Source organism: Kogia breviceps, chromosome 8 (assembly GCF_026419965.1).
Source record: "Kogia breviceps isolate mKogBre1 chromosome 8, mKogBre1 haplotype 1, whole genome shotgun sequence".
Taxonomy (NCBI): domain Eukaryota; kingdom Metazoa; phylum Chordata; class Mammalia; order Artiodactyla; family Physeteridae; genus Kogia; species Kogia breviceps.
Window position 1 is genome coordinate 54,670,845 of NC_081317.1, and position 71,758 is coordinate 54,742,602.

At 38.2% G+C, this 71,758-nt stretch overlaps 2 protein-coding genes, 1 non-coding gene and 1 pseudogene across 7 annotated transcripts; 3 read left to right on the forward strand and 1 right to left on the reverse strand.

Moving 5' to 3' along the window:
- The first annotated feature begins 1,492 nt into the window (after positions 1-1,492).
- On the forward strand, positions 1,493-48,430 carry HAUS6 (HAUS augmin like complex subunit 6). Of its 5 annotated transcripts, none has more exons than XM_067041434.1 (17): positions 1,493-1,582; positions 6,414-6,509; positions 8,045-8,123; positions 8,633-8,765; positions 11,284-11,431; positions 12,817-12,882; positions 13,186-13,234; positions 20,944-21,114; positions 22,793-22,986; positions 23,726-23,852; positions 25,976-26,078; positions 32,890-32,971; positions 37,793-37,859; positions 38,170-38,346; positions 40,140-40,275; positions 42,166-43,200; positions 45,018-48,430. In XM_067041434.1, exons 2-17 carry the CDS (start codon positions 6,418-6,420, stop codon positions 45,107-45,109), a joined length of 2,751 nt encoding a protein of 916 aa, XP_066897535.1. In that variant the 5' UTR covers positions 1,493-1,582; positions 6,414-6,417; the 3' UTR covers positions 45,110-48,430. The 5 variants fall into 5 exon arrangements, with proteins under 5 accessions (XP_066897535.1, XP_058928916.1, XP_066897536.1 ...); XM_059072933.2 differs by lacking the exon at positions 1,493-1,582 and adding an exon at positions 1,640-2,124; XM_067041435.1 differs by lacking the exons at positions 1,493-1,582; positions 8,633-8,765 and adding an exon at positions 1,720-2,124.
- Positions 23,942-25,164, forward strand: LOC136794652 (DNA (cytosine-5)-methyltransferase 1 pseudogene; annotated as a pseudogene).
- LOC131762053 (small Cajal body-specific RNA 8) lies at positions 37,578-37,711 on the forward strand. Its single transcript, XR_009337136.1, has one exon. It is a non-coding gene; the product is annotated as a small Cajal body-specific RNA 8 (non-coding RNA).
- A 1,642-nt stretch (positions 48,431-50,072) lies between the features above and the next one.
- On the reverse strand, positions 50,073-51,864 carry RRAGA (Ras related GTP binding A). Its single transcript, XM_059072939.2, has one exon. The coding sequence runs from the start codon at positions 51,444-51,446 to the stop codon at positions 50,505-50,507; it is 942 nt and encodes a 313-aa protein (XP_058928922.1). The 5' UTR covers positions 51,447-51,864; the 3' UTR covers positions 50,073-50,504.
- Between the last annotated feature and the right edge of the window lie 19,894 nt (positions 51,865-71,758).

Genomic DNA, 71,758 nt, shown 5'->3' on the forward strand with positions numbered 1-71,758 from the left:
GGTTTCTGGAATGGATGGAGAACTTTTATTTCTTGTTCTGGGTGATAGCTATGATGATGTTCACTTTTAAAGATACATTAAGCTATTTTTAAAAAGTAAATTGGAGTGCCTGGGGTACATATCTTGAGTGGAGTGGTACATGGACCTGCTGTTTCCTGAACCTTATTTTCTGGCCTTTCCGTTCTTTATTTATGTTATTCAGGACCATCCGATAAAACTCCTTCAGAGTCAGTTTTGCTGCTTGCAGCCAAAGAACACTAATTGATTCAAGTGCCTTTGGAAAGTTACCACTAGCAGTGAGGTAGATATAGATAACTTTTTGGAGTTTTGCTATGAAGAGAAATGGACTGATAGCTAGAAAGGCATTGGGGTCAAAGGATTTTTTTTTAATGATGGAAGATATTACATCATGTTTATATACTGATGGGAAGAACTGATGATGCTGCAGGAGAGAGTAGAGGACAATGCTGGAGCAAACTCCTTGTGTGTGAGAAAGAGAATACAGTCTATTGAATGTGTGAGAGGACTGGTCTTAGGTAGGCACACCCTAATTCACCTGGATTAACGAAAGACAAGGAAGACTATATGGGCAAAGATATAGGCAGGTTGGTAAACTATTGATGGAGGTTCGTTTTTGGAAGCATCTATCAATTAAGAACAAAGGACATCATTAAGAGTGAGGAGGAAGGGGGGGTATTGGAAGTTTAAAGGAGGGAAGAATATACATGTAATTGTATGGAGAGTGAGATTTGGGGGAAATAGTAGGGTGGAGAGGGCAGGCCTAAGAGTCTACTTCAGTTGTCATGAATTTTGGGTAATGCCAGGCATCATAATTGCATTTAGCTGCTAAGCTGCAGGTACGGAGTAGGCAGAGAATTGATATAATAGCCATTTGGATTCTGCCGGATAAATCTGGCAAAGACACAAAGGGGCCAGGGTGCTGAGAAAAGTTCGAGGAACTGAGAGGCCAGGGCACTGTAAAGATTACCTACATGGATACTGAAATCATCAAAAATTATTCCAGGAGTAATGTTCGGAGAGAGACAGAGAATTAGGGCTAAATCTCAGAATGAGGTCCAGCAACCTGGAGATCTTACACTTGACCTCCACAAGGAAGACTTGTGGGTGATAGCATACTTATCAAATCAGCTGGTGGCTTTAGCAAGGCAATAATTGCCTAAAGTGTTAATGAGAAATAAGTAGGCTATCTACCCCATTTCCAGGTTCTGCTGTATATGGCATGCGGAGGAGAAAGCAGTCATCAATTGACAGGGCTGCAGGGGAAAGGTGTATGCGTAGGGGAGAGCCAGATTTTGTAGAGCAAGGAGATGAAAGGAACATTCATCACTTGAGGGCAAACAAGATTTTACTAATAATAGATCCCAGGCTTAGAAGTTACGCGACTTGCTCAGGGTTACACATGTAGTGAGAACAGCTGAGGAAATCCAAGCTTTTTCTACTAGTGAACAGATTATGGTTTTTATCGTAATAGGCATGTACGAGCAAAGGAACCACAAAGATAGGAAAAAAAGGATCAGAAAACGCGAAGCCCCAGGACGCCAGCAAAACCCCGCAATCACGAGTAAGTTCGCCAGCCCCGCAGTGCCTTGTGGGTCTTGTATGTTCTCGGCTGGTCTTGACCGGAAAAGACCGAGGCAAGGGGCATTGCATGGCGGGAGACACGGTCCTCTAAAGAAGCTCCTCCTCCTCCGGAAGCCGGGCGCCGCCGGCGCAAATCGCTCTTCCGGAAGCGCGGGACGCTTGGTTTGTCGTGGCTTCGCTTTGGATGCTGTGCCGTATTACCGTTAGAGGCTCTGTTTCCCTGAGACTTTAGAGTCTCAGGCCATTTGAGGCGAAATGGTTCCGGGCGAGAGAGGATCAGGCGGTGGCAATGGAGGGGCCGCCGCCATCTCAGGCTGTCCGTAAGGAAAAAGCCTGAGGGGCCCTCGCAGTCTTTGAAGCCTGCGCTTTCTTCCTTTGCCGGGCCCTGCCTACCGCGAAGATGAGTTCGGTCCCTTCTTTCGAGAAGGAGCATCTCTGGATGTATCTGCGGGCGCTCGGCTTCGAGCCGGGCTCGGCGACCATAGCCGGTGGAAAGATCGTGTCGCACACGCACCTCGGAGTGTAAGGAGGCCGGGGCCGGCGGGGCAGGGGAGTCTGAGCCTGGCAGTGCTGGCGTGACCCGCCTTGTTGCGGACCTCGAAGGTTGATGAATTAAGTCGGTTACTGTGGCCCGGCACTGGCTGCAAAGTTCGTGCTCCCAGTGGCAGCCAGCCTGGTGGCAGGAGACTGTCTGTTACGGGTCGTTCCCGGGAGCGCTTTGTAGGGGAGTAGAGTCTGCAGTTGGGGCGAAACTGAAGGGGCGGCTTTTTCCTGCCCTGGTAGTGAAGCTGGGTGGTCTGTGAAGTCGAGGAAGAGGTGTGGCGGTTTGGTAACGAAGGGACTCGGGAACGCCTTCCGTTAGGTGCAGACGCCTTTAGGACTCGAGGGAGACTTTCAAGGTAGTTGATCTTTAGTTTATGATTTTCACTAACTGAAATAGCAGGCTGAATCCTGCCACAGTTAGCAAAAAACTAGTAGAGAGTGGTATTAAGATGAAAAATAAAAAAAGTCCTTTCCTGCTTTGCTACAGATGTTACAGATCTCATCATAAAACTTAATGCTTTGTTTATATTTCTATGTCTTATCAACTTTAGACAGTCTCTATTATCTTGCCCACTATAGGCCAGGGAAAATTTGGGATACATGGGCTATCTCCTGTTCTCAATCTTCTTGACTTTTGCAATTACGTTATTTCCGTTTTTCTTGTGGCAGTATTTAAATAATGTGCTTAGACCTCTGTTTCTTGATGTATCAATCTCAAATGTATCTCTGGATTCCGCACGATGTAATTTCACAGTGAAGGACGCTCGCTATTCTTTATACGATAATTAGCACACCTACACTTACCTGCCCTCCTCTGCCTTCTACCTCTTGACTTTTTTCAGCTGTATTAGAGCTGTTTTACTGTCAAGGTTTAGAGCTGTAATTAAGTTTTGTTTGGTAACTATTTGTTTGGAAGTTACTACTATTTACATGTAGAAAGGTTTTGTCTAGAAGTCTAGTCTAAAAATTGACAACCAGTGGGTAGCATTTATCAGGTTATGATTATGTATTAATAAATGCGCCACCTATCTCACATGATTTGATGCCCCACCGTATGGCAGAGAAGCTTAAAGCTTCTCCCAGGCCTCCACTGAGGATGGTTCCCATTGCCACTGCATCCTCTCTATTGTTTTGGCAATCTTAGTTTTCTCTGCTCTGGCTTATTCAGTTGCAGTCTTCTTTCTGCCTTTGAAAATTAAATAAAATCTGTCACGTTCTGGTTCAGTGATGATAGTTTTTTATTTTTAAACATTGTTATAGATTCACACCCCCCTCACGTCTTTAGAGTTGTCTCAGTTGGTTAGTGGGAGGGATATACTAAAACAGATGTCCCCTTTAAAATGCTTTAAGCATGAATGTGGCATCAAATTTACTTTAAAATTAAAAAAAAATTTTGATTCACTTATGTTTACATATGTTAGAATTCATTCTTTTTGGTGTGCAGTTCTATGTATTTCTAGTTTCTGTGAGCATGTAATTGTGTAGCCACTTTTCTTATAAAGTTAAATGTACATTTAACATATGATCCAGCAATTCCATTCCTAGGCATTTGCGCAAAAGATTTGCATTTTGGAAAAATCATTCTGGCTGCATTACAGAGAATGGATTAGAGGGGGTATCAGGGCTTTGCAGTTAGGTAGACCTAAACTAAGTAGTCAGTGGGAATGGAAAGGAAAGGTGATTCATTCATTTGTGGCTTTTTTTTGTTGTTTTTTTGTTTTGTTTTTTTGCTTGGAAGGTGATTTGCTTTTATTTATTTTGCCAGTGTATGTATAAGAGCAACAGTATACATTCTTTTGTCATTTATTTAGGAAAAATTTTAAAAGCTGAAGGATAATGTCAAGCCATATTCACTATGAGATATAAACCTAAACAAAATTTTTATTCCAAGGAAGAAAAAAATCAGTCTTCCCAAAGGAAAACTGTCTGCTTTCCTTACATTGAAATGCAAGTATTGCTGAAAACCAGTTTTTAATCCTCCACTTGATACACAGCCTGAAGTATAATTAGCTAAGTTTGCAAGAGGGGGTTATTTTGTTAGGGTCCAAGATGTGTCTTTATCACACAGCAATGTGTTTGTTTGTTTATTTATTTATTGCTGCGTTGGGTCTTTGTTGCTGCTCGTGGGCTTTCTCTAGTTGAGGCGAGCGGGGGCTACTCTTCGTTGCGGTGCGCGGGCGTCTCGTTGTAGTGGCCTCTTGTTGCAGAGCACGGGCTCCAGGCACACGGGCTTCAGTGGTTGTGGCACACGGGCTCAGTAGTTGTGGCTCGTGGGCTCTAGAGCGCAGCCTCAGTAGTTGTGATGCACGGGCTTAGTTGCTCTGCGGCATGTGGGTTCTTTGTGGACCAGGGCTCGAACCCGTGTCCCCTGCATTGGCAGGCGGATTCTTAACCACTGTGCCACCAGGGAAGTCCCACAATGTGCTTTTTACAAGCAGACTTGTGGACCATGACTAACGGACATGTACAGATTCCAGTTCAATACATGGCAAGGCATTTAAGGGGCTGCCAATAGAGCTGACTTTTTGATTATTTTAGAAAATAGAGACTCATCAACGAACACAGTAATTCCACTCTGCAAAGCTGGAGGCTGGCTAAAAGGAGCATTCCCACCAGACTTTCTTTGCCATAGCAAAGGAGATGCACAGTCTGTGGCTGGGTACACTAAGACATTGTTTGACCTACTGCACAACTGTGCACTTCCTAACAGGGTAAAATTGCAGTAGTAAATTGTCTAACATTTTTCTGAGGTTATATTCCATAAGCTTAAAATTCAGATGTACTTATTTAAAGCATTCAAAACATTGGGCTCTAAGAATGTTTATGCATAAGGTTAATATCTACCCTATAGAGATTTATATATTTCTGCACAAATACCTCCAGTTTATCTGAACGCAACGGTTTTGGACCAGCAGCTCCTGGCAGTGGGAGAGGTGGGTTTCCAGAAATCAGCATAGGTGCATTTGGTAAAAGTTCGGCAGGGACCAGGCCGATCCCAGGATGAGGTAAGTAGGGATTGAAAGCCATGGCAGGATTAGCTGCCAGGGATGGAGTCACAGGAAAAGAAGTAAGTGATGACATTTGAGCATTTTGGAGCATAAACTGCATCTGCTGGGTGAACATGGCTGCAGCAGTCTTTTGTTGAATCAAATTGTTCCATCCATTAATTTCCAGCTGCATTTTTAAATGTGGAGGAGGGTGAAGGTACTTGCAGTTCTCTCTAGCACACTGACCCTTAAGGTCATAAGCAGCCCCCTCCATGGAATCAGCCCAGGCTCTACTAGGCCTTCAGTTGCCGGGAGCAAAGCAGAAGGCACTCTCAGCCCCCCATTCATTTGTTTATTCAACAGATATTAATTGAACACAGTATTGGACCTGGGTATACAGGGGTGAACAGAGCAAATGTAAACTTTTCCCTTATAAAATTTCAGTCCAGTGTGTGAGCAAACCTTTAAGAAATACCTTTTTAAAACTTAGAAGTGTTGAAGAAAACAGGATACTATATGAAAAAAATAGCAGGTTTGAGAGATGATAAGGAGGTGGGAACTTCATTTGTATTTGTTGAGGAATAGAAACATTCCAAGGATAAAAGAGTTGTTTGACAAAAGGATAAGCATGGGAATTTTAATGTTAACTCTTTTTTTTCCAACTCAAAAAAGCCTATTTCAGGAAAATAGTTTTATGTGTTCACAGGAGTACTCAGATATATTTGTTATGTCATCTGTATTATGAGGATAATCAAACTGCTTTCTAATGTTGTTGGGATTAGATAAAATACTTCATGTTAAAGCTGCAAGCACAGGTATTAACTTCATATGATTGCGGTGAAGATTAGATGAGTTACTGCTTAATTAAAATAGTATCTGATAAATAATAAACTCAATAAATATTTATCTGTTTTTATTGTCAGAAAATGTTGGTGGGTATCATCATTTTCACCATATCTTAGGCCATGGTTTTCTCTCTACCTAATTAGGCTTTCCTTTTCTTTTTGTAGAATGTTTTCATTGCAGTAAAGCCAAGTTCTACTAGTTTTCTTCTAATTGATCTATATTTTCAGAATGAAAACAAAAACTTGTATTGTTTAATTGTTTATAAATATATACATGAATTAGAAAAATTAATTTGCCTTGACCTCTTGAACAGAATGAAAAATATTAATGGGTCAGACTCTTACACAGCTTTTGATGATGCTTAGATTTCTTAACCTTTTCCTTTTCTTCTTTCTTTTTTTTTTTTCCTTCTTCTATTTCTTTTTAAACCATTAGGAACATGTTTGACAAGTTGAACCGTGATGCCTTTCAGATAGTTTCTTATTTTTTGTTTCAAACGCTTGACCAGTCTCTCACTAAAGAAGTTTTCAAGTGAGTAAAAGTTATTTCATTTTCTTTTTGTAAGGGATTTAAAAAGGGATTATGACTTTATATAAGCCAGAATTTCAACTTTGGACTTCAACTATTATTTTGAATGAATGTTTTAAAAATTAGGCTTGAGTCTTACAAATTTAGTACTTAACCTTTATAAATCTGAGTGATATTTTCTTTTGTAAAATTATTGTAAATTAAAATAAAAATATAAAAATGAATATTCACTAGCTTGGTTCTAAGTTATATTGCATGTGATTTGGGTTTTGTCTATAAGAAAAAGTGTTCAAATTTGTTTTAATATTTATATTGGGCCCCCATTCTCTTATATAGTAAGTCTATTGTTTAGGGCATTGTTTTTATTTGTGATAATTTATTTTTTAATTTTGCCTTCAGTTAAAGTTATGAGTGACCAGGAGAACAAGTGTATTTGAAACATATTTTCGAAATCCCTATCATTAAGGTATAGGGCTTCCTCTGCTCAAATAAAAATAGATTTTTTGATTTTTTTTCTAGATTATAAACAAAATACAGCTTACTTTAACCAGTTCAGCAAAGACAGAAAAAGTTAAAGGAAGTAAAAATTATTCCTAAACCTCACTAGAGAATATCACTGTTGACATTCCAGCTTTTTAGTCTTTTTTTCTTTGCATACTTAATTTTTTCTATGAATATAGCATATATGTTATGCTATAGAAATACGAAAAAAAAATGGGGCCCTAATCAAATAATTGCCTCAGAATAAAAATTTAGACAAAACATTATAAGGGGAAAGCAATAGGCAAATTTTAAAGTTCTTTTTTTTTTTTTTTTTTTTTTTGTGGTACGCGGGCCTCTCACTGTTGTGGCCTCTCCCATTGCGGAGCGCAGGCTCCGGACGCGCAGGCTCAGCGGTCATGGCTCACGGGCCCAGCTGCTCTGCGGCATGTGGGATCTTCCCGGGCCGGGGCACGAACCCGTGTCCCCTGCATCGGCAGGCAGACTCCCAACCACTGCGCCACCAGGGAAGCCCTAAAGTTCATTATTTTTGACTAAAACTGAATTTTTAATAATTTCATATCTTGTTTGTCCACAAAAGAGTAGCACCCCTGACTGTAATATAGGTTATCTCTAAGGGTCATGATCTCTTATGCCATTCTTTCTGTGCTTTTCATGTGTAACCATGTGTTTTTCTCTCTTTTTCCCCAGGTATTATTATCCTAATTTATTTATACCATCTGTATGCATTAGTCCAGTGAATTCATTGAGAGTGTTGTCTTCTTTAGCTGATTTTCAGTAATTTTAATAGTGATTCATCTCTATAGTTAACTTATATATTCATTGATTATTTGCACTAAACAATTCAATCCTATAGATATTCATAAAGAAAAAGACCTAATTTCTTACAGGTTGTTGTTTCTTTTTAGTTGAAATTTATGAATGTTAGCCTTGATTTAGCATTAATATTTCTAGTATAGGAGATAAGTTTGCTGTTTTAAAATTTTGCTGAGTTTGCTTTTTTATTCATAATTCTAATTTTTATTTTTGTTTTAAAGACTTTGTTGGCCTCCATTTGACCAAAAAAGTGATACTGAATTCCGAAAACATTGCTGTGAATGGTTAAAAAAGATTTCTGTAAGTATTTTCTTTCTGAAAGATGCAAACGTTTAAGAGGTAATTTTTTTCTGGCTTTAATGAGGTACATTAAGTTTTTTAGAGGTGAAATCTTTTTAATGCTTTTATGCTAACAGTATAAGCAAGAAATACTAATCAGGATAATACTTTCTGGTGGTTTTTGGTTGCGATTCTGTATATTTTTGGAAAGCCAGCTTTGTTGGCTAAGTGCATTAGAAATAGATTTTTGAGTTCCTGGGAATTTATATCACAGTTTTTGTTTAAAGAAAAAATTTTTTTACTATAGATTATTTTAGCTTATGTCCCCAAATAGTATCAATAATTGTGGCTTTAAATTTTAACTGCTTTTTGTGACTGAGTCCACCAAGAATTTAGAAGGATTCAAAAATTCAACTTGTGGTTCAAATGGAATAATTCTGGTAAACCCTGTTATGCTTCAAAACATATAAATAAATATAAAGGTTGTTGTTGTTAAGGTCTTCAAATCATCTTGTTTCTTTTTTCCATAGGCTGAATGTGGAAGTAGCTTCCCTCAAGTTGTTGGTTCACTATTTCTTTCTCCTGGTGGTCCTAAGTTTATTCATCTAATGTATCACTTTGCAAGATTTGTTGCAATAAATTATATAAAAACCCATTCTAAAAGTAAGTTAAGCTTACAGTAGGAGTTTTTTTGTTTTGATTCTTTTTATTATTTTTTTTACAATTTGTAAATCATTAAGAGATTTTAATAAAATAAAGTAAGATAAAAATATTATTTCACCTCAAAAGGCAAATGGTTAATATTTTATTGGAACTGTAGTTTGAAATCATCTTTTAATGAACATAGGTAGCAATACAGATTATTTTCTTATGTTCTAATATAGGGGTTGGGAAACATTTTCTGTGTAAGGCCTGACAGTAAATATTTTATACTTTATGGACCACATAAGAGTGTCTCTCACATATACCAGTTTGTGAGTTATTTTTTTATTTTTAGTTTTTGTAATATAACCCCTTAAAAATGTAGAAAGCAGTCTTAGCTTTCTGACCTTAGAAAAACAGCCAGTGGGCCAGGTTAGACCTGCAGGTTATAGTTTGCCTATAATTAATTGTATTAAATGTTGTGTTGAATTTGTTAGAGATTTATTTTGGCTACTGGCAATGTGTTGGAATATTTTGGTTCACAATTGCTGTTTGTTTTTTTGTTTGTTTTTTTGTGGAACACGGGCCTGTCACTGCTGTGGCCTCTCCCGCTGCAGAGCACAGGCCCCGGACGCACAGGCCCAGCGGCCATGGCTCACGGGCCCAGCCGCTCCGCGGCACGTGGGATCCTCCTGGACCGGGGCACGAACCCGTGTACCCCGCATCGGCAGGCGGACTCCCAACCACTGCGCCACCAGGGAAGCCCACAATTGCTGTTTTAAAGGGATTTGATCTATTTGCTAAATTATAGAAACAAAATATTGGATTTTTCAGCTAAGACTTAAAAGAATGCTATTTGTAGCTTACTAAGTGTGCTGCTCAGTGTAATTGAGTTATGCTCATAAAACATGGGAGGTAAAAGCTGGAAAAGTTGATGCAGTAATATCCCATCTTCCACTTTCTAGAGACAACCATTGCTGACATTTTTGTTTGTTTTCTTTCAGGTGTTTTTGTTGTTGTTTGTTTGTTTTTTTTAATGCACATATTATATGTTTTAATTATTTTGAATAAATGATAGATTCTCATGATTCAAAAATCAGAAAGTGAAAAGTCTGTCTTCCATCTCTAACTACCTAGTTTCGCTTCCCAGAAGCAACCATTGTAATGAATAATACTAGCAAATGTGTATATATTCTTTTTTTTAAAACTCTAAATGGTGACATACATCTGGGTTTGAATCTTGTGTTTTTTATGCAGTAGTGTATATTGGAGATCATCCCATGTCAGTTCATAGATCTTCCTTACTCTGTCTCTCTCTTAAGAACTGCATATTTGAATGGATGTGTCATAGTGTATTTAATCATACGTTTGTTTTGAAATCAGTTCTGCTGACAAACAGTTGGCTTTTTTCCTAATCTTTTGCTATAAAAACAATGCTATAGTGACAAACTTTATACATATATCGTTTTGCGTATGTTCTAGTATATATTGTGTGTGTGTGTGTATATATATATATGTATATATGCACCCAAACACATACCTTTTTTCCAGTTTGTGTGTGACTTTTTTAAAACATGTACATGTGATCTTGCTTTATAAGCATTTACATATTTTAAATTTAATGTAACATAAGCATTTTACCAGCTTTTCTATTAGATGATTTATTCCAGTTACATGTAACCCAAACTATTTTATATGAATTATGTGTATTTGGATTTAGCAAGAGTTTATTGTACATAAGGCTTTTAAGCATGGGTTGTCATATTTCTCATTTAAAGCAGTTTCATTCAGCATATTCGTCTCTAGGTGACTTCTACATCCAGCGAACTCATCCCCTGTTAAATATTTAGGAGTTCTGGTTATTTCTTTGCGGATAATCTAGGACCTGGATTTACAATGTTAAGTATGGTGTGGGGTCACTGTTTTCCAGAATATCCATCTTTATTGTATTGAGCTATCTTAAAGTAGGATTTATTACATTTTATTACAGGTGAAAACCTGGACTCAAATGTTTAGATGGATTGTTCTCAGGGTCTGCTTTGATCATTAGTAACGTAGCCAAGAATTACTTGAGAAATGGAGATTGGTTTTATTTGGTTGTCTTGTCCTGTTGGTCTTACTAGGAAGAAAAGTACACTGATGGCAGCAATGAAGGTGATGTGATCTCACTTCATCTCTTTTAATTGATTTTCTTCCTTTGTTGTTAAAAGATCAGTTGAGAAGTTGCTTATGTATAACAATGTATTTGTTCATGGATGTATCATGCTGTGATAATAAGAATTACTTTGGGCATATGGACTCTGAGAATTTTTAATTATGTAAAATAACTCAACTTCAGATATCCTTTTTTATTGCCTCCTTTAAAAATAGGTCATCCTTGCTTTTGCTGAAATTAGTTGTATCTTTTTGTATATGTGGCATACCAGCTTTTAAGGAGTTGTTAGTTAAATGAGGTTGTTAATCTCTCAATAATCTCACATTTGTATATTTATTAGCTTGTAAGTCTAAGTTTTTTATATTTTATTTGTGTTCTGTGTAGATTCTTCTGTACATTTTACAGAGACATTTAATGTAAAGCCACAAGATTTGCACAAGTGCATGGCCAGATGCCATGTAGCACGTAACAGATTTTTACAAATTTTGCAAAGAGAAGATTGTGTTACTCGAAAATACCAGGAAAATGCACAGTAAGTAATACTTAGTTAGAAAATGTAAATTCCTTTCTTTTTGAACAAATGTCATCAATATCCTTTCTTTTTTTTTTAACCCATTGGTGTATGCACTTTATTTGTTAATTTTTTAATTCCATCAGTATTTATTTATTTAATTTATTTTTGACTGCATTGGGTCTTCGTTGCTGTGTGCGGGCTTTCTCTAGTTGCGGTGAGTGGGGGCTACTCTTCATCACGGTGCACGAGCTTCTCATTGCGGTGGCTTCTCTTGTTGCGGATCACGGGTTCTAGGTGTGCGGGCTTCAGTAGTTGTGGCATGTGGGCTCAGTAGTTGTGGCACACGGGCTTAGTTGCTCCACAGCATGTGGGATCATCCCGGACCAGGGCTTGAACCTGTGTCCTCTCCACTGGCAGGCAGATTCTTTACCACTGCGGCACCAGGGAAGTCCCTCATCAGTATTCTTTCAATGGCAATAATTCACATCTACCTCAAAACTCCCTGGCTGTTATCTTCCCATTTTAAAGCCTGATAACTTCTGAATAAAATGTTTTAAAACTTTAAGCATAATGTAAGTGACAGTTTAGAGAAAAGGAAGATATCATTTTAGTTCAAAAACTCAATTGCTTTAGGTGCTTTTTCTTTTAAACATGGAAGTAAATTTTTAAGCTGTGATTATAGTGCTCATTCTATTTTGTATCCTTTTTTCTCTTAATATTTCATTCTATAAATTTTTCCATATTGCCATAATGTATTACTTTTAATTTCTACTTAGTGTCTTAGTTGAAGAGGTATTCCATAGTTTCTTTAGCCATTTTGTACTGTCTTATATTTACGTTAATTTATTCAACACTTTTTTTCTTGAGTTACTTATATGTGCTGGATATCGGTTATACACTATTCCTACAGCATTAAACAAGACAAGCAAGGTTCTTACTCTCAAGACATAAATTATGTCCAATTTTTTACAATTATAAACAACTATAGTAAGATAACTTTTTAAATGCTGTTATCTATTCCAAAAGCTACCAAAACCTTTGAAATCTCCTTAAAACTACAATGTTGCCTGATTTAGGTAACATTTAAAATTATCTCCTAGGTATGTGAGATAAGGATAAGAGAGCAGAGTAGTCTTAACTGACCTCCAACATTTTTACTTGAAGTCAGAGAGTATATGAGCCAAGAAGTCCTGGTCCATTTCAATAGCCGCCTATATGTTAGACCACTCCTGTAACTCTTAAAGGGAGTCTACAGTCCCTTTATGACTAGCTACTGGGTATATTTGGAAGAGTAGTCCTCAGAGGCCTTGAGCAAAGATATTAAATGAGGGAAAATATCAAAGTGGGCTATACTAGTTAGTTGTAATAGATTTACAGTTGTCATTTTGTATGTTTTCTTGCAGATTATCAGTTAAACAAATAGAAAATTTGAGATCAGAATGTATAGGACAGCAAAACCAGATAAAAAAGTAAGTGACTTTTAGAGTTGAAAGTTCCTTGAGATACTAGTTTAGCCTCCTGCATGTTACCGGTAAGGAACCTGAGGTTAGTTAAAATAACATATCAATAGCTAGTTGATAATAGGACAAGAACATAATTCTGATTCCTAGTCCATTTCTTCTAATAAATTATAGCTTTGAGCTTGAATTTTATTTTTGCTTTTAATAGGAATGGTTGTTAGTGGGTGGGTTTGCAGATTAATTAGCTCTTTGGATGGTAAATTACCATATGGTTTTTTTACTGACTAATGAGATTATTTAATTTTTAACTAGAATGGAACCTTATGATGACCAAAGTAATATACAAGAGAAAATTCAAAAGGTGAGACTTTTTTTTGAATTTTATTTTACTTACTTTTTATGCAGCAGGCTCTTATTATATATTTTATACATATAATGTATATATGTCAATCCCAATATCCCAATTCATCACACCCCCTCCCCCATTCCCCTCTTCGTGTCCATATGTTGTTCTCTACATCTGTGTCTCTATTTCTGCCTTGCATACTGGTTCATCTGTACCATTTTTCTAGATTCCACATATATGAGTTAAAATATAATATTTGTTTTTCTCTTTCTGGCTTACTTCACTCTGTATAAGACAGTCTCTAGGTCCTTCCACATCTCTACAGATGACCCAATTTCGTTTCTTTTTATGGCTGAGTAGTACTCCATTGTATATATGTAAAACATCTTCTTTATCCATTTGTCTGTTGATGGGCATTTAGGTTGCTTCCATGACCTGGCTATTGTAAATAGTGCTGCAGTGAACATTGGGGTGCATGTGTCTTTGAATTATGGTTTTCTCTGAGTATATGCCCAGTAGTGGGATTGCTGCGTCATATGGTAATTCTGTTTTTAGTTTTTTAAGGAGCCTCCATACTGTTCTCCATAGTGACTGTATCAATTTACATTCCCACCAACAGTGCAAGAGGGTTCCCTTTTCTCCACACCCTCTCCAGTACTTATTGTTTATAGATTTTATGATGATGCCCGTACTGACCGGTGTGAGGTGATAACTTCATTGTAGTTTTGATTTGCATTTCTCTAATAATTAGTGGTGTTCAGCAGCTTTTCATGCACCTCTTGGCCATCTGTATGTCTTCTTTGGAGAGATGTCTGTTTAGGTCTTCTGCTCATTGATTGGGTTGTTTGTTTTTTTAATATTGAGCTGCATGAGCTGTATATATATTTTGTAGATTAATCCTTTGTCCATTAATTCGTTTGCAAATATTTTCTCCCATTCTGAGGGTTGTCTTTTCATCTTTTTTATAGTTTCCTTTGCTGTGCAAAAGCTTTCAAGTTTCATTAGGTCTCATTTGTTTATTTTTGTTTTTATTTCCATTACTCTAGGAGGTGGGTCAAAAAAGATCTTGCTGTGGTTTATGTCAAAGTGGTCTTGCCGTTTTCCTTTAAGAGTTTTATAGTGTCTGGTCTTACATTTAGATCTTTAATCCATTTGGAGTTTATTTTTGTGTATGGTGTTAGGGAGTGTTCTAATTTCATTCTTTTACATGTAGCTGTCCAGAGTTTTCCCAGCACCGTTTATTGAAGAGACTGTCTTTTCTCCATTGTATATCCTTGCTTCCTTTGTCATAGATTAGTTGACTGTAGGTGAGTGGGTTTATCTATGGGCTTTCTATCCTGTTCCATTGATCGATATTTCTGTTTTCGTGCCAGTACCATATTGTCTTGATTACTGTAGCTTTGTAGTATAATCTGAAGTCAGGAAGCCTGATTCTTCCAGGTCCATTTTTCTTTCTCAAGTTTGCTGTGGCTATTCGGAGTCTTTTGTGTTTCCATACAAATTGTAAACTTTTTTGTTCTAATTCTGTGAAAAATGCTATTGGTAATTTGATAGGGATTGCATTGAATCTGTCAGTTACTTTGGGTATTATAGTCATTTTCACAATGTTGATTCTTCTAATCCAAGAACATGGTATATCTCTCCATCTGTTAGTGTCATCTTTGATTTCTTTCATCAGTGTCTTATAGTTCTCTGAGTACAGGTCTTTTACCTTCTTAGGTAGGTTTATTTCTAGGTATTTTATTCTTTTCGTTGCAGTGGTGAATGGGATTGTTTCCTTAATTTCTCTTTCTGATCTTTCGTTGTTAGTGTGTAGGAACGCAAGAGTTTTCTGTGCATTAATTTTGTATCCTGCAACTTTACCAAATTCATTGATTAGCTCTAGTAGTTTTCTGGTAGCATCTTTATGATTTTCTATGTATAGTATCATGTCATCTGCAAACAGTGACAGTATTACTTCTTTTCCAATTTGTATTCCTTTTATTTCTTTTTCTTCTCTGATTGCTGTGGCTAGGACTTCCAGAACTATGTTGAATTATAGTGGTGAGAGTGGACCTCCTTGTCTTGTTCCTGATCTTCGAGGAAGTACTTTCAGTTTTTCACCATTGAGAATGATGTTTGCTGTGGGTTTGTCATATATGGTCTTTATTATGTTGAGGTAGGTTCCCTCTATGCCCACTTTCTGGAGAGTTTTTATCATAAATGGGTGTTGAATTTTGTCAACAGCTTTTTCTGCATCTATTGAGATGATCGTATGGTTTTTATTCTTCGGTTTGTTAATATGGTGTATCACATTGATTTGTGTATATTGAAGAATCCTTGCATCCCTGGGATAAATCCCACTTGATCATGGTGTATATGATCTTTTTAATATGTTGTTGGAGTCTGTTTGCTAGTATTTTGTTGAGGATTTTTACATCTGTATTCATCAGTGATACTGGTTGGTAATTTTCTTTTTTTGTAGTGTCTCTGTCTGGTTTTGGTATCAGGGTGATGGTGGCTTCGTAGAATGAGTTTGGGAGTGTTCCTTCCTCTCCAATTTTTTGGAAAAGTTTGAAAAGGATGGGTGTTAGTTCTTCTCTAAATGTTTGGTAGAATTCACCTGTGAAGCCATCTGGTCCTGGACTTTTGTTTGTTGGAAGATTTTTTTTTTTTTTTTTTTTTTTTTTTTTTTTTTTTTTTGTGGTACGCGGGCCTCTCACTGTTGTGGCCTCTCCTGTTGCGGAGCACAGGCTCCAGACGTGCAGGCTCAGCAGCCATGGCTCACGGACCCAGCCGCTCCGCGGCATGTGGGATCTTCCCGGACCGGGGCACGAACCCGTGTCCCCTGCATCAGGAGGCGGACTCTCAACCACTGCACCACCAGGGAAACCCCTTTCTTGTTTCTTGAGGTAGCATTGTATTACTCTAAACTTCCCTCTTAGAACTGCTTTTGCTGCATCCCATAGGTGTTTTTTTTTTTTCTCAACATCTTTATTGGACAATAGTGTGTTAGATTCTGCTTTATAACAAAGTGAGTCAGCTATACATATACCTATATCCCCATATCTCCTCCTTCTTGCGTTGCCCTCCCAGTCTCCCTATCCCACCCAATCCCATAGGTTTTGGATTGTCGTGTTTTTGTTGTCATTTGCCTTTAGGTATTTTTTGATATCCTCTTTGACTTCTTCAGTGATCTCTTGGTTATTTAGTAAGGTATTGTTTAACCTCCATGTGTTCATGTTTTTTACGTTTTTTTCTCTGTAATTTAATGTCAGAGTTGTGGTCAGAAAAGATGTTTGATGTAATTTCAGTTTTCTTAAATTTACTGAGGCTGGATTTGTGAACCAAGATGTGGTCTATCCTGGAGAATGTTCCGTGTGCACTTGGGAAGAAAATGTAATCTTTTGTTTTCAGATAGAATGTCCTGTAAATATCAATTAAATCTGTCTGACCTATTGTGTCATTTAAAGCTTGTGTTTCCTTATTAATTTTCTGTCTGGATGATCTGTCCATTGGTGTAAGTGAGGTGTTAAAGTTCCCCAGTAGTACTGTGTTACTGTCGATTTCCTCTTTTATAGTTGTTAGCAGTTGCCTTAATGTGTTGAGGTTCTTCTATGTTGGGTGTAGATATATTTATAATTGTTATATTTTCTTCTTGGCTTGCTCCCTTGATCATTATGTGGTGTCCTTCCTTGTCTCTTGTAAGATTCTTTATTTTAAAGTGTATTTTATCTGATACGAGTATGCTATTCCAGCTTTGTTTTGATTTCCATTTACATGGAATATCTTTTTTCATCTCCTCACTTTCTGTCTGTATGTGTCCCTAGGTCTGAAGTCAGTCTCCTTTAGACAGCATATATATGGGTCTTGTGTTTGTATCCATTCAGCAAGCCTGTGTCTTTTGGTTGGAGCATTTAATCCATTCAAATTTAAGGTAATTATCGATATGTATGCTTCTATTACCATTTTCTTAATTGTTTTGGGTTTGTTTTTGTAGGTCCTTTTCTTCTCTTGTGTTTCCCATTTAGAGAAGTTCCTTTAGCATTTGTTGTAGAGCTGGTTTGGTGGTGCTGAATTCTCATAGCTTTTGCTTGTCCGTAAAGCTTTTGATTTCTTCTTCGAATCTGAGTGAGATCCTTGCCAGGTAGAATAATCTTGGTTGTAGGTTCTTCCCTTTCATCACTTTAAATATATCATGCCACTCCCTTCTGGTTTGTAGGGTTTCTGCTGAGAAGTCAGGTGTTAACCATATGGGAGTTCCCTTGTATGTTATTTGTTGTTTTTCCCTTGTTACTTTTAATAATTTTTCTTTGTCTTTAATATTTGTTAATTTTCATTACTGTTTGTCTTGGCATGTTCCTCCTTAGGTTTATCCAGCCTGGGACTCTGGGTTTCCTGGACTTAGGTGGCTATTTCCTTTCCCATGTTAGGGAAGTTTTCAACTATAATCTCCAAATATTTTCTTGGGTCCTTTGTCTCTTCTTCTGGGACCCCTATATCCAGATATTTTCTCGGGTTCTTTCTCTCTCTCTTCTCCTTCTGGGACCTCTATAATGTGAATGTTGGTGTGTTTAATGTTGTTCCAGAGGTCTCTTAGGCTGTCTATATTTCTTTTCATTCTTTTTTCTTTATTCTGTTCCATGGCAGTGATTTCCACCATTTTGTCCTCCAGGTCATTTATCTGTTCTTTTGCCTTGGTTATTCTGCTATTGATTCCTTTTAGTGTATTTTTCTTTTCAGTTATTGTATTGTTCATCTCTGTTTGTTCTTTAATTCTTCTAGTTCTTTGTTAAACATTTCTTGCATCTTCTTGATCTTTGCCTCCATTCTTTTTCCGAGGTCCTGGATCATCTTCACTGTCATTATTCTGAGTTATTTTTCTGGAAGGTTGCCTATCTCCACTTCATTTAGTTGTTTTTCTGGGTTTTTATCTTGTTCCTTCATCTGGTACATAGTCCTCTGCTTTTTCATCTTGTCTACCTTTTTGTGAATTTGGTTTTTGTTTCACAGGCTGCAGGACTGTAATTCTTTTTGCTTCTGCTGTCTGCCCTCTGTTGGATGATACTACCCTAAGAGGCTTGTGGAAGCTTCCTGATGGGAGGGACTGGTCAAGACAACTTTTGAAGAGAGAAATTTAATCTTTCTTTTGTGTTATGCAGTATTTACTTACTTAATTGAACTCGTATATCTCTCTTTGTAGCAGTGTTTTTGTTTGTTTTTCTTTTTTTTACTCATTATAAGTGATATATGTATAAAAGTATTAACAGGGTGCCTTTAAAACACTTGAATATAGTGGAAAAATTAGCTTATAATCTATCAGACTAAATACATACAAAAGTGGTTTTAAATTAACCAGTTTAAATTTGTTTAATTTAAAATCTTACATGCCAGCAGGGAAAATTCAGCTTGATTCTAACTTAATCAGTAATATTTATCTAAATAAAATACATTATGTGAAGGCAGATGGTAAGTATGGAAGAAAGATGAGAAGTCATGTTGAGGCTGACATGGCAGTAGAGAGAAATCTGGCAGATATAAATGAACTGAGGCTTTCAGAGGTTGGCTTTAACAAATGTGGGTAGGAGTGTTTTCTTAGGCCTTTGTGTTTGGATGAAATCTCTCTCAAGCTCTTTGTTCTGATTCTGTGGTCACCAAGCTGCTTTGGGAGTATTAATTTGGCTTTTTAAAGCACTTTGTCACTGGAAAAGGTGAGTGCCCTCCTCAGGAAGTAATTATTCATTAATTCAGTGAGTATTTATTGATCACCTGCCATTTGCTAGGCATTCTTCTAGATATTATGGACTAGAGCACTGAAGAAAACAGGCGGAGTCACTTTATGGAGCTTCCAGTTTAGTGAATGTGAATATTCTTATTGCTGAATGTATCTTTGATTGTAGGCTTAATAGGTTAGGTTGGTATGAAACCCATTAAGAGTTTTCATAGCAGTCTCTCTTGAGTTTGGGTAATGTTCAGTTTTCCCTGAGTCCAGTCAACTTTGAGCCATTGAGAAGGTAAACTTTCTAGATTTGAAAAATCTGAGAACCAGATCCTGGATCTTTGTGTGTTCACCAAAGATATGCCATCCTGTGAGATCTTTAGATGGCCAGCCAATGCGTCTTCCTTTGGGGAAACAACTTTACTTTGTCCTGTGAGAAGACACAGACACTAACACAAATATAATTAGTGTATTTCCCCTCCTCTTTCCCACTTAGGTAAATTCTTTTGAGGCATAACATACATATAAAAATGTACAAAAATCGTAAGTGTGAAGCTTGACAAAATTCACAAAGTGGACACATCCATGTAATCAGCATCCGGTTAAAGAAACAGAATGTTACCATCACCCCAGGATCATTGAGCCCTCTTTCATTCATGACCATTTCTTTCCAAGAGTAAACACTATCCTCACTTCTTTTTTTGTTTGTTTATTTGTTTAAAATTTATGTATTTTATTTATTTTTGTCTGTATTGGGTCCTTATTGCTGCATGCAGGCTTTCTCTAGTTGCTGCAAGAGGGGGCTACACTTTGTTGTGAAGCGTGGGTGTGGGCTTCTCATTGCAATGGCTTCTCTAGTTGTGGAGCATGGGCTCTAGGCATGCAGGCTTCAGTAGTTGTGGCATGTGGGCTCAGTAGTTGTGGCTTGCGGCCTCCAGAGTGCAGGCTCAGTAGTTGTGGCACACGGGCTTAGTTGCTTCGCGGCATGTGGGATCTTCCTGGACCAGGGATCGAACCTGTGTCCCCTGCATTGGCAGGCGGATTCTTAACCACTGCACCACCAGTGAAGCCCTATCCTCACTTGTTATGCTAAAGATTAGTTTTGCCTGTTCTTGAACTTTGTGTAAATGGGGAGTGTATAGAATATATTCTTTTTTTTTTTTTTTTTTTTTTGTGGTTAGAATATAGTCTTTTGTGTTCAACTTCTTTTATTCATGATGTTTTATCCATGCTGTTGTATGTGTTCATTCTCATTGCTGTATAATGTTCTATTTTATGATTATAGGAAAGTATACTTTTTTTGTTGTTGTTGTTGTTGTTGTTGTTGTTTGGTGGTACGTGGGCCTCTCACTGTTGTGGCCTCTCCCTTTGTGGAGCACAGGCTCCGGACGCACAGGCTCAGCGGCCATGGCTCACGGGCCCAGCCGCTCCGTGGCATGTGGGATCTTCCCGGACCAGGGCACAAACCCGTGTCCCCTGCATCAGCAGGCGGATTCTTAACCACTGCGCCACCAGGGAAGCCCGAAAGTATACTTTTTATTCAAGGTAGTTCTTCGGGTTGATTGCAGTTTTTGAGTATTATAAATAGGAGTGCTTTGAACATTCTTGTATGTGAATTTAATAAACATAGATTAATATATGGTTTTCAACATTTTAACTTTTGAAACTTGAGTGACTCTTAAAATTGATGTGTAGTGTTTTCATTTTCTCCTGAAAATCTTTTTTTTTCCCTGATGGCATCTCAGAATATAGGAAATGCTAATTGCACCTCCATAGTATAAGGTTTCTTAGATACGTTTTGCAAATCATAGTGGGCTAGATTCTCCTGAGAAATTCTTGAGTTTTAAAGTGCCCTTGAAAGTAATATCAGTGCTTTTAGACTGTTAAAATAGTTAGTTTTCTTACCAGAAGCCATTCCAGCGATACCTAATTTGTTCCTAGGAATGAGCATATATTTGTATTTTATATATCTTTATGTATAGATTATATATAGACTTTAATAATTTGTTTGTCTCTGTTTTCGAAGGTTCGGTCTTTGTGGGCTTCAGTGAATGAAACACTCATGGTTTTGGAAAAAGAGAGAGAAGTTGTTAGTTCAGTCCTTAATGTTGTTAACCAATATACTTTAGATGGAACTAATGTTGCTATCAATATTCCAAGGCTCTTACTTGACAAAATTGAGAAACAAATGTGTCAGGTAAGCATTCGATAATTAAGGGAACTTTGAGAAAACTCCCTTTACATAATTTTTTAATATATTGTATATTTTTTTCTTACAATGTTTTTCTACTGTTTTCAGAATTTACCTTTGTGAATATATCTGGTAAATCTTTCATAAAGAGGGGTACTGTTAAAGGTGTTTATATTCACATCTATCAACCTTTATTCATTGTCTGTACCTTGTATGGCGCTACATCATATAATGTAGAGAGTAGAAGGTAGTTAATAGGAAGATGATACGATACCTAGTTCTTTTTTTTTTTTTTTTTTTTTTTTTTTTGCGGTATACGGGCCTCTCACTGTTGTGGTCTCTCCCGTTGTGGAGCACAGGCTCTGGACGTGCTGGGTCAGCGGCCATGGCTCATGGGCCCAGCCGCTCCACAGCATGTGGGATCCTCCCGGACCGGGGTACGAACCCGTGTCCCCTGCATTGGCAGGCGGACTCTCAACCACTGCGCCATCAGGGAAGCCCTGATACCTCGTTCTTTATAAATTCTCAAAGAGAGCACCAATGATCTCCTGAAAGCTAAATTTCTTTTTAAAAACTCTTCTGTTCTCTTGTTTTTCTTTCATTTTGATGCTATTAAGTGTTTTAAAGTTTTTTTCTTCCTTTAGCTTTTGTGACCTCAGTGTCTTTGCCTTCCTTTTGGTGTTTCAGACTGCTGTCTCCAGTTTTCCACTGGTTCCTTTTTCTCTAACTTTTAAATGAACATGTTCCCCATGGTTCCTTTAATGCCCCCTTTTCTTTCCCACGTTATAAATCCATATGTATTTTCTTACCCAATTCCATGCCTTCATCAGCCTCCTATACAATAATATTACCAGATTGGTATTTCCAGTCTCTCCCCTTCAACCCAGACTACATCAAATTATTTCCACTTGCTTATGGGACATTTCCATCTAAATAGCCTACATTTTTTTTTCTTAGTAAACTTAAAATTTTTTGAGCATCTCCTATGTGCCAGGTATTATTATAGTGAAGGGGATATAAAGATAAAATATTGTTGTGACCCTGAAGAGTTTTCACTTTAATAGGTAACATGTCAGGCACTTCAAATTCAGAGTACATAAAAATCAGGATCTGTAAACTCAGATTCCTACAGGGGCTAGGCAGGTAATACTATATAAATGAAGTATGCTAATTATGTGTAACAATAGGGGTAAAGTAGGAAAAGATTAGATATGGTAACTAATTTTGTGTGAAATCTGTGATTTTAAAAAATATTAGCAACTAATTCAGATGATTTTAAAACATTGGAACTGTGCAGGCCAAATAAACATGTCTAAGTTTGGAATCAGCCTTTAGGGGTCCTTTAATTTGCAACTTTCGGTAAAACATGAATTCATGATCTTTCTCCAAACCTGATCTTTCTCCTCAGTCTTTATTTTGCTTTCCATTTATTTGCATTTCTTTTATTCTAGTTTCAGCTTTTTTGCATGATATAAAAATGTAGCATGGTGTGTTAATTCTTCCACGGTAGTTTTTTTGGGGCCAGAATTATTTACATAGTTTTATTTTTGGGTAGACATTTGTTCTTTTTTTCCACTCTTTTAAGGTAACCTTTTTATGTAATAGTGAAAAATGTAAATATATTTTTGTAGCATTTTATTATGTTAACAATCTAAATATAGTACACCACTTTTTTTTTTTTCAGTTGCACATAGGAAATGTTTATGAGGCTGGAAAATTGAATCTCTTAACAGTTATTCAGTTATTAAATGAAGTCTTGAAAGTAATGAAATATGAACATTGTCAGGGTAACCAAGCACGACTGACGGTAGACCTTCACTTCCTTGAAAAAGAGACCAAAGTTCAGAGAGAAAGATTGTCAGATCTGAAGCATATGAGGTACACTAGAATGGTTTTCTGTTATTTCATTGGGGCAGGAGTAGGGTGGTTTTGATAATTTCTCAGCACAACTCTTGTTTAGTTAACAACTCAGTAGCTTTGGCAAACAAGTGTGAAAATTTTACTCGTACTCAAAAACCTTATGTCACCAACTTCTAGAGAGACACATGAAGTAGCAAGGAAAATTAATGTAGTTTTCTTTTGTCTGGAGTATATTATTTGCCCTGATTGATAATTCTTTATCAAATAATTCTGACTTTTCTCTAGATTTTCTTTTGTAGGGTCTACTAATAAAACTAGGTTTCAGAAAAATTGTTTGTATTGAGCAGAGTGACCAGGAGGTATGGGTACTCTTTAGAAATGGATAGAGAGTAGGAGTAGAGTTTCAACTTGAGTTCAGAACCAGGAAAAAATTGTATGGGGTTGGCCAAAAAGTTCGTTTGGGTAACATCTTTGGGAAAAACCCGAACGAACTTTTTGGCCAACCCAATATTTTAAAAGAAATGGAGTATAGATATATGATTGCTATTTGGTGTTAAAAGGAAAGAAGGTATTTTAGATTCTGAACTCTCTCAATGGGAGAGTTTATACAATTTAGGTGTGCTGTATTGGTTGAACTTTCAGTTATACTTTCTGCCTGTTCTGTATGAGCTATAGTATTCTTACTTCAACACTTTTTCCCAGTGCTTCTTTTTATATATTCATGTTTTGAATGAAGTTCTTTTTTATGCTGTTATAGGTATAAAATAAAAGCAGATCTCACAACTATAAGACATTCTATTGTTGAAAAACAAGAAGAATGGCATAAAAATTGGAAAGAATTTCTCGGCCTGTCTCCTTTCAGTCTAATTAAAGGTTGGACTCCAGTAAGTAATATTGACTTGACTTTTGGAGAGTGGTTTAATCTCTTGCAAACTCTTGATTTATCATGTTACAAATGACCTGGAAATGCTATATGTGTGTATGCTTGTTATCTTTTCATCTGAGCCTGAAGTTCAAATATTTTGGTTTCTGTGATTTTTCTAAATACATATTAGAATGTTCATTAAGCTGCTGTTGTGATATAGTTTTAGATTTAGTGGATTGTATTAAAAAGAAAATGAGATCGGGGAGAAGCTGGCGCTGAGGCTCAAGTCGCCTGTGGGGGCTGAGCCAGCCGTCTACCCGTGGCCGCTGCTGGTCTACGACAAACCCCAGGATGCTGCTCATGAAATCATCAAGACCATTCGGCTCAAAGATTTGGAAAGAGATATTTAAGCAGAAAAGGAATGCGTGAAGGAGAAATGGAATCTCTTGCATGAATTTCTGCAGACAGAAATAAAGAATCAGTTATGTGACTTGGAAACCAAATTACATAAAGAAGAATTATCAGAGGAGGGTTACCTGGCTTAAGTCAAATACCTTTTAAATACAGATTTGTCCTTGGAGAACGGAACTCATGCTTTCAGTCGGGAAGTGAATGGATGTGTAGAAACCGGGAGCCAGGCAAGTGGTAAGGACTGCACAGTGGAAATAGCAGAGAAAAACAAGTCCGCCAGATCTGTTTCCAAACTTTGCATGCCCAGGAGAAGCAAGTCCGATGGAGAAACAAAATCTGAAGTCTCATGTAGTGCCAGGATTACAAGGCAAACTACCAGGCAGACCCCATCACATCTCATTTCACAAGGGGCCCTGCCAAACGGAAGCCTGAGGAAGACCCTGAAAAAGCAAAATCAGATGATTCTGTCGATGAAGAAGAAAAAGACCAGGAAGAAAAGAGACGTAGAGTTACATCCAGAGAACAAGTTGCTGGACCGCTCCCTGCAGAAGAACCGGGAAGAGTAAGACCAGGAACACACGTGGAAGAAGAAGAAAGAGATGATAAAGTAAAGCCTGGTCACCTCCAGGAAGAAAAGAGACTCAGAAGTCAAACCAAAGGACTAACACCTAAACAGAAATCTAAGGAGCCAGACAGATGCGAGGCCCGGAGGAGCTCAGGCTGAAATGAATGAAGGAGAAGACAAAGATGAAAAGAGGCACAGAAGTGAACCCAAAGATCTAGCTAGCAAACGGAGACCAGAAGAAAAAGAACCTGAAAGAGTAAAACCACAAGTTTCTGATGAGAAAGATGAGGATGAAAAGGTAACAAACACACATGGTAAACAAAACAGCTCGACATGGTAAAGTTCACTGTCAGAACGAAGGGACCTGGACCATCCTCCGGGGGTCTGTGCATCCCTGAAGATGCAGAACATGAAGAACACTCAGTCCCCTGTGCAATCTAACAGCTCTAATCCACATGTCTCACCCCAAACCTAGGACACTAGACCTAGTAGAGCAGGAAGCAAAAATATGGTAGGACTCCTTGGAATGGCTGAGCCTTTGATCAAAGACCAAGCCCCACAATCCCTATGAACACACTGAGAATTTAGTTTGTTGCAAAGCACTGCTCTGAGCTTCACAGCTATGGCGGGAGGTGGTGGTGGGGGAGGTGGGAGGAGTCTCCATGGGACACACCCCAGCTAGAAGTCTGAGTGGCATTTAATAAGTGACTCAAACAAGGACAATGTACAATCCCCTTTTAATACTTCTGATCTTGGTGAAGGGCAAGTCTCACTTTGTTGCCAGTGCATCTCAAACCTTTCCCTGCAGTTGATTCATCTTACAACAAAGACAACAGGATTTAGGTCCAGAGTTTTTGGCTGGTAACAGTAAGGATTACAACTTAAAAAAAAAAAAAAAAAAAAAAAAAAAAAAAGAAAAAGAAATTGAGATTTTCCTCTTTATTTTAGGTACTATTACATTTGAGGCATAGTTGGAGGGCAAAGTAGCCCTCTTGTTCTTAATATCATACTCCTAGTTTAAAAATAGTTACAGGATAATTTGTATGTTTGCTAATTCTTTCTTCGTTAGGGAAAAAAAATCATCCATTCATAGATTCACTTAGTATTGTTACTGTGGTACTGAGTAAAGTGTGTATTTTTCAAAATAACAAATTCTGTGTTTTAAGGCTGTGGATCTTTTACCACCTATGTCTCCCCTTTCGTTTGATCCTGCCTCAGAAGAAGCATATGCGAAGAGTATTCTTTTGCAGTACCCTGCTTCACTTCCAGGTTGGTTATTTATTTTTTTCTCTTTTAAGCTTCCCTCTCATTAACATTTCTCACTATGATAACAGTTCTTTTATAAACTTTCATGGTTTTTATCCCAGTTATTTACTGTGGTGAAATAATTAGCATTTTGCTATGAAATAACATAGCATTTCAGTCATATGAGCCTCAGTTAACATAAGGCTTTTTGTTTCTCCTTTCTTTCAGTTGCACAGCTTTTTACTTTGCACAGTGTTTTCAAGGTTTATCCAAGTTGTAGCATGTATCGATACTTCATTAATTTGTTTGAATACATTCTGTTGTATGATTGAATTGAATTTGTTGATCTGTTCGTCCTTTGATGGACATTTGGGTTATTTCCACCATTTGGCTATTATGAGTAATGCTGCTATAAATATTCGTTTACGGGTTTTGTGTAGAAGCCCACAATTTTTTAACATGAAAGAATAGTATAGTAATTACCTGACTACTTAACTGTTGCTTGTTTCAGCTGTTGAGATTTTTGCTTTAAATGTGTATGTTTGCTAAACCATGTAAGTCTGAGGCCTTAACACTTCACTTTTAGTGTTTCAGCATGCATTCCCATAAAAATAAGGACTTTTTCCTCTTTAATTACCATACTAATATTACACCTAAAATTAATAATTATCTCATTCAGTTTCCTCAAATATCATACCATTATCACACCTAAAAAATTAATTTCTCTACAATATCTAATATCCATTTCATACTCAGTTTCACCAATTGCCTGGTACTTGTGTACAAGAAGTTTTTATTGGATTCAGTAAATGTAAGGTAGATAGGAGGAGAGATAAATGAATAAAAAATATATGAATTATGTAGCCAATCTGGAGCAGGTAATAAGTATAGGTCACAGTTGAGTTTAGGCAGGCCATCGGTCATGGCAGCCGTTAGCACAGGACTTAGGAAGAAAAAGGATGAACACAGCTAGGATAGGTGATTGGTTTGGGAGTCAGGTGTATGTGGGGAGGACACTAGTTGGGAAAGATCATAGACCAGAGAGCAAGGGTCAAGGATAGGCACCAGCAGAAGAGTAGACACAAAAGACTGCATAGTTTGACGAATGAAAAAGATCTTCAGATACAGAGCATTGCTTATGGTGATAGAATTACTTTGATAGTTCTTGGCATATTTTGGTTACCATTGTGTTCTCACTTCAGCTTGGAAAGGGCCTTTGTACTCTTGGCATACTTAGTTTAGGCCCTGTGAAACCATGAAATTGTCCTCACGTCCATTTGGAGATTTCTATGTCGCCTTCAGAGTGAGGGAATATTTGTGTCTGTTTATGAAGTTTAGTTAGAAGTCCACATTTTAAAAGTGTTGGATAGGAACTTTGGGGGTAACCCTTTCCTTCAGACATTGCACAGTTTGTACTCTTGGGATTCCTTTTTTTTTTTTTTTCCTCTAGAGCCTTGGTCTGGGCTGGGGAACCTCAACATTATTTTATACTTTTTGTAGTAAACCACTTTACTTTGCTTAAAGTAAAACAGCTTTTCCCCTCCTTTACCTTACATATTACATCTTTCTGGAAGTGATTTTTCTTTTCTTTTCTTTTTTTAAAAAAATTTATTTATTTTATTTATTTATTTTTGTCTGCGGTGGGTCTTTGTTGTGGCGTGCGGGCTTCTCTTGTTGCGGAGCATGGGCTCTAGGTGCACGGGCTTCAGTGGTTGTGGCATGAGGGCTCAGTAGTTGTGGCTTGCGGGCTCTAGGACGCAGGCTCAGTAGTTGTGACGCAGTGGTTTAGTTGCTCCACGGCATGTGGGATCTTCCCAGACCAGGGCTCGAACCCGTGTCCCCTGCATTGGCAGGCGGACTCTCAACCACTGTGCCACCAGGGAAGTCCTGGAAGTGATTTTTCTTTTCAGTAGTTTTTAAAAATTATATTTCAGCATATTAAGTACAGGAATATTATAAATACCTGTTTACTGAACACTCTTATCAAATCTTTGCAGTATTTGCTTTAGCGTTTTTTTTTTTTAAGTACTAGTATAGTTAACCCTTGAGTATCCACCCTTCCTTGAGTATTCTTTTTTTTTAAATTGCAGTATAGTTGATTTACAGTATTATTTTATTATTTTTTTTTTTTTTTTTTTTTTTTTTTTTTTTTTTTTTTTTTTTTCGTTATGCGGGCCTCTCACTGTTGTGGCCTCTCCCGTTGCGGAGCACAGGCTCCGGACGCACAGGCTCAGCGGCCATGGCTCACGGGCTTAGTTGCTCCGCGGCATGTGGGATCTTCCCGGACCAGGGCACGAACCCGTGTCTCCTGCATCGGCAGGCGGATTCTCAACCACTGCGCCACCAGGGAAGCCCTACAGTATTATTTTAGTTTCAGGTGTGTAGAGCATAGTGATTTTTTTTTTTCAGATTATATTCCATTATAGGCTATTACATCATATTGGCTATAATTCCCTATGCTATACCGTAAATCCTGTTGCTTATCTATTTTATGTATTAAAGTAGTTTGTATCTGTTAATCTCATACTCGTTTGTCCCTTCCCCCACTTCCTTCTCCCCTTTGGTAACTGTAAGTTTGCTTTCTGTGTCTGTGAGTCTGTTTCTGTTTCTTATATAAATTCATTTGTATGATTTTTTAGATTTCAAATATAAGTGATGTCATATAGTATTTGTCTTTCTCTCTCTGACTTATTTCATTAAGCATAATATTCTCTAGGTCCATCCATGTTGCTGCAAATGGCAATATTTCACTCTTGTATGGCTGAGAAATATCCATTGTGTGTATGTGTGTATATATATGCCACATCTTCTTAAGCCAGTAATCTGTTGATGGCACTCGCGTTGCTTCCATGTCTTGACTATTGTAAATAGTGCTGCTATGAACATTGGAGTGCATGTGTTTTTTCAAATTAGAGTTTTCGTTTTTTCCACCCATATACCCAGGAGTGGAATTGCTGGATCATATGGTAGTTCTATTTTTAGATTTTTAAGGAACCTCCATACTGTTCTCCATAGTGGCTGTACCAATTTACATTCCCCCCAACAGTGCAGGAGGGTTCCCTTTTCTCCACATCCTCTCCAGCATTTATTATTTGTAGACTTTTAAATGAGAGCCATTCTAACAAGTGTGAGGTTGATACCTCATTGTGGTTTTGATTTGCATTTCTCTAATAATTAGTGATGTTGAACATCTTTTCATGTGCCTGTTGGCTATCTGTATGTCTTCTTTGGAGAAATGTCTATTTAGATGATCTGCCCTTTTTTTTTTTTTTCCCTTTTTTGTGGTACACGGGCCTTTCACTGTGTGGCCTCTCCCGTCTCTCCCGTTATGGAGCACAGGCTCCGGACCCGCAGGCTCAGCGGCCATGGCTCACGGGCCCAGCCGCTCCGCGGCATGTGGGATCTTCCCGGACCAGGGCATGAACCCGTGTTCCCTGCATCGGCAGGCGGACTCTCAACCACTGTGCCGCCAGGGAAGCCCTGTTCTTAAGTTTATAAATAAAATTTCTCTTATCCCCCAACATGTTCTTTGTAAATGTTTGTTTTTGAACCAGGATCCAAGGAGGGTTTACTCATTGTATATGGTTGTTTTGTCCTCTTACTGACTTTTATTCTAGGCTAATGCCCTACCCCTTAAAAAAAAATGGCATAGATAGAAATTCTTTTTAACAGTCATTGTGTGTGATTTACCAGTACATTTACCGATTTTTTTGGTCAATATTACTTTTGTTCTATTCCTTCCTTTTGAGAGGTATATCTTGAACTATATCTTTCACTTCTTTTAGTGACAGACCCTGAATAGTAAGATCTCTTAGTCTTTCTTTGAAAATGTCTTTATTTTTACTTACGAATGATAGTTTGGATTCAAGATCAACAGTTATTTTTCCTTGGGACTTTAATAATATGATCTCATTGCTTTCTGCCTTCTTTTGTTTTTGAAACATTTGCTGTCAGTCTAATTGTTATTCATTTGTAGGTAATTTTTGATCTCTGGTTGCTTTTAAGACTTACTTATTTTTGTATTATGCAGGTTCATTGAGCTGTGTCTAAATGTAGATGTTTTTATTTAGCCTGTTTGGAACTTGTGTGTGCTTATTCATTGTGAAGGCTCGTATCTTTCTTCAATTCTGGAAACATATTCACTAATATCTCTTGTAATATTACCCCCCCTCTCTCATTCTTTTGGTCCTTTTCTTTTATACCTCATATTATTGGGACTTCTAATTCTGTCCCCCATATCTCATAACTTCTCATTCATATTTATAACCTCTTTGTAACTCTGTACCTGCATTCTGCGTATTTTCTTTATATCTCTCTATGGTTCACTTCATTATCTCTTTTTTTATGTTTAATCTCCTTTTTGACCTGTCCATTTAGTTTTCATGAATGTATTTTTTATTTGCTTCTTTTTCAAAACTGCCCATTCTTTTTCATGGTGTCATCTTCTTTCATTATGGCCCCTGTTGTTTCTTTTTTGTTGATCATTTTAAATGTACTGATTTTTATCTTTATCAATTTTCCCAATATCTCTTCATTTCAGGTGCTTCTCCTGTATGCTCTGCCTGCTTATGTTCTATTGAAATATTAATATTAAAATATTTGAATGAAATCTCAACTTCAGTGGGTCCCCCACCTCTGGAGGAGTCATGTGGGCCCAGGATTGCAGAAGGGTCTCTACAGAGTGGCCAAGAGTCCCAGGGATTTCTTTTGAACTAGACCAGTTAATGTCTTTTGTTTGGGATTCCTAAAACAAGTAGCCAGTATAATTATGGATTTCACACCTCCTTTTGAGTAGGCTAGGTTTTAGATATCTTTCCTTCCTTCCTTCTATACTTTTTTTCACCAAGGAGTCCAGGTAGAGAGCAGGCTTTCCCTGTCCAGTTGGCAGAATTTTTATAATCCCTTTTTAGAGGCAGAGCAGTCTTTGCAGTGTCTTGTCTTATGGCCGTCTCTCAGATCCCAGCCTGAGAGGCCTGAGATGATGTTTCTTGTTACCATATAGGCATTTAAATCTCCTGTGTTCAACCCCTGGAGCCTGCCTCATTGAGCCCTTGTTTCTCGGTTTACATTTACCCTGCTTGTTGTGCTTTCCATCTTTGGTTCTGTCATGTGATGATTTTTATTCTTCTGGGCTTTCCTTTTTTCTTACATTTTATTTAGTAGTTGTAGTGTCTTTACGGTAGGAGTTAGTGTCTGCTTTAGTTTCGTTTGCTTTGTAGTGGTGAGTTCAGTTTGTTTTAACCTCCTAAATGCATTATGACTGTGCCCTCCTTTGCTATCTTTGCATCTTAAGTTTAGTTTCCATCATTTCTTGCATGTGATTGTGTTCTAACTAGCTACTCTGCCTCCAGTAGTCTATCTGTTCTATATTCCAAATGTCTATCAGTGATCTTCCTGTAATGTAAATATGATCCTTTTCATCTCTTGGTGTAATACCCACCAGTGGCTTTCTATCACCTATCACCTTTGGAAAAGAGAAAAAGGCTCTAGATGCTTTTCCACTTAGCAACTTTTACCTTACAGACTTTCTTTCATACCAGAATAAATGTGCATGAACTCTGCCTACCACCACCAGATGGTGTTTAAAGTTGTGTATCATCATTTTTATTTTTAAAAAATCTAACTTTAAAACATTTAAAAATTATAGTTGATTTACAGTGTTTCAGGTGTACAGCAAAGTGATTCAGTGATCTGAAATGGAACATATATATGTGTGTATATATATGTGTATATATATATATATATATATACATATATATACACACACACACACACATATATATATTCTTTTTCAATTCTTTAACATTATAGGTTATAACAACATGTTGACTATATCATCATTTTAGTTAATGGTTGTCTACTAAGTTTGTGGTATAGTTGTATTTGTGCTTATTTTTGGAATGTTTTATAAATAACAGTAACTCCATAATTAGTAGGTTCAAAAGCATAGGGTATTGAGAATGTTATGAGGTGGCATTATGATGAATTAAAAGGAAAACTTTACATAGTATACACATTGGCTTCTTATACAGCAACACTTTGGACACATGTATAAATAGTGTTTCAGAAGCTAACATGTTGAAAGAAGAGGAGCTCCTGGAATATCAGATCCTTTGAAATATAGCCATGGCTTTTGTCATCAATTTCATTGCCTATCATGCTTCCATTAGATATACCTTATGCTGTGGCACACGAAACATGCAACTTGTTCTCTTAGTACTATCATGGCTTCTTCATGTTCCCCACTCTGGGCTGGGTGCCCTCCTGCCTCCTTGCATTCTATGCATACTTGTATCATAATACTGTATCAGTATACCATAATTCTGTATGTACTTGTCAATAGTCTTTCCTGTACTGACTCCTTGAAGACGGGTCTCCATTTTTAAATTTCTTTTCCCATTGTTAGTACAGTAATGACACATAGTTATTAAATGATATGTTGAAGAATAAATACATAGGTTGACTGATGTCATAGATGCTGGGCTAAAATATACTAAGTACTATAACTTTTTGGCTGGTTTATGTGGTAATTGCATTATCTGTGTACTTAAACATGAAGCGTGGCTATATAATACTTGAGAATTATGGATTGTCCCTTTTTGGGAAACTTTGTGTGAGCTATCTTTCTAGAAAAGCCAATTTATTGTACATATTCTCCATCACTGTCATGCATACTACTTTACACGTAATAATTAAATAATTGTCTTTCCTATTAGCATTTATTTTATTTTTCTGTTTTCTTCTGTTTAGAAGTTGTTGTAGAACTTCAAGAGATCTCTGAATATTAGAATGTACAAACATAATTAAAGAATAATTAATTTTTCTATTCCTTTAGATAAACGTAAGCAACATATCCAGGAAAATGATTGCAGAAGGGCAAGTGATATACTGGAAACTAAATGTGATCTAGCCAACAGGTAAAAGAAATTTGATTTTCATATTGATTTTTTTTTCTCTTAATTAATTTTAGTCCCATCTTCAGCCAGCTTTCAAGCTTCTCCACTGTGAGATAGCTCATAACTTTCTTCTCTTAACCAGACAGTGTTTTTCTACTGCGGATCCACGTTTTCAGGAAAGATTCAACATTTCTGATGCAAGGGCATTTTTTTCCTCTATTCTTATCTAAATGTTGGGACTCATGGGGATTACCTAGTTTTTGAAGAAAAAGACATATGTGGAAATTATCTAATGCAAGTTTGGGAATTTTTGCCTTTTTGTGTCTGGGAACGTCTTTGAAATCACTTGTGGCTGTTGACTAAATCCAAGAGTTTAGGGACTTCTGAGATGATCTAGTTGGTAGTTTTCAGTCTTTGTTCTGCAGTGCCCTCTGGTGCTGTGGGTGAATCAAATTTAACCTGTGACTGTTCCAGCCTTTCCCACTTCAACCTGAGCAGCCTACTCTTTTATTTGTACTGTATATTGGGGCTTTATATGCCACTTGATAAAAAGAGTTCTGTACTTAAAAATTTTTTGGGGGGGAAGACTTCTGATTCAATCTAATCCCAAAATTTAGCATATGAAAAAACTGAACCCAATTAGTTTGTTGTAACTAGGAGTATTCTTACTTTATTTATTGTCTTTTTTCCTCTACTGTCCTATTTATCCCTTAAATAAACTGATGCCAGGTTATAAAAGCAGAAATCTCTAAACTAAATGTGAATGTGTTTATCCCTTATTGAAACTAAACATTATTAAGTAGCAGTCAAACACAGATATGCTAAATAGATTCCTTTGTTATTTTGCTTTTTCTGATTAACCTTTGATTTAAATAGTTGATTTTCAGTTCAACTTCCCCATGTTAATGAGGCACAGATATGGAAACAAAATACTTAGGATAATTCTAAAAGAAAATTCTAAATTTTAAGTGACTTGAGACTCCTTCATTCTGTATACTCTTGATAAGTTAATGAGTTAAAATACCGTAACTATTGTCAAAACTTACATGTGAAATTATGCTATTGGCAGTTTCCTCTGCAAATTTTCTGGTTCATAGGAGGTCAGGATTACTTGTGGGAAAATTTTATTTTTGTTCTTAGATCTGGGTGTGATGTTGAATTTTGAGTACCTAAAGAAATAGAATGAAATCTGCAGTGAAGATCTTGTAAAGTGAAGAAATTGTAAAGTTATTGGGCTTGCTAATTTTACCCCCTTATCACAATTGTTCTTAAAGCATGCCTCTTAGAGGGAAATAGTTGGTGCTTCCCTATCCCAGTTATGTTTTTGGTCTGTCTTTCCTTGAAGGGAGCAGATTAAATGTTTTGATTTAAGGTCTCTTGCTGGACTAAAGACTGATGGAGTTAGTAGATTAATTCACACATCTGATTTTATTTATGAACTCCATTCAACCTCAAGATACTTTTTTTTTTTTTTTTTTTTTTTTTTTCGGTATGCGGGCCTCTCGCTGTTGTGGCCTCTCCCTGCTGCGGAGCACAGGCTCTGGACGCGCAGGCTCAGCGGCCATGGCTCACGGGCCCAGCCGCTCCGTGGCATGTGGGATCCTCCCGGACTGGGACACGAACCCGTGTCCCCTGCATTGGCAGGCAGACTCTCAACCACTGCACCACCAGGGAAGCCCACCAAAATTCTTTCTTGAAGTAGAATTTTGTACTAAGATATACTATCAGAATTCTACAGGAGCCAGATACTCAGCCCCATAGAATTTAATTCAAATAGAATTCTCTTAATATAGGAAAAAATTGTATTAAATAATTTTGACTTCCACATTTATCCTTTTCTAAGCTCTTGGATCTTTTAACTGTCTTTTCATGCTTTATTTTACTTATAGCTTGGGATATTGAAAGGAGGTAGAGGAAGGCTTTTGGTGATGAGGGATAAATGCTTAATGGGAAATGAAAGATTATTACTGCCTAATAGGAGAACAGAAGAGAGGTAAAGAGTTGAGTTACTGGGATATGGAAGTAAACATGTTGCTCAGAATTCTTTACTGTGAAAGGTATTTTGTAACAAAATGTTTCATGTGTAAGGTGGATAGACTGCACTTGAAGAAATACCCTTTTTTGGGCATGTAGTTCAGCTATTATACTAAATATTTTATTTGTAGTGGCATCATTTTACATCAATATCAGTGTAGTTAATTGGGTAATTCATATGTGGATATGGTTAATATAATTACGCAGTTAAAAAACATGAGATGAATATAGTTTTTAGAGTAAGTGTTGTTTGCCCTTTCACGTGTGGTTTTTATTCACAAGTACTAAAATATAAGTAGTCTTCTCCATAAATCTCCTGGCTTGGTTTTGATCAGAGTGAGCTCATGGAGCCTGCACTATACTTACAATCAGAATTCAGTGATTGATGATGCCTTTGCTGTACACTGTGGGTACTACCTTTCTTTGCAGTGGTTTCTGGAAAGGAGGGTTCCATGATATTTCTAGTGGTGGTGATGCAGTTCTTCTAGACCTTTAACCTTTACAGTTTCTCCTTTACTACATTTCAGACATAGGGCAGTATGATCTTGCATGCATTCTAAACAAACATCCTTAGTCTTAGAAATTGAATTCTAATCTCATTTTATTATTTCCTTTCTTTTTTATATTATTTCTCTGTTAATTATAGACATAACAACAACAAATGAAAATAAAAAATAATCAGCTAAAATTTCCAATTTCCAATAAATCACTTGTCAGATTCTTTCCCAAGTTCTTTTTTAGACTTTATTTCCAATTCCAAAGTCTTGTATTCTAAAATACAAAATTTTCTCAACATTAACATAGCATAAATGCAGTTTTTTAAGTGTGTGTGAATGTTTACTTAACATTATGGTACCACTTAAAATAGCTTTTTAACATTTCATTTATTTTTAGACTGTAGGTTTTCCTCAAAATTTTTGCTGCTATAAAAAGCATGTCTTTTTTCTTTTGGTAGTGCTTTTAGGGTTAATTTCCACAGTGGGATCAATATCCTTTTTATCTGGATTTCATGGGCCTCAGTTTTGGCCTGGCAGATAGGTAGAGAGTAAGGACTGAGCCAGGGCTGCTTTGAAGTTGACTTGAATTGAGATATTAACAAGGTGAATAGCATGTTGCCAATTCAGAAATTGAATTGAGAGGAGGTATAGAATGTGGTTCCATTTTTCTCTATTATGAGACCCTGTCCAAGAATGATTCAGATAGAAAAATTTGGTGGCATCTATAGAACCTCGTCTTCAAGTGACATTTATTCATTGATCCATCGTGTGGCACTACCAAGCACCAGGCACTGTGTTAGGACTTGGGAATAGCCTTTGGTAAGATATAGTCCTCATCCTCAAGGAGCTCACCAGTCTTTTGGTGGCATCTTAGTGGCATTGGTCCATAGCTTGCTGGCCCTGCTTCAGAGGGCTTTCTGATCATTTTAATGTCAATTTTGGGGAAGAATGTGGATAAAATCACACTAGATAGTAATCACTAATCTTTTGCCTTAGATATCCAGATTATATCCTGTTGAGGCGAAGTTGAAACTTGAGCAATTTCAGTGATTTTGAATTATGTTTGGAAGGTAGATTTCAAGAAGGGCACATTTGAAAAAGTTTGAAAGGCATATTTGCTATTATATAAAATATCTGCATAGTTGTTAATTTTGTACTTTTCTGTCTATGAACAGAAAGAAAAACACCGGCATGCTTGATGTTGAAGGTGGTTTCTGTGGTAATCCTGCCTCCATTTTACCTAGAATAGAAAAGCTTTTGGTCAGTGAGCAGACCCAATCCATGATTGAATTTGAAGGCACTTTCAAGACGAAGATAAATAAAGTTATCATTACTTTGAAGGCTTAAAAAATTTAATAACTTATTTTGTAATTATAGTGAAAAGATGCATAAGGTTTTCATGTTTACCAAAAGGGGCAAGAGAATCTAAGAGATTAAGGAACACTATCTGTGGAATGCTGCAAATTCGAATTGAATAACCTTATGACTTTACTGTAAGTGTAATGTATTCTCTATAGAAAATTCAGCATAAGAGAAATTGATTTTGGACCTGAAGTATCAAAAGAATCTTACAGTCTCTCCTACAGTGCTTCTGTGGTCTGAGGCCTGAGGACATTATAATAATGTGATTCTAGTTAATTGAATTTTTTTTCTTTAATTTATTTATTTTTATTTGTTTATTTTTGGCTGCATCGGGCCTTCGTTGCTGCGCATGGGTTTTCTCTAGTTGTGGCACGCAGGCTTATTGCAGCAGCTTCTCTTGCTGCAGAGCATGGGCTCTAGGTGCAGGGGCTTCAGTAGTTGTGGCACTCGGGCTCAGTAGTTGTGGCTCACAGGCTCTAGAGCGCAGGCTCAGTAGTTGTGGCGCACGCGCTTGTTTGCTCTGCGGCATGTGGGATCTTCCTGGACCAGGGATCGAACCCATGTCCCCTGCATTGGCAGGCGGATTCTTAACCACTGCACCACCAGGGAAGTCCCTAATTGAACTTGTTTTTACCTTGTACTCAAATTTTTGAGTGTTCATCAAGTCATCCAACCCTTGTAAAAAAATGCTATTGACTTAAAATACATAGTGGGTAAGGAAAATGTTCATAATTTGGGAGGCTGATACACAAATTGGGCTGAAGTACTGCTCTAATTGTCACTATACTTCCCTAGAATAATAAACTGCCTTTTGATGACCGGGACGAATTGAGTGAAATCGTAACGGACAGATACGGGGCAGACAGTTTCTTTAGAATATTCAGATCCATCAAGTGAACGCAATTCTTTCTTACTCATAACTTGGATTTATTAATTTTTTTTCTTTTAGCCCTGCTTCTTTCCTGTTGCAGCCTGTTTCACCATCAGATAGAAACAGTGTTACACTACTTGAAAAGGTACATTTTAAAACAATTTAAAATTAATTCTGACAATACTCACATATGATAAAATATTCTTTACTTTTGTTGATATCCCAATTAAGTTTCTGTTTTCACATTTCCTAGTATGTGCACATTATGTACCATTCCTGTTTACACATTAGTTATTACTTCTAAATGGGAATACTGGAATTTTTAAACTGTGCCAGTGAACATTTAATTTTACAATTATGTTAACCTTTTATAGATTAACATTAATGAAGATCAGGTACAATGAAGATCAGGTACAGTTATTAACGTTTTAACATTACATGTCTGTCTTCTTCAGGACACGAAGTTGACGACTCCTAGAGAGAAAAATGAAACAGTTTCTAAGAAAACACCAGAATTTGATGCGGAGGACTCTTCATCATCAAATATTGCAAAGAGTAGTGCACTTGGAGGGTCTCTGCCAGCCAAAAACAGTGATCCATTCCAAAAAGAGCAAGATCATCTGGTAGAAGAGGTTAGAAAAAGATTGTAATAAGTATACTGAAATGTCATTTTCTCAATGGTGTTGGGGTTATAAGTGAAGTACAGTTAATTATTGATCAGGTGTAATTTGGGAAAGAGGTCACAGACTTAATAAAAATCATGGTTAAAACAGAATTGGTCCTCCCCAAAAGTAGAAATAGATATAAAATAAACTTATTTAGTTAAGATTATATCCATGGTTTAGAACCCATGTCCCATTCTGTAACTATCCAAAAGTATAAAAATAATACATTTATAATATTTTTGGAATTAACCATTAACATAAATTGTTGGATAAATACACCCAATGGTTATACTTATTAAAATACTCTGTGAATGTTATCTCTTGCTTAGCTGAGCTTCCTCTTTTTTTGAATTTTAGAACAAAGACTATACAATATATTATCACCGAGTGAAGGTTTTGTCCTTCTGCTTTTTAAATATTTCAAAAGTGAATAAATACATGATTGTTTATGATCTTGGTTTTCTTAACCAGCTCTGTTCCTTAATACTTTCCTACTTTTCACTGGCAAGTGACCATGTAATACGACTATTGCTGAGTATTAAAGAACTCAGTTTATACAAATGAAATGGTCAGGCCATTCTTTAATGTTATTTTTATTACATATTTCCCATTGTTTGAATTTGGATAAACATGCAGAAAATAAATCAGCTGTTTTACGTTCCTGAGAGACTGAAAGAAAAGTTTGGTTTAGTGCATATTGATTCAGGTATTGGAGTTCCCTCCTTTATCTTGATCCTGAAAAAAGTTAATAAATATTGTCCAAATAAGAGAGCTGGCTGTCAGTCATTTTTCTTGTTTGCAACTTGAGGAAGTTGGACCAGTTTTGTGGTCTCTAAATATTTTTAAATTTCTAAAGTTCTGTTCTTTCGTATTAGTTGATTGACTCTATATTATAGAAAAGATGGTTAGTCATTCTTTTTTTCTTTCCTGATATGGGAGGAAAGGCACATTTTCTGGTTAAAAGAATTTACAGTAGCAGTGGAATGAGATAGGATGGAAGAGGAGAGCCCTGAAATCTCATAAAACTCTGAAAGTAAAGTGAGATTAATTCTCTTTAATAGTGTTTATGACAAGGAATATTTAGTGTTAGAATTGTAAGAAGCCCTCTATTTTCATGGAGGAGGGTGAATTGGAGTCATTTTGATTATGGTTGTAGGCAGTTTCTTTTTTTGGGATTTCAGGGTGCAGAGATTTTAATTTGCTTGTTTTTTGCTTTCTGATTTTATTAGAATGTTGTTAATACAGAGTGCTGTTTTCATATTGTACACTTTCTTTTCTCTATTTTAGAAATGTATCCCTATGTTTTCACTAATTTATATCTGATAATGAGGTTTCTGGCAAAAAAGTTTGTTGTCAGAATGTACTCTGTTTATTAGTAGAGGTGTTACTGTGCGGTGGATTATAATTAAGAACCTGCATGTTTTAGAACCAGTCATTTTAGCAGATATGGATCTGTGAAGCTCAAGAGTGTGGCAGGTAGTAGTTCAGATCACTGCAGTTAGAACTATATCTAAATCTTTCCAAGTGTAAAGATTTCTTACCTTTTCTCTCCTCTGTAACAGGATATCCATTTAAGATAAGGGAGGAAAGGGGTTTGGGGTTTGATTTCACCTTAATAGGATTGTGCCTGGAGAGTCTATATGGAGTGTCTGGGAGCTACATTGTTGAGTTTCTTTTTGTGCTTGTTCTTATCAGGGCCTTTGTTGCATTCTACCAGTGGGCTTGGTAATTTTTGCTTTACTTTTTCTTTTCTGTTTTAGGTTGCAAGGGCAGTTTTATCTGATTCACCACAGCCTTCTAAAGGAAAAGAAGTAATATTAGAGGAACTAATTGACTCTCTAGTTTCCAACCCGTTCTTAACAAGGGATCAAATTCCCCGAACTCCAGAAAACTTGAGTAAGTTAATAATGTTTTTTGTCAATATTTTCTTTCTTAGACATTACTACTGTTAGAACCATGGTCTGACAAATCTTTTGGAAACTCACTTTAAAACTTTTTTCTATATATTTCAGTTTAGTGGCATTGGCTCTATTTGTTTTCATGTGGGGGACTTTTATTGAAATATCAACTGTGGGCACTGTCACTTATATGGCAGTCCTTCAGCAGTATTATTTTGCCCTGGAACTGTACAATTTTTTTGTTGTTTGTTTTACTTGGCTTTTTCATGGAAAATATTTTAGTTGATCACTTCAGAAATATTCTCTGCCTCCACATCTGATCTGTGATCAACATTTATAGAGTATGGAGGCTGTATTCTTCCAGTCAACAACCAGTAGCATCAGCCAAAAACTCTGTACAGAGATCTTACCTACCTCTCCCAAGCAAATCAGACTCCCCAGTACTTTCTTCTTACAACCTATATTGTGTGGGCAAAGTTCTGATATTCTTGTCCTCATGTAGGCACATCATCCTGGGTGAGTGATTAAATATAATTTCCATTATGCCACTAGAAATGACATATCCAAAGTTAAATGGATTCAGTTCAGGTTGAACGTAGCCACTGTATAGATTGGTGGTTGGCAAACTACATTTTGCAAACCAAATCTGGCCCACCCTATGTGTTTTTGTACATGAAGTTGTATTGAACACAACCTGGTTCATTTGTCAGCATATCGTTTATGGCTACTTTCACATTACAGTGACAGAGCTGAGTAGTTACCACAGATAAGATGGCCTGCAAAACCTGAAGTATTACTATCTGGCCCTTTATAAAAAAAAGTGTGTGTGTGTATGCTGTATATATATAAGTGTATATATATATATATATATATATATATATATATAAATAAACAAACAAACATGCCAAACCCTGGCCTAGATGGGTAAGAAAATATCTTTTTTTTCCATTTATTTATTTGTTTGTTTATTTATTTATAAATAACATCTTTATTGGAGTATAATTGCTTTACAATGGTGTGTTTCTGCTTTATAACAAAGTGAATCAGCTATACATATACATATATCCCCATATCTCCTCCATCTTGTGTCTCCCTCCCATCCTCCCTATCCCACCCCTCTAGGTGGTCACAAAGCACTGAGCTGATCTCCCTGTGCTATGCAGCTGCTTCCCACTAGCTATCTGTTTTACATTTGGTAGTGTATATATAAGTCCATGCCACTCTCTCACTTTGTCCCAGCTTACTCTTCCCCCTCCCCATGTCCTCAAGTCCATTCTCTACGTCTGCATCTTTATTACTGTCCTGCCCCTAGGTTCTTCAGAACCATTTAAAAATTTTTTTTAGATTCCATATATATGTGTTAGCATACGGTATTTGATTTTCTCTTTCTGACTTACTTCACCCTGTATGACAGCCATCCACCTCACTACAAATAACTCAATTTCATTTCTTTTTATGGCTGAGTACTATTCCATTGTATATATGTGCCACATCTTCTTTATGCATTCATCTGTCAATGGACACTTAGGTTGCTCCCATGTCCTGGCTATTGTAAATAGAGCTGCAATGAACATTGTGGTACATGACTCTTCTTGAATTATGGTTAAGAAAATATCTCTTTAATACATGTGATTTGTATGTGCTGTGTGAAAGTATATTCACATTTCAGGAACACCTTTCGTTTTTTGTGTGTGGTCAGTTGGAGATGGAATTCTTTGATGTTGTTGGGCTTTGGTATATTGTGGAGCCTTGTCATCCAACTGGCATGTCTATGAACATGTACTGAGTCAGCAGTTTTATCTTAAGCACTAGAAATGAAATGTTTAATTGCATGTTCTATTTGGGCATTTATTAATCACTTGTGTTATTTCCCCCTTCATTTAATTAGTAAGTGAAATTAGGAGCTCATGGAGAAAAGCTGTTAAAATAGAAGATAACAGAAGTACAGAACCAATTCGAATGGATACTGAACATAGAGAAGTATTACCAGAATCCTTACCTGTGGTGCATAATCAAAAAGAGCTTAACATGGACAGTTTTTTCTCAGCAACTACTGTGTCTGATTCTAGCCATTCTCATTTGCCTGAAGAGAAAGTTGTTTCAGATTGCCTCAAGTGTGTGCTTCAGAAACCTGTGGTAACCAGTTGCATAGGTGAACCAACAACACAAAATCTGTCAGATTTGTTAAATAAGGACATAATTTGTAAGCAAGATTTGGAATGTACAGCTTTACAGAACAAGTTTTTAGAAACTAGCCAAATAGAGACATTCTCCCCTGCTGTAGGCAATAGGAGAGATGTGATAGGTAGCAGTGAAGAAGAGTATATTAAAATATCAGACCACTCGAAAGATCTTTCCATGCATAAATGTATGTTATGGAACTCTTTTCAGATATCAAGTGGAATTAGTTCCAATTTTAAAGATAGTGATTTTGGCATATTACATGAAACTCTTCCAGAAGAAGTTGGTCACTTAAGTCTTAATAGCTCCAGTAGTACGGAGGCCAATTTTAAACTCGAACCAAATAGTCCTATGCACAGCAGCATTTTCCCAGAAGGTGCTGTGGGAGGAAGACAGAATACTCCAGAATCTGACTTTAATTTACAGGCTACTTGCAGTGGATATGAGGCTCTGAAGAAATCTCTGCCCAAGCAAAGGGAAGAAATTTGCCTCTCTAATCCTGGAACACTTGAAAGACACAAACCAGAATTGAGCCTTACTTCCCAATACATGCAAACTGATGATATGCTTAACTTTTCGGGCACTCAAGATTCGCACATTCACTATACAAAACCATCTTCACGCATGTCCCTTGGTGAAGGAAAACGGTCTCTTTCACCACTAATTAAGTTTTCTCCAGTGGAACAAAGATTGAGGACCACAATACCATGTAGTCTTGGAGAACTTCTACCTAATTTAACAGGTAAGATTTAACTAGATAATGTGCATATTAACCTGCTGAAGTTTTCTGTCACCTTCTTCTAAAAATAACATGCAGTGAATGTTACATGATCTTTATTGTTAATATGACAAAATATGCTCCTTACTCCTTCAACTAGGATGAGAAGAATGAACCCATCATTTTTATGGGTACTTTCAGAATGTCTAGTGATTTTTATATAGCTTACAATTGGTATGGGACAGGGGTGGAAAACAAAACCAAAAACCTGAAACTTATTGCTTTTGTAACACAAACTACTGAAAGTAAACCTTGTTAAAATCTTTTTGGCTAATGGAAGGTGGTTCTAAAAAAGTTGAGAAACGCTATGTTAAATATCATTATAATATAGTGGGACTTCCCTGGTAGCGCAATAGTTGAGAATCTGCCTGCCAATGCAGGGGACACAGGTTCGTTCCCTGGTCCAGGAATATCCCACGTGCCACAGAGTAACTAAGCCCATGCACCACAACTATTGAGCCTACACTCTAGAGCCCGTGAGCCACAGCTACTGAGCCCATGTGCCACAACTACTAAAGCCCATGCACCTAGAGCCCATGCTCTGCAACAAGAGACGCCACCGCAATGAGAAGCCCATACACTGCAGTAAGAGTAGCCCCTGCTTGAAGACACAACTAGAGAAAGCCTGTGCACAGCAACGAAGACCCAATACAGCCAAAAAATAAATTTGAATTTAAAAATAAATAATATAGTATCTGTGATTTTATTTGAAATAATTTGATGGGGGTGCAGTGACAAAACAAGGTAGGTCATTGTATTACTTTCCTAGGGCTGCTGTAATGATATACTACAAACTGGGTGGCTTAAGACAACAGAAATTTTTTGTCTCTGGAGAAAACAAGTTCTGGAGGCTAGGATTCAGAATCAAGGTGTTGGCATGGCCGTGTTCCCTCTGAAGCCACTAGAGCAGTGGTCTTCAACCTTTTTGGCACCGGGGACCAGTTTCGTGAAAGGCAATTTTTCAATGGTGGGGGGTGGGGAGTTTTTAGTGGTAATGCGAGCAATGGGGAGCGGCAGATGAAGCTTCGCTCGCTCGCCTGCCATTCACCTGCTCGCCTGCCATTCACCTGCTGTGCAGCCTGGTTCCTAACAGGCTGCGGACTGGTAGTGGTCCACAGCCCGGGGGTTGGGGACCCCTGCACTAGAGGATGATCCTTCTTGACTCTTCTAGCTTCTGATAACCCCCAGGTGTTCTTTGGCTTGTGGCAGCATAACACATATCTGCCTCCATCTTCACATAACATTCTCCCCTTGTGTTCTGTGTACCTTCTTATAAGGACATCAGTCCTATAGATTAAGGGCCCATCCTACTCTCATCTTACTTTTTTTTTTCTTTAAATTTATTTCTTTATTTTTGGTTGAGTTGGGTCTTTGTTGCTGCACGCGGGCTTTCTCTAGTTGCTGTGAGTGGGGGCTACTCTTCATTGTGGTGCACGGGCTTCTCATTGCGGTGGCTTCTCGTTGTGGAGCACGGGCTCTATGCTTGCAGGCTTCAGTAGCTGTGGCTCCCGGGCTCTAGGGCGCAGGCTCAGTAGTTGTGGCGCACGGGCTTAGTTGCTCCATGGCATGTGCGATGCTCCCAGACCAGGGCTCGAACCTGTGTCCCCTGCATTGGCAGGCAGATTCTTAACCACTGTGCCACCAGGGAAGTCCCAGAATAATGGTAATTTTATTGCAGTTACATATTTGCATGTGAACTTTTTACTGAAATTTGCTACTACTTGGAATTTGTCCTATTTTTTCTTTATAATGTTTGCTTATCCTTTTTTCTCTTTTTGAAGTCAATTTTGCAGAAGAAATCTTGAATAAGAGCCTTGATGCAAAAGAATCTCCATCCGACTTGAAAGATGAAGCAGTAGCCCAGTCAACTTAACTATGATGAACTTAAGTTGAAGCAATGTCACAGGATAAAAACATTTGTAATTTAAATACACATTGGAAGTGTAACTTTTTCAGGGTCTAAAAAAGTCCTAAATAATGCTTTTTAGCCTTCTCTACTGATTTTAAGTAAGGAGAGTATGTTTGGATTTTCTCTCTCTGTATGGATATGGGATTGAAATATGAAGTATTTGGGAAGCAAACAAGCTCTGAGAAGCCATTTTGGTTTCTTGCATAATCTTGTAAGCATGAAGTAAATGGCAAAGTATTAGGTTAACTAATTCATTATGTTCTAATTTCAGTTAATTAACATAAGGATGAGTAGTTTTTGATGTGTTTTATTAAGTGGTTAACTTAATAGCCATTGGATATACTGATCTTTCTTTTTAGGGAAATAAACAACTTTTATTTCTTTTTACAACATTCTGGTACTGAACAAAAAAAGTGAGGAAAGTAATGCTTTGGGGTGTATAATCAAAATGACAAAGGTTAAGTTTGGGAAAGCTCTAAAGAGGCTTAATAAAGTGCATGTGACGATAGTGAAGACTGGAGCAGAATGAATTTAGAAAAAAGGAAGAAGGCAGAAGATGACTAGATACTTTTGAGGGACACTAACTATAAATCCATTCAGTGGATTGTATGGCAGTTTTATATTAGTCTAATTTAGACTTTGAGAATTTAACTCTAGTTTTTTATTTTAACAGAAAAATTGTAAATTAAAAAATTAGTCTGTTTGGTTTTTTTTTTGGAGGGGCACTGTTTTTGGGGAAGGGAGCTAATTTTTTAAATTTTCAAATATTTAAAAATTTTTTATTGGAGTATAATTGCTTTACAGTGTTGTGTTAGTTTCTGCTGCACAGTGAAGTGAATCAGCTATACTCATACACACATCCCCTCCCTCTTGGACCTCCCTCCCCCCAACTCCCCACCCCACCCAACTAGGCCATCACAGAGCACCAAGCTGAGCTCCCTGTGCTATACAACAGGTTAAGGGAGCTAATTTTGATTGTTACTTTCCTCCTCAAAAACCATCAGTTCCCCACTGCCTACAGAATAGCTTCAAATTAACTTGAGAAAATTGAATTTGCGGTTAAATAACTTGTTCAGTGTTACACAGATAAGTCAGTGGTGAAGCTAGGATTTGACCCTATTTTCTTAACTTAATATACCAAACAAGACCTCCTAGAAGTTAACTAAGAGGCCAGGATGTAGGATATGGCTGCAGGAGTGGGCCTTCTGGACTCAAAATAGGGGTCAGATGTGAGGCCTTTTGTACAGTGTCCTGCCTCATGTAGTTAGACCCCCTGGCCAAGAAAAGGGCTTGTCTTTAGCATCCAAGTGAATACATGCCATTGCCCTCTGCAAACCAGGAGGTTAAGCACACACTGGAAGGGTGATAGCACCTACAGCACCCCTGTGTCTAGCCTCAACTCTTAACCATCACAGCCTTGTCCAGTTTGCCAAGAAACTGGCAAGAAGAGGAGAAAAGTTGAAGAGTTCTGGAAGTGGATGGGCTTAATACTTCATCTTCACTCATTTTGGCTTACCTTCTCTGTGTTGCTTGTTTGATCCAAGTTTGAAGGCCATTCTTTTTTTGTGAGAAAAGACAGAAGAAAAGCACAAATAACTACCTTCTTTGCAGTGGAAAAGAAAGAGGAAAAGTTTCTCCTAAGGTGCCATATTCTTTTATTAGTTCACAGAACAAATAGGGACTCTGTAAGTCTACTCGGAAACTGTCCTCTAGTCTTAAGAAACCTAGTATTGGTAAATCCAAAATAAACATGCTAAGGAGAAGGTAGAGCTATCATATTAGCATCTACAAAGGGCCAGAGCTATTCCTGGATACTTAATATATCATTTAATTCTTATACCTCTGTAAGATAGTGATATTGTACCTATTTTACAGGTAATACCAAAGCTAGGGGAGCTTAAATGACTTGTCTAAGATGGACTTGAGAAATTACCTGGGATACATCTTAAAAAAACATATATTCTGTAGGTCTAAAGTGAGGATTAGAAATCTGCATTTTAAATAGCTTCCCTGGTAATTCTTAGGCTCAATAAAAAGCTTGAAAGCCACTGCTAGGGGATACAGATTCACATTTAGCTCTGGGTATCTTAAAGAAGCTAGGTACACTTATTACATTCTGCTTTAGAGATCTTAGCTCTCCGATAAGGAAGCTGAAGTTCACCAATAAGTGTGGGCCCTGAATTAATGGGAATCAAGACCAAAATATCTTTGGATATTAATGGATTTACAAAAACCACATCGTTGTTAAGTGAGTCATACCTGTGATAGGCTGAGAGGTTTTGGCATTCTTCCCTGTCCTTTGTATTCCAGTAGTATAAACAAAAGTATATTAAATCTGTCACCTTCTCCTAAACCATTTTGATTATGACTCCTCTTCCTTATCCAACATTGCCTGCATTACCTGCCTTTTGACCTTGAGGGACTGCTTTGACCATATCACTTCTTTGTTTAAAATTCCATTAATGGTTCATTGTTAATTCCAGAATTGAGTTCAAATTTAAAGGCATATAAGGTCTCCTCCATAGATTCCTCTTTTCCCCCTTCCACTATTATCCCCCCCCTTTTTTTTTTAACTGAAATGCTTTGGTGGGCATGTGTCTTTAAAAATCTTAACGCACAGTTCTGAAGCTGGAATATCCTACCTTCACCTCCCAGCCTTTCAGTTATAGTTTGTCCTTTAGGGTTCAGAACAAATCTCACTTTCACTTTGAAGTCTTAATCTCTTACCCATGGGACTGTCCCTTCTCTGAAATCTATGGCTTATGTTAACTTTTATTCACTTAGTATTTTTCATTTATTGCTTTTATTGTATTTTTTCATGGTTGTGATTTCTCCAGTTGTATTGATTAAATACATACATATACTTAACGTAGATATGTGTGTGGGGTGTGTCCATACATACATATACTCACTCCAAGGGCCATAGATCATCCTTAGCAGATATTGAAGTACTGGAATTGTTTTCTTTCCCTTCTGTGTGATGGAATTAAAGTAATGGTAAAGAGGGAGGGCTACTTTATTGCTGTAAGAGTACTTTTTCTCATTACATTCACAGCAGAATACCTTGTTTTACTCACTATTCATAAGATGAAGGTGTATAAACTGACTATCAGTTTGAAAATTTAGATAATGCCCCTATGTCCTAGTTGTTTTAAATGTTTAAAGACGACAAGCATATAATGTTGCTTAACATGAAAAATGTTATCAAGTGGAATAAAGACTTTGTTAAAGAAAATCAATTTGGGGGAATTTAATTGAAAACAAAAATACAAGTATTTTGAAACCATTCTTTACCATGTGTTTCTTAACCATGATCTATGGAGTCAATTTTATTTAAATTCTTGAGACCTGTATAAAAGGAAACCCTGTTTTTCCCCTACTCTGAGTATACTAAAATTAAAGAAGATATGTTTAAGGACATTTTCCTTAATGTAAAGAAAGTATTTGCTAAAGTAAAATTCTCTTTCACAGTAAGTTGCAGATACACAGTTGATATACCTTTTGCCTTATGCACTGTGAATGTTAAATCCACATCCTGAATTTAAAATATTTGTGAGTCCTCCATGGGACTATCTGTAAATGTTTTACATACTAGTCTTGAATAAATGTTCAGTATTATACCATCTAGCTCTAGATTTATTAAATGTATTTCAAAATGATTTTTAAAAGTACATATATACCCACAGTTCATTTGGAGTCTATACTAGCTTATTGCCAAAGGCCCTAATTAGACTAGTTTAATAACATATCTGAACAGCTTCTTGCTCTTCATGGGTAGGGATCTTGTCATCCACAGGTGCTGCTATAAAGGATTTAAAAAATGTTAAATAACTTTATAAAGGTTTGGAAATTCCCTATCACTTATATTTAATGTCTGTAAATAGATATTGCCTTATTTGTAAAATGAGAGGTGAGAGGAGTTGATCAGAGGTGTTTTGGCTCTAAGATACTTAGATTTCATTTAAAACAATCTGAGGCGGCTGAAACGGGGCACTTTAGGTCTGTTTTTTGATTTCACTATACCACACTGCCAATTCAAAATAGGAACCTTAGAATTCTTCCCCAAAAGTATGTAATCTAAGAATCTAATTCAAAAGTATCCAATTTCCAGGCAAATACAGATGGGAAAGTGATCTTGCCCAAAGCAAAACACTATTCTTTGAGAGAAGTCATTTCCTGGCTTCAGTTTACTCAATCTATAAAATTGGGGAACTTACATGAAGGAATAATGTACAGCTAAAAAGCTAAGATTTTTATGATGAACTTTTCTGTCAATGGAATTAGCAGTGGCATGTAACGGGTCAGGAGAGGGGGAGGATCTGCAATTACACTGCCTAGGTTCAGCTGTATAACCTTAATAAGGTCATACCAGTTTTCTCATCTATTAACAGATAAAAGTAAGCTACCTTACAGGTTGTGAGGATTAAGTAAGAAAGTGCACATCAAGTATTTAAGAATACCTGGGATTTTAGTAAGGGCTTAAATACTTAGCTAGGCTTCACATACAGTAATTTGGGAGTGGGGAGGAAGAATGGCTCAGTGGGTGGTATTGACAGCTGACACATTACTGAGTATGTGCCAGGTACCATTCTAAATGTTTTCCATGTTTTAATTTAATCTTAATCCAATGAAGTAGTACTATCCTTATCCATATTTTACAAATGAGGAAACAAGCACAGTAAAATTAAGTACCTTGCCCAGTTCACAGAGCTAGTAAGTGAAGGGACTAGAATACTAACTCAGCTCAGGTGGTCTACCTCCAGAGACCGTTCTCTTAACCACACTGCTACAGTTGCTATGAAACATCGTTAAGGTGATGGGAGCCAAGATCACAAAATCAAACTTACCAGTTAAGCAATACTTGTGGGCAGTCAGAATCTATAGCTTTAATATTAACCACCTTCAAATTATTTCAAATAAGACCATATTTTAAATTGCTAACAGCAAATGTTTATTCATGGTTGAAGCCAAAAAGAATTTATAAATGCATTTTAATACCTTGCTGATAAAATAACATTCCACCTTTGCAACCTTGTAAGGAATACAGGAAGATATTGTAAAGGCTTTGATGTGTATATCTATCATAACCAGGTAATCAGAACACACATACACACATACACCACCACCTACTTTAGTGTTAACACCATACCAACTTTTCAGAAAGGCCATCTTGAAGCTCTACTGGATAGCTGAGTAAATAGCGTCCAAGGCTTGAAGACTGGGGAGAAGGGAAGAAAGGGATGGAAGAAGTAAGCAGCACACATTTCAAAGCCCACTTTTAAGCACACGACATTAAGAATATTAAAAGAAAAAGGGGGAAGGCAATTCAGCATTTTCAGAGAGCGCATTTTGGCAATATTCAACGCATAAGAAGACTGTGCTTGGGACCATCCACTCTCTCCAGCTTCTCAAAGTGTTTCCTGGCATTGCGAATGTTGATCAGAGTAGCTGCAGAAGGGATCGACGGATCTGACATAACCACCATCACGTACGTGTTTGATGTGAAGATGTCGATGAACGCAGCGAAGTTAGAATTCCTAACTTCCATGCTCTGGAAAGAAGCGGCCAATTTACTGCAGCTCAGCTTGAACTGCTTAATAATGTTGCTGATCTTCTCGAATCGGTGGACGTCACGCTGCTCTTTGCACTGGTAATGGGAAATGACCAAGAACGTCGCTCTCTCGAACAGCAGAACTTCATCGGCCTCAATAATCTGGGCAAAATTCCTGAGGTTCATCTCCAGCTGCTGAACATTGGGAATCAGCTGATAGACAATACTGGACCAGGCTTTGTAGAGCGTTTCATCCCAGATGGATGTTCGAAAACAGGCACACTCCAGCGGGCGAGACAAACGCCTCAGGTCTTCCTCTCGCTCTTTAAAAATCAGGTCACGCTGATCCTCCTGAACCAGATCCATTTTGTGCACCAGGCAGAAGATTTTGGCATCAGGAGAGTTCTGGAGGATGGCTTCCAGACACGACTGGTAATAATGCATGTCCTTTTCCAGTTCGCGGCTCTCCACGTCGAACACGTAAATCAGAACCTCGACATTACGGAAGATGTTGTCTCGCTGGCTGGTGAAGTAATTTTCCATGAAGGTGTCCTGACCGCCACAGTCCCACAGATTCAGCACCAGGTTGCCCAGAAATCGGACGTGGGAGTGCTCCACATCAATGGTGGCACCCAGGCGCCGGGTGTCGCGAGCGATGTAATTGGCAAAGATAATGGACCTCATGCTGGTCTTCCCCGACCCGCTCTTCCCCATCAACAGCACCTTTTTCTTCATGGCTGTATTTGGCATCACCCGCCGGAGCTGCCTCGGACTGGGCCTCAGGGCGCGGCCTAACTGCAGCGCGGTCGGAGGGAGGAGGGGCCGGGGGTTGCGGGGGCTCCGACGGCCGGGCCGTGCAGCTGTGCAGCCGGGGAAGCCGAAGGTGCGAGCTCGGGGCTGGGAAGGCGGCGACCGGTGAGCTCTTTCTCGGGGGAGAGCGCCGTGGGGCAGACAGCTGCAGCCGTTACGGAGAAACGCTCGCCTTCCGGAGAGGAGTGTCTCTGCGTCTCCGCTGCCACCCACTTCCGGCGGCGATCTCGCGAGAACCCGCGCTCTCGGCCGTCGCTGCACAACGAGCTTTGGTAAACTGCTCTTTTAACGAAACGCAGCAGGGCCCACCCGAAGGAGAAAATGGAAGGGGAACCCAGGACTCTGGTGTTCTGTTCTCCTATTTAAACAGGGCTTACGGTTGCAAATTGTACGCGTGTGGGCAGTTGGGAGAATGCTGCCATCTCGTGGCCGAAAAAACCCCAGCACACCACTACGCGCTTTAAGAGCGCGGTGTGCTGTTGCGTGGTTTTAGGCCTGAGCAACAGACAGGGAAAAGCCGAAGAAAGCTTAACTTCTCCACCCAGTTAGGCCTCCTCAGATACCCTGGTTTACTCAGTACAAGGACAGGAGAGATAAAAACTGTACAGATGTTCAGAAGTAGGTGACTGCCCATTGCTGCTCAGCTGAATGGTAGTGAATCCCTCGCGGGAGATGGCCTAACTCCCAGTTAGTGCTTTTTCCTCTTGGAAGCAAGTCCCTTTCTTACACCTGCTTTCTCGGTAGTCTCAGACTTTGGGATTTATAATCAGAATTCCAAAGCTTGAGGAAACTCTAATATAGAACATTACTTACTCCTCACAATAACCCTATGAATAAACTCATTTTCAAGTCCGTAAATCGAAGCTTACAGGGGTTAGGTAACTACCAAGTTACACGTCTATTACATAATGAAATGCAATTTATTTTTAAAATATAAATTGTATATATTTAAGGTGTCCATCATGATTGGATATACACAGTGAAATGATTATGGTCAAGCTAACCTATCTTGTGTAGTTACCAGTTTTGTGTGTGTATGTGGTGAGAGCACATGAAATCTACTCTCGAAATACGGTGTTAACTATAGTCATCATGTTGTAGGTTAGATCTCTACACTTACTTATCCTGCATAACTGCAACTTTGTATCCTTTGACCATTATCTCCCCATTACCCTCACTTTCCCCTACCTGGTAATAACTAGTCTCTCTGCTACTATGTATTTGACTTTTTTTAGATTTTGCAGATAAGTGAGATCATGCAAGGTTTTTCCTTTCTGTGTCTGGCTTATTTCACTCAGCCTGATGCCTTCCAGTTTCGTCCTTGTTGCAAATGGTAGGATCCCCCTTTTAAAGGCTGAATAATATTTCGTTGTATATATAAACCTCTATTTCTTCTAATTTTTTTTTTTTTTTTGGTGGTACGCGGGCCTCTCACTGTTGTGGCCTCTCTCCCGTTGCGGAACACAGGCTCCAGACGCGCAAGCTCAGCGGTCATGGCTCATTGGGCCCAGCCGCTCTGCGGCATGTGGGATCTTCCCAGACTGGGACATGAACCCATGTCCCCTGCATTGGCAGGCAGATTCTCAACCACTGCGCCACCAGGGAAGCCCTCTGCTTTTTTTAATGTAAAAAATTTTCTTTTGATTTTTTTGTTTAAAAGTTAACACATCTTCAGTTTTCTGAAGTAAGAATGTTCCCTAACACCATATTCTACAAGTGGATATTGACATAAATTTTAGCTAAAATATATCAACAGAAGAATTCCTGCTATTCCTTAGAAAAGTTGAACATTTTTGGTTTTTAGCATTCAGTTTATTTAAATTCTTCTAGTACTTATATTGGATTATGGTGATTTTTCCCCCTTTCCCCCAGTGCTTTTGAGATATACTTGACATAAGATATTGTATTAGTTTTAGGTGTACAATGTAATAATTTGATACATGTATATATTGCCAAATGATTACCACAATAAGCTTAGTTAACACCCATCCCCTCACACAGTTACAATTTTTTTCTTGTGATAATAACTTTTAAGATCTACTCTTAGCAAGTTTCAAATATACAATACCATATTGTTAACTATAGTCACCGTGCAGTACATTACATGCCCAGAACTTATTTATCTTATGACTGGAAATTGGTACCTTTTGACCACTTTCACCCATTTTTCCAACCTCCTCAAACCCCACCTCTGGCAACCACCAATATGCATCTATGAGTTTGGTTTTTTTAGATTCCACATATAGATGAGATCATATAGGATTTGTCGTTCTGTGTCTGACTTATTTCACTTAGCATAATGCCTTCAAGGTCCATCCTCGTCGTTGCAAAAGACAGGATTTCTTTCATTTTTATGGCTGAATTCCCTCTCCTCTCTCTCTGATATTTATTGATATATTAATATCAATCACATTTTCTTTATCTATTCATCCATCAGTGGACACTTGGGTTGATTCCACATCTTGGCTATTGTAAGGAATTCTGCAATGAACATGAGGGTGCAGATAGTGATTTCCTTTCCTTTGAATATATACCTAGTAGTGAGATCGCTGGGTCATACGGCAATTCTATTTTCAATTTTTTTGAGGAACCTCCATACTGTTTTCTATAGTGGCTGCACCTACATTCCCATCAACAGTGTACAAGTGTTCCCTTTTCTCCACATCCTCAGCAACATTTGGTATTTGTGGGGTTTTAAAAAAAAATTTTATTGGAGTATAGTTGCTTTACAATGTTGTATTAGTTTATACTGTACAGCAAAGTGAATCAGCTATATGTATACATATATCCCCTCTTTTTTTGGATTTCCTTCCCATTTAGGTCATCTATTTGTGTTTTTTGGCTGTGTTGGGTCTTAGTTGCTTAGTTACAGCACGCAGGATTTTTGATGAGGCATGAGGGATCTTTCATTGCGGCGTGCTGGTTTTCTCTTCTCTGGTTGTGGTGTGCGGGTTTTCTCTTCTCTAGCTGTGGCATGTAGGTTTTTTCTCTCTCTAGTTGAGGCGCGCAGGCTCAGTAGTTGTGGCCTGTGGGCTTAGTTGCCCCGCAGCATGTGGGGATCTTAGTTCCCTGACTAGGGATTGAACCCACGTCCCGTGCATTGGAAGGCGGATTCTTTACCACTGGACCACCAAGAAAGTCCCTACTTTTTTTTTTTTTTAATAATAGCCATTGTGAGGTGATATCTTACTGTGGTTTTACTATGCATTTCTCTGATGATTAATGATGTTGAGCATCTTTTCATGTACCTGTTGGCCATCTGTATGTCTTTGCTGGAAAAATGTCTATTCAGGGCTTCTGCCCATTTTTAAACTAGGTTGTTTGCTTTTTTGATGTTGAGTTGTATGAGCTTTTTATATATTTTGGATATTAACCCCTTATCTGTCATATCATTCGCAAATGTTTTCTCCCATTCAATAGGTTGTCTTTTCTTTTTTAAAAAAAATTTATTTAATTTTGGTTGCGTTGGGTCTTCGTTGCTGCACACGGGCTTTCTCTAGTTGTGGCCAGCGGGGGCTACTCTTTGTTGCGGTGTGCAGGCTTCTCACTGAGGTGGCTTCTCTTGTTGTGGAGCACAGGCTCTAGGCACGTGGGCTTCAGTAGTTGTGGCTCACAGGCGTTCGTGGGCTCTAGAGCACAGGCTCAGTAGTTGTGGCACACAACTTAGCTGCTCCGTGGCATGTGGGATCTTCCTGGACCAGGGCTCGAACCCGTGTCCCCTGCATTGGCAGGTGGGTTCTTAACCACTGCGCCACCAGAGAAGCCCTTTTTGTTTTGCTGATAGTTTCCTTTGCTGTGGAAAAGCTTTTGAGAATAATTAGGTTCCATTTGTTTATTTTTGCTTTTATTTCCTTTGCTTTAGGAGGTAGATCCAAAAAAATATTGCTGCAATTTATGTCAAAGAGTGTTCAGCCTAGATTTTCTTTCTCCTTAAAAAAAAAAATATATATTTATTTATTTATTTATGCCTGTGTTAGGTCTTCGTTGCTGTGTGCGGGCTTTCTCTAGTTGCAGTGAGTGGGGGCTACTCTTCGCTGTGGTGCGTGGGCTTCTCATTGTCGTGGCTTCTCTTGTTGCAGAGCACGGGCTCTAGGCACACAGGCTTCAGTAGTTGTGGCACGTGGGCTCAGTAGTTGTGTCTTGCGGGCTCTAGAGCTCAGGCTTAGTAGCTGTGGTGCGCGGGCTTAGTTCCTCTGCGGCATGTGGGATCTTCTCGGGCCAGGGCTCAAACCTGTGTCCCTTGCATTTGCGGGCATATTCTTAACCACTGCACCACCTGGGAAGCCCCTGCCTATGTTTTCTTCTAGGAGTTTTATGGTTTCCAGTCTTGCATGTAGGTCTTTAGTCCAGTTTGAGTTTATTTTTGTATATTGTGTTAGAAAATGTTCTAATTTCATTTTTTAAAATAAATGCCACTTCCTTACCCCTCATTTTTTTTATTGTGGTAAAATACACATAACACAACTTAACATTTTAACCATTTTGAAGTATACAATTCAGTGCTATTATGAATATTTACATTGTTGTGCAACCATACTACTATCTCCAGAAGTTTCTCATCATCCCAACCTAAAACCCTGTACCCATTAAGTAATAATTCTTCATTCTCCCTCCCTCCAGCTCCTGGTAACCACCATTCTATCTTCTGTCTCTATGAATTTTAGTGCTCTAGGGACCTCATATAGGTGGGATCTTATGGTATTTGTCCTCTCGTGTGTGGTTTATTTCACTTCGTACAATGACTTCAAGGTTCATCCATGTTGTAGCATGAGTCAGAATCTCCTTCCCCCCCTTTCTTTAACATCTTTATTGGAGTATAATTGCTTTACAATGGTGTGTTAGTTTCTGCTTTACAACAAAGTGAAACAGTTATACATATGTTCCCATATCTCTTCCCTCTTGTGTCTCCCTCCCTCCCACCGTCCCTATTCCACCCCTCTAGGTGGTCACAAACCACCTAGCTGATCTCCTTGTGCCATGCGGCTGCTTCCCACTAGCTATCCACCCTACGTTTGGTAGTGTATATATGTCCATGCCACTCTCTCACTTTCTCACAGCTTACCCTTCCCCCTCCCCATATCCTCAAGTCCATGCTCTAGTAGGTCTGTGTTTTATTCCCGTCCTACCCCTAGTCTCTTCATGACATTAGTTTTTTCTTAGATTCCATATATATGTGTTAGCATATGGTATTTGTTTTTCTCCTTTTGACTTACTTCACTCTGTATGACAGACTCCAGGTCTCTCCACCAGACTCCAGGTCTATCTACCTCATTACAAATAACTCAGTTTCATTTCTTTTTATGGCTGAGTAATATTCCATTGTATATATGTGCCACATCTTCTTTATCCATTCATCTGTTGATTGACACTTAGGTTGCTTCCATGTCCTGGTTATTGTAAATAGAGCTGCAGTGAACATTGTGGTACATGACTCTTTTTGAATTATGGTTTTCTCAGGGTATATGCCCAATAGTGGGATTGCAGGGTCGTATGGTAGTTCTATTTTTAGTTTTTTAAGGAACCTCCATACTGTTCTCCATAGTGGCTGTATCAGTTTACATTCCCACCAGCAGTGCAAGAGTGTTCCCTTTTCTCCACACCCTCTCCAGCATTTATTGTTTCTAGATTTTTTGATGATGGCCATTCTGACCGGTGTGAGGTGATACCTCGTTGTAGTTTTGATTTGCATTTCTCTAATGATTAATGATGTTGAGCATCCTTTCATGTATTTGTTGGCAATCTGTATATCTTCTTTACAGAAATGTCTGTTTAAGTCTTCTGCCCATTTTTGGATTGGGTTGTTTGTTGTTTTGATATTGAGCTGCATGAGCTGCTTGTAAATTTTGGAGATTAATCCTTTGTCAGTTGCTTCATTTGCAAATATTTTCTCCCATTCCGAGGGTTGTCTTTTGGTCTTGTTTATGGTATCCTTTGCTGTGCAAAAGACTCTAAGTTTCATTAGGTGCCATTTGTTTATTTTTGTTTTTATTTTCATTTCTCTAGGAGGTGGGTCAAAAAGGATCTTGCTGTGATTTATGTCATAGAGTGTTCTGCCTATGTTTTCCTCTAAGAGTTTGATAGTGTCTGGCCTTAAATTTAGGTCTTTAACCCATTTTGATTTTATTTTTGTGTGTGGTGTTAGGGAGTGTTCTAATTTCATACTTTTACATGTACCTGTCCAGTTTTCCAGCACCACTTATTGAAGAGGCTGTCTTTTCTCCACTGTATATCCTTCCCTGCTTTATCAAAGATAAGGTGACCATATGTGTGTGGGTTTATCTCTGGGCTTTCTATCCTGTTCCATTGATCTATATTTCTGTTTTTGTGCCAGTACCATACTGTCTTGATTACTGTAGCCTTGTAGTATAGTCTGAAGTCAGGGAGCCTGATTCCTCCAGTTCCATTTTTCGTTCTCAAGATTGTTTGGGCTATTCGGGGTCTTTTGTGTTTCCATACAAATTGTGAAATTTTTTGTTCTACTTCTGTAAAAAAATGCCAGTGGTAATTTGATAGGGATTGCATTGAATCTGTAGATTGCTTTGGGTAGTAGAGTCATTTTCACAATATTGATTCTTCCAATCCAACAACATGGTATATCTCTCCATCTGTTGGTATCATCTTTAATTTCTTTCATCAGTGTCTTATAGTTTTCTGCATACAAGTCTTTTGTCTCCTTAGGTAGGTTTATTCCTAGATATTTTATTCTTTTTGTTGCAATGGTAAATGGGAGTGTTTTCTTAATTTCACTCTCAGATTTTTCATCATTAGTGTATAAGAATGCCAGAGATTTCTGTGCATTAATTTTGTATCCTGCTACTTTACCAAATTCATTGATTAGCTCTAGTAGTTTTCTGGTAGCATCCTTAGGATTCTCTATGTATAGTATCATGTCATCTGCAAACAGTGACAGCTTTACTTCTTCTTTTCCTATTTGGATTCCTTTTATTTCTTTTTTTTCTCTGATTGCTGTGGCTAGAACTTCCAAAAATATGTTGAATAAGAGTGGTGAGAGTGGGCAACCTTGTCTTGTTCCTGATCTTCATGGAAATGGTTTCAGTTTTTCACCATTGAGGATGATGTTGGCTGTGGGTTTGTCATATATGGCCTTTATTATGTGAGGAAAGTTCCCTCTATGCCTACTTTCTGCAGGGTTTTTATCATAAATGGGTATTGAATTTTGTCAAAAGCTTTCTCTGCATCTACTGAGATGATCATATGGTTTTTCTCCTTCAGTTTATTGATATGGTATATCACGTTGATTGATTTGCATATATTGAAGAATCCTTGCATTCCTGGAATAAACCCCACTTGATCATGGTGTATGATTCTTCTAATGTGCTGTTGGTTTCTGTTTGCTAGTATTTTGTTCAGGATTTTTGCATCTATGTTTATCAGTGATATTGGCCTATAGTTTTCTTTCTTTGTGACGTCTTTGTCTGGTTTTGGTATCAGGGTGATGGTGGCCTCATAGAATGAGTTTGGGAGTGTTCCTCCCTCTGCTATCTTTTGGAAGAGTTTGAGAAGGATAGTTGTTAGCTCTTCTCTAAATGTTTGATAGAATTCGCCTGTGAAGCCATCTGGTCTTGGGCTTTTGTTTGTTGGAAGATTTTAAATCACAGTTTCAATTTCAGTGCTTGTGATTGGTCTGTTCATATTTTTTATTGCTTCCTGTTTCAGTCTTGGCAGGTTGTGCATTTCTAAGAATTTGTCCATTTCTTCCAGGTTGTCCATTTTATTGGCATACAGTTGCTTGTAGTAATCTTTAATAATCTTTTGTATTTCTGCAGTGTCCGTTGTTACTTCTCCTTTTTCATTTCTAATTCTATTGATTTGAATCTTCTCCCTTTTTTTCTTGATGAGTCTGGCTAATGGTTTATCAATTTTGTTTATCTTCTTAAAGAACCAGCTTTTAGTTTTATTGATCTTTGCTATCGTTTCCTTCATTTGTTTTTCATTTATTTCTGATCTGGTCTTTATGATTTCTTTCCTTCTGCTATCTTTAGGGTTTTTTTGTTCTTCTTTCTCTAATTCCTTTAGGTGCAAGTTTAGGTTGTTTATTCAAGATGTTTCCTGTTTCTTAAGGTAGGATTGTATTGGTATAAACTTCCCTCTTAGAACTGCTTTTGCTGCATCCCATAGGTTTTGGGTCATCATGTCTCCATTGTCATTTGTTTCTAAGTATTTTTTGATTTCATCTTTGATTTCTTCAGTGATTACTTTGTTATTAAGTAGTGTATTGTTTCACCTCCATGTGTTTGTATTTTTTACAGATCTTTTCCTGTAATTGATATCTAGTCTCATAGCATAGTGATTGGAAAGGATACCTGATATGATTTCAATTTTCTTAAATTTGCCAAGGCTAGATTTTTGACCCAAGATATGATCTATCCTGGAGAATCTTCCATGAGCACTTGAGAAAATGTGTATTCTGTTGTTTTGGGATGGAATGTCCTATAAATATCAATTAAGTCCATCTTGTTTAATGTATCATTGAAAACTTGTGATTTCCTTATTTATTTTCATTTTGGATGATCTGTCCATTGGTGAAAGTGGGGTGTTAAAGTCCCCTACTATGATTGTGTTACTGTCAATTTCCCCTTTTATGGTTGTTAATACTTGCCTTATGTATTGAGGTGCTCCAATGTTGGGTGCATAAATATTTACAATTGTTATATCTTCTTCATGGATCGATCCTTTGACCATTATGTAGTGTCCTTCTTTGTCTCTTGTAATAGTCTTTATTTTAATGTCTATTTTGTCTGATATGAGAATTGCTGCTCCAGCTTTCTTCTGATTTCCATTTTTATGGGATATCTTTTTCCATCTCCTCACTTTCAGTCTGTATGGCTCCCTAGATCTGAAGTGGGTCTCTTGTAGACAGCATATATATGGGTCTTGTTTTTGTATTCATTCAGCCAATCTGTTTCTTTTGGTGGGAGCATTTAATCCATTTACATTTAAGGTAATTATCAATATGTATGTTCCTATTACCATTTACTTAATTGTTTTGAATTTGTTCTTGTAGGTCTTTTCCTTCTCTTGTGTTTCTTGACTAGAGAAGTTCCTTTAGCATTTGTTGTAAAGCTGGTTTGGTGGTGCTGAACTCTCTCAGCTTTTGCTTGTCTGTAAAGGTTTTAATGTCTCCATCAAATCTGAATGAGATCCTTGCTGGGTAGAGTAATCTTGGTTGTAGGTTTTTCTCCTTCATCACTTTAAATATGTCCTGCCACTCCCTTCTGGCTTGCAGAGTTTCTGCTGAAACATCAGCTGTTAACCTTATGGGGATTCCCTTGTGTGTTATTTGTTGTTTTTCCCTTGCTGCTTTTAATATGTTTTCTTTGTATTTAATTTTTGATAGTTTGATTAATATGTGTCTTGGAGTGTTTCTCCTTGGATTTATCCTGTATGGGACTCTCTGTGCTTCCTGGACTTGATTAACTATTTCCTTTCCCATATTAGGGAAGTTTTCAACTATAATCTTTTGAAATATTTTCTCAGTCCTTTTCTTTTTCTCTTCTTCTTCTAGGATCCCTATAATTCGAATGTTGGTGCATTTAATATTGTCCCAGAGGTCTCTGAGACTGTCCTCAGTTCTTTTCATTCTTATTTCTTTTTTTTTTTTTTTTTTTCAGCAGTACGCGGGCCTCTCACTGCTGTGGCCTCTCCTGTTGTGGAGCACAGGCTCCGGACGCGCAGGCTCAGCGGCCATAGCTCATGAGCCCAGCCGCTGCGTGGCATGTGGGATCTTCCGGGACTGGGGCACGAACCCGTGTCCTCTGCATTAGCAGGCAGACTCTCAACCACTGTGCCACCAGGGAAGCACCCTTATTTCTTTATTCTGCTCTGCAGTAGTTATTTCCACTATTTTATCTTCCAGGTCACTTACCCGTTCTTTTGCCTCAGTTATTCTGCTATTGATCCCACATAGAGTATTTTAAATTTCATTTATTGTGTTGTTCATCATTGCTTGCTTCCTCTTTAGTTCTTCTCGGTCCTTGTTAAATGTTTCTTGCATTTTGTCTCTTCTATTTCCAAGATTTTGGATCATCTTTACTATCATTATTCTGAGTTCTTTTTCAGGTAGACTGCCTATTTCCTCTTCATTTGTTAGGTCTGGTGGGTTTTTAACCTTGCTCCTTCATCTGCTGTGTGTTTTTCTGTCTTCTCATTTTGCTATCTTAGTGTGTTTGGGGTCTCCTTTTTGCAGGCTGCAGGTTCGTAGTTCCCGTTGATTTTGGTGTCTGTCCTCAGTGGCTAAGGTTGGTTCAGTGGGTTGAGTAGGTTTCCTGGTTGAGGGGACCTAGTGCCTGTTTTCTGGTGAATGAGGCTGGATCTTGTCTTTCTGGTGGGCAGGTCCATGTCTGGTGGTTTGTTTTGGGGTGTCTGTAGCCTTATTATGATTTTAAGCAGCCTCTCTGCTAATGGATGGGTCTGTGGTCCTGTCTTGCTAGTTGTTGGGCATAGGGTGTCCAGCACTGTAGCTTGCTGGTCGTTGAGTGAAGCTGGGTGTTGGTGTTGAGATGGAGATCTCTGGGAGATTTTTGCTGTTTGATATTACATGGAGCTGGGAGGTCTCTTGTGAACCAGTGTCCTGAAGTTGGTTCTTCCACCTCAGAGACACAGCCCTGACACCTGGCTGGAGCACCAACAGCCTTTAATCCACATGGATCAGAATAAAAGGGAGAAAAAATAGAAAGGAAAGAAAGGAAGGAAGAAAGAAAGAGGGAAGATAAAATAAAGTTATTAAAATAAAAAATAATTATTAAGAAGAAAAATTTTAAAAAGTAAAAACAAAAACAAAAAATAGGACAAATGGTGAAAGCAAAGCTATACAGACAAAATCTCACACAGAAGCACACACATACACACTCACAAAAAGAGAAAAAGGGGAAAAAATAATATATCTTGCTCCCAAAGTCCACCTCCTCAACTTGGGATGATTCGCTGTCTATTCAGGTATATCACAGATGCAGGGCCCTTCAAGTTGATTGTGGAGCTTGCAGGCCTCTCACTGTTGTGGCTTCTCCCATTGCGGAGCACAGGCTCTGGAAGCACAGGCTCAGTGGCCATGGCTCACGGGCCCAGCCACTCCACAGCATGTGGCATCTTCCCAGAACGGGGCACGAACCTGTGTCCCCTGCATCAGCAGGCGGACTCGCAACCACTGCACCACCAGGGAAGCCCGATTGTTGAGCTTTAATCTGCTGCTTCTGAGGCTGCTGGGAGAGATTTCTCTTTCTCTTCTTTGTTCACACAGCTCCTGGGGTTCAGCCCTGGATTTGGACCCGCCTCTTTGTATAGGTCTCTCGAGGGCATCTGCTCTTTGCTCAGACAGGACGGGGTTAAAGGAGCAGCTGATTTGGGGGCTCTGGCTCACTCAGGCCGGGGGGAGGGAGGGGTACGGATGTGGGGTGAGCCTGCGGCGGCAGAGGCCGGCGTGACGTTGCACCAGCCTGAGGCGCGCCGTGCGTTCTCCAGAGTAAGTTGTCCCTGTATCACTGGACCCTGGCAGTGGCGGGCTGCACAGGCTCCTGAGAGGGGAGGTGTGGAGAGTGACCTGTGCTCACATACAGGCTTCTTGGTAGCGGCAGCAGCTGCCTTAGCATCTCATGCCCGTCTCCAGTGTCTGCGCTGATAGCCGCGGCTCGTGCCCGTCTCTGGAGCTCCTTTAAACGGCTTGCTTAATCCCCTCTCCTCGCGCACCAGGAAACAGAGGCAAGAAAAAGTCTCTTGTCTCTTCGGCAGCTCAGGGCCCATCTCTGGAGCTCCTTTAAGCGGCGTGCTTAATCCTCTCTCCTCTTGCCCCAGGAAGCCAAGAGGGAAGAAAAGGTCTCTTGCCTCTTCGGCAGCTCCAGACTTCTCCCGGACTCCCTCCCGGCTAGCCGTGGTGCACTAACCCCTTCAGGCTGTGTTCACGCAGCCAACCCCAGTCCTCTCCAGGCTTCCGACCTGAAGCCCGAGCCTCAGCTCCCAGCTCCCCCGCCCGTCCCGGTGGGTGAGCAGACAAGCCTCTCCTAATTTCATTCTTTTACAAGTAGCTGTCCAGTTTTCCTAGCACCACTTATTGAATAGACTATCTTTTCTCTATTGGATTGATATTAATTCTTCTTTTAGTGTTTGGTAGAATTCAGCAGTGAAGTTATCTGGTCCTGGATTTTTCTTTGTTTGGAGGGTTTTGATGACTACTTCAGCCTCCTTATACGTTACTGGTTTGTTCAAGCTTTCTACAATATTTCTTCTTCTTCTTTTTTTTTTTTTTTTTTTGTGGTACGTGGGCCTCTCACTGCTGTGGCCTCTCCCGTTGCGGAGCACAGGCTCTGGACGCGCAGGCTCTGTGGCCATGGCTCACGGGCCCAGCCGCTCCGCGGCATGTGGGATCTTCCCGGACCGGGGCACGAACCCGTGTTCCCTGCATCGGCAGGTGGACTCTAACCACTGCGCCACCAGGGAAGCCCTACAATATTTCTTCTTGATTCTGTCTATGTAGGTTGTATGTTTCTTGGAATTTATCCATTTTTAATAGTTTATCTAATTTGCACACACATAATTGTTCATAATAGTCCCTTCTGATCCTTTTTATTTCTGAGACATCCATTGTAATGTCTCCTCTTTCATTTCTGATTTTATTTGAGTTTTCTCTCATTTTTCTTACTTGAGCTATGGGTTTGTTGGTTTCAGTTTTTCAAAAAACCCAACTCTTAGTTTTGTTGATTTTTCCACCTATTCTCTATTTGACTGATTTCTTCTCTGATCTTCATTATTTCTTTTCTTCTGTTAATTTTGGGTTTAGTTTGTTTTGCTTTTTTCTAGATCCTTGAGGTGTAAAGTCTGGTTGTTTATTTGAGATCTTTTTTTTTTTTTTTTTGCGGTACGCGGGCCTCTCACTGTTGTGGCCTCTCCCGTTGTGGAGCACAGGCTCCGGACGCACAGGCTCAGCGGCCATGGCTCACGGGCCCAGCCGCTCCGCAGCATATGGGATCTTCCCGGACCGGGGCACGAACCTGTGTCCCCTGCATCAGCAGGTGGACTCTCAACCACTGCACCACTAGGGAAGCCCTGAGATCTTTTTAAAGGTAGGTTTTCATCATTTTGTCCTAAGTCCTCTTAGTCTTGCTTTTGCTGTATCCCATAAGTTTTCGTACATTGTGTTTTTGCTTTTGTCTCAAGACATTTTTTGGATTCCCTTTTGGTTTCCTCTTTGACCTAGTGATTTATTCAGGAGTGTGTTGTTTAGTTTCCATGTATTTGTCAGTTTTCCTGTTTTCTTACTTTATTGATTTCTAGTTTTTCCATTCTGATCAGAAAAGATACTTGATATGATTTTGATCTTAAATTTTTTAAGACTTGTTTTGTGACCTAATGTGATTTATCCTGGAGAATGTTTCTGTATGCACTTAAGAAGAATGTGTATTCCTCTGCTGTTTGGTGAAAAGTTCTGTATATATCTGTTTGGTTTATAGTATTGTTCAAGTCCACTGTTTATTGATTTTCTGTCTGGATGTTCTGTCTATTATTGCAAGTGGAGTATTGAAGTCTCATGTTATTATTGTATTGCTGTTAATTTCTCCTCTCAGATCTGTCAATATTTTTAAAAAATATATTTAGGTGCTCTGATGTTGGATGTGCATGCATTTATAATTGTTATATTTTCCTGTTGAGTTGACCCTTTTATCATTATGTAGTGACCTTCTTTGTTTCTAGGGACAGTTTTTTGTTTTTTGTTTTTTGTTTTTTTTTTTGACTGAAAGTCTACTTTGTCTGATAGATGTTTAGCCACTCCTGTTTGTTTTGTTTTGTTTGTTTTGGTTACCATTTTCATGGAATTCCTTTTTCCATCCCTTCACTTTTAGCCTATGTGTGTTCTTGAATTTAAAGTGAGTTTCTTATGGGCAGCATACAGTTGAATCTTGGTTTTCATATTCTTTTAGCTACTCTGTATCTATTTATTGGGGAGTTTAGTCTGTTTACATTTAAAGTAATTATTGATAGGGAAGGATTTACAGTTGCCATTATGTTAACTATTTTCTCTTTGTCTTGTAGTTCTTTTGTCCTTTTCTCTCTTGTTATCTTCCTTTGTGTTTTGTTTTTTTTGTAGTGTTTCGATTCTTTTCTCTTTTTCCTTTGTGTAACTTCTATAGGCATAAGCTTTGTGATTACAAAGGGCCTACATAAAATATCTTATAGTTTTAACAGTCTGAAATAGACTTAAAATAAGCTGATAAAAACTTCACTTGTGTATAAGAACTCTCCATTTTTACCTCTTCTCCACATTTTATACTATTGATGTCATAATTTACTTCAATTAATATAATTTAGTTATAGTTGTTGAAATGGAAATTTGAACTCATATGGAATAACTGCAGGGTCTACTTACCTAATAATAGGCCATACTGTGCCTGTGAAAATACAACATTGTTCTGTCCTTGGTCTTTAAGTAGATGAAGGAATTAGTGTTATTCGGTATCATTCATTCAGAATTTATCAGTGTTTTCAGGATACTGAAGCTTCCTAAGTTAGGATACTCCAGATCCACCATACAGCCCTTTTTAGTCTGCTATACTCTACAAATATAGGTATTCCATTCTTCCATTCACTTATTCAAATGTCTCATCCTGTCCATCTGATACACATCTGATACACTTGCCTTAATGGGGGAAGAAAAAGCCATTGTTTATCATCGTATTATCTTTGAGGCAACAACTAGCACCTTGCTTTGTATTCCGGACTAAAACTCATTAAAAACAGTGCTGCTTTTCAGAAAAAAATAAAATAGGGTTTCCCTGGTGGTGCAGTGGTTGAGAGTCCGCCTGCTGATGCAGGGCACACGGGTTCGTGCCCCGGTCCTAGAAGATCCCACATGCCGCAGAACGGCTGGGCCCGTGAGCCATGGCCACTGAGCCTGCGCATCCGGGGCCTGTGCTCCACAACGGGAGAGGCCACAACAGTGAGAGGCCCACGTACCATAAAAAAAAAAAATAATAATAATAAAAAAAAAGAAAAAAATAAAATTAAAAAAATATATTTGAATATTGGGCTTCCCTGATGGCACAGTGGTTAAGAATCCACCTGCCGCAAGAGGGAAGAGATATGGGAACATATGTATATGTATAACTGATTCACTTTGTTGTAAAGCAGAAACTAACACACAATTGTAAAACAGTTATACTCCAATAAAGATGTTAGAAAAAAAAAATGATCCACCTGCCAATGCAGGGGACATGGGTTTGAGCCCCGGTCTGGGAAGATCCCACATGCTGCAGAGCACCTGAGCCCATGTGCCACAACCACTGAGCCTGCACTCTAGAGCCTGTGAGCCACAACTACTGAAGCCTGTGTGCCTAGAAGAGAAGCCACTGCAATGAGAAACCCGTGCACCGCAACGAAGAATAGCCCCTGCTTGCTGCAACTAGAGAAAGCACGTGCACAGCAACAAAGACCCAACACAGCCAAAAATTTTAAAAATAAATAATAATTATAAAAAAGTAAAAAATAAAACAATACCTAGTAATTAAAATTTTTTTTTGAATATCTAGTATGTGTAGGGCACTATGTTAACATGTGTGCAAGACAGGATGTTAAAATATCCTCCCTTGCTCTAGTTTATGGAAATAAAACATACAGCAAAATGTCATAATACAAAATAGTGTATGGAAAATCTCATTATATTCAAACTCAATTTCATCTCCTTGGTGACATCTGTTCTGGGATCCTTAGTGCCTCCTCTACAGGTGAACTGATCTCCTTTCACTATCACTCTGGGATTTCCTTCCCCTTTCTTAAGTACTCTTTTTCCTTGATCCTATCCGTTCCTCATTTTTTACCTTATTCACTCACTTGGTGGAACACATTCTCCAGTGGCTTCCTGATAAAAAGCATGAGAGCAATAAAAGTTTCAAGACATCGCCTTTCTGAAATTGTCTTTATTTTTACTCTGACATTTGGTTGGTTGGAAATAATATTCCCTCAAAGTCTTAGAGGCATTACTCCATTGTCTTTTAGCTTCTAGTAAGTCTGATGCCCGTTAATTTGTATTTGATCTGTTTACTATTATTATTATTGATCTATTTTTTGTCTCTTAAAAACTTAGATTTTCTCATTATCTCTGGTGTTGTGAAACTTTGAGCCCCAGTTTGCTTTGTGTTGGGCCTTCTCATGTCCTTTAATTCTGGAAAATGTTCTGGACTTTTTTGATGATACATTTCTTCTGTATTCTCTGTTCTCTCTTATGAACACTCCAGTGATCTGGATATTGGATCTCATGAACTATCCTCTAATGCTTTTATATTCCCTTTCTTATTTTCTATTTGTCTTTTTGCTCTGTTTTCCAGGAGATTTTCATCATCTTAATCTTCCATCTCTTCTTTAGAGCTTTAAATTTTGGTATCATATTTTAAATTTCCATAGGCTATTTCTTTTTCTGATTGTTCCTTTACAAATATAAATTATTTTCTTGGACAAAACATCTTTTACCTCTTTGAGGATATTGGTAACATTAAAGACATTTTTCATCTCTGTTTAGTCTTGATTTCTTCCAAATTTCTTTTGTTGGTTTGTTTTGTTTTAGTCTGTCTTTTTCATGTTAGAAACTTTCCTCATTGTCTAGTGATTTTTGGCTGTCTGCTCTTATTTAAACTCATTTAAATCCTGTGGGTAGCACTGGCAGACTATGAGGTTCATTGGAAAGTCATCTGGCTGAGCCATTTCTTTGAGGAAACTTCTGTTTCCTGCATCTTTAGACTTGTTCTATTTGGCTGCTTTGATTCTTCCAAGATTCTTCTGCTGGGCTGGGATGAATATAAGCCTGATAAATAACATTCTGGTCATTCTAGGAGAAGAAAACTAGGGTCCTAATATTCAGTTTATAGGCAGACTTCACTTAATCCTCCTGTTTTCAACATGGTACTCCATTCCTCAATGTCCTTGGTGTTCCCCCAATTCAGAGACACTCTGGTTTACTCTTTTCAGGGAATAAAAACTGATACAGTTTGGGATAAGTGGGAGAGGAATAGTTGCCTGGCTATCTGGAATTGGGGAGGGGATCTGTGGGTCTAATTGCTTCATTTTTTAAATTACTGAGGGATAATTGATGTACAATATTATATAAGTTTCAGGTAGACAACATAGTGATTCACAATGTTTAAAGGTTATGTAGTTATAACTATAACTTATAGTTATTATAAAATACTGGCTATATTCCCTATGTTGTACCATATATCCTCTAACTGCTTCTTAAACAGGTCTTCATTCAGTCCTTCTGTTGCTGGTGTTTTACTGTCACCGATGTTGCTGAATCTTGAACATTTTGGAGGTTCTGTGGTAAAAATAATTCTTCTTCCCGACTTTCTCTGCTGTTGGCTAAGGATTCAGTTTTCTTGGGTCAGCTAAGTCAGGCACCATTCTTCCTTGTGCTTTTCTGCTTCCCCAAATTTCATGCTATTATCTCTTATTCTATCTTTGTCCACACCCCGTCCTCCCATTACTCTCATTTTAGTGGGATTTTGGAGAGAGAAATATAAATCTGTATGTTTAATCTACCACCTTGTTTGGAAATAAGAAAAATCTTTACCTAAATTATTCAAAACTGGCTTCCCTGGTGGCGCAGTGGTTGAGAGTCCGCCTGCGGATGCAGGGGACACGGGTTCGTGCCCTGGTCCGGGAAGATCCCACATGCCGCGAAGCGGCTGGGCCCGTGAGCCACGGCCGCTGAGCCTGCGCGTCCGGAGCCTGTGCTCCGCAACGGGAGAGGCCACAACAGTGAGAGGCCCGCGTACCGCAAAAAAAAACAAAAACAAAACAAACAAACAAAAACCCCATAAATTATTCAAAACTAAATAATAATTTGATAATGACACTGAAGGGGACTTTTTACAAGTGACTTTTTTCTTAAAAATATCTTTCTTGACTGTACACCTGAAAGTAACACATTGTAAATCAACTATACACCAATGAAATTGAAATATTAAACTTTATTGAGGTATAATCTACCTACCATAATTCATCCATTGTATATAAGGTACATTTCCATGACCACAGCTCATTTTTAGAATATTTCTATCACACCACCCCCCACCAAATTTCTCTTGCTTCTGTTTGCAGTCAATCTCTACTCCCAACCTGAGACCCAGGCAACTACTGTTTTGCTTTCTGTTTCTAAAGATTTGCTTTCTCTAGAAATTTTATGTAAGTGGAATCATGTAGTTATTTTAATTTAATTAATTAATTAATTTTTGCGTTACGCGGGCCTCTCACTGTTGTGGCCTCTCCCACTGTGGAGCACAGGCTCTAGACGCGCAGGCTCAGCAGCCATGGCTCACGGGCCCAGCTGCTCTGCGGCATGTGGGATCTTCCCGGACGGGGGCACAAACCCGTGTCCCCTTCATCAGCAGGTGGACTCTTAACCACTGCTCCACCAGGGAAGCCCCATATAGTTATTTTGTATCTTGCTTCTTTCTCTTAGCATAAGGCTTTTGAGGTTCATCCAAATTGTAACATGTTTCAGTATTCCATTTATTTTTATTGCTAAATAGTGCTCCATTGTATGAATATATACTACCACATTTTGTTCATTCACCAGTTGATGGAAATGGGAATTGTTTCCAGTTTTTATGCCATTATGAATAATGCTACCATAAACATTCATATTAAAGTTTTTGTATGGTCACTTGTTTTCATATCTCTTGGGTAAATACCTACGGGTAGAATTACAGTAAGTATATGTTTAACTTTTAAAGAAACTACCAAACTTTTTCATAAGTGGTTGACCCATTTTATACTCTTACCAGCAATGCATGAGAGTTCCACTTTTTTCAGATCCTTGGGAACAATGTTGGTTTATAGCCATTCTAATGGATGTGAGGTGGAGTCTCATTATGGTTATAATTTGCATATCCCTAATGATTATCGATGTCATACATTGTGTTGGGGGTCGTGAAGACCACCCGCCAGGTTCCATGATTTGTTAGGAGGACTCACAGTACTTAGCATGTTGTCATACTCATGGCTATGATTTATTACAGTTAAAGAACTCATAACAAAAGTAGCAAAGAGAAAAGACACATGGAGTAAAGTCTGGAGGAAGTCAGGTACAGACTTCTAAAAGTCATTTCCCAGTGGAGTCACACAAAATATACTTAATTCCTCTGGCAATGAGCTGTGACAACACGTGTGAAATGTTGTCTACCGTGAAATCTCATTGGGAACTCAGGGCCCAGGGTTTTTTATTGCGGGCCAGTCATGTAGGCACCATTTACCTACCATGCGCCAAAATTTCAGATTCCTAGAAGGAAAGTAGGTGTTCAGTGTAAACTACATTGTTTACAATTTAGGCACAGTGAGTCATTGTTACTAGGAAATGGTGGGAACTCTCCTGAGATCCAAGTTCTTAGCCAAGGGCAATCCTTGCAAGTAGGACTTTCTAAGCATAGAACTCTCAGGCTTGCTTTGTTAACTCTTTTCTGCACAAGTATATTTTCATGTGCTTATTAGGCATTCATATATTTTCTTAGGTGAAGTATCTTTTGAAATCTTTTGCTCTTTTAAAATTGGGTTGTGTTATTAAGAGTTGTAAGAATTCTTTGCATATTCTGGATATGGTCCTTTATCAGATAAATGATGTGCAAGTATTTCTCTCAGTCTGTACTTATCTTTTTAATTTCCCTTTATCAACTATTCTTTATTTAATTTTTCACTAAATTATTTTCTTTCTGTTGGCCTTATCACTGACATCAGTTCCAAGTTGCTTCAGTGGTCATTCACATAGTAGCAATTTTTTTTTCTTTTTAAAAATTTTATTGGAGGGACTTCCCTGGTGGTGCAGTGGTTAAGAATCCACCTGCCAGTGCAGTGAACAAGGGCTCGATCCCTCGTCTGGGAAGATCCCACATGCCGCAGAGCAACTAAGCCTGTGTGCCACAACTACTGAGCCTGCACTCTAGAGCTCGTGAGCCACAACTACTGAGCCCACATACCACAACTACTGAAGCCCACGTGCCTAGAGCCCGTGCTCCACAACAAGAGAAGCCACCACAATGAGAAGCCCACGCACTGAAATGAAGAGTAGCCCCTGCTCCCCACAATTAGAGAAAGCCTGCATGTGGCAATGAAGACCCAACACAGCCAAAAATAAATAAATAAACAAATTTATTAAAATAAATAAATAAATAAAAATAAAATAAAAATTTATTGGAGTATAGTTTATTTACAATGTTGTGTTAGTTTCAGGTTTACAGCAAAATTATTTAGTTATACATGTA

What these genes read in the sequence shown, in the direction of transcription:
- RRAGA (XM_059072939.2), bottom strand. Translation starts at nt 51,446, where the DNA reads ATGCCAAATACAGCCATGAAGAAAAAGGTGCTGTTGATGGGGAAGAGC.
- HAUS6 (XM_059072933.2), top strand. Translation starts at nt 2,003, where the DNA reads ATGAGTTCGGTCCCTTCTTTCGAGAAGGAGCATCTCTGGATGTATCTG. An exon ending in TACAAGAGAAAATTCAAAAG is followed by an intron (nt 13,235 to 20,943) that starts GTGAGACTTTTT and finishes CTGTTTTCGAAG; the next exon opens with GTTCGGTCTTTGTGGGCTTC. An exon ending in CCGAACTCCAGAAAACTTGA is followed by an intron (nt 40,276 to 42,165) that starts GTAAGTTAATAA and finishes TCATTTAATTAG; the next exon opens with TAAGTGAAATTAGGAGCTCA.